This window comes from Enoplosus armatus, chromosome 4 (assembly GCF_043641665.1).
Source record: "Enoplosus armatus isolate fEnoArm2 chromosome 4, fEnoArm2.hap1, whole genome shotgun sequence".
NCBI classification, from domain to species: Eukaryota; Metazoa; Chordata; class Actinopteri; order Centrarchiformes; family Enoplosidae; genus Enoplosus; species Enoplosus armatus.
The window spans coordinates 4,375,281-4,447,369 of record NC_092183.1 but is presented as its reverse complement, the minus strand read 5'-3'; the positions used below and the strand labels follow the sequence as shown (position 1 = coordinate 4,447,369).

Genomic DNA, 72,089 nt, shown 5'->3' with positions numbered 1-72,089 from the left:
AGAGGGATCTAAACAATCGTTGCCGTGGTAAGATCGCAGCAGGAGCTCAAACACACCTGATGATGCTGGTACATCATTTCTTTCAGTCCCTTTCTCTTCATCAGTCGCTCACTTTCCACTCTACTTCCTCCAACCTTCAAATCCTCCTCTTTTACATAAACACCATCTGCTTTTTTCTCTCTCTCTTTTTCACTCTGTTTTTTGTTTTTCTTCTGTTTGTACCACATGCAACCCAGAAAAACTACAGTTCAGGACCCAGATAATATTTGGGCTCGCTGGCCCGTGATGATATTGACCAGACACAACTTGCCCACCCCCATCTGTCAGCCCGCCCTCATTCCAGACGCCCATATGAACGCAAGCGTGACACTCAAACCTACAGCAAACGACACTGAATTCACCCCAAAAAACAAGTCGATGGTGTCTGTTGCCCCGGAGCTGCTGACCTCGCCGATGTGCCAAGTGGGACGCACCCAAATCCTCCTATCCCTCGCCCCCCTTAATACCACACACATTCACACAAAAACCATCCTGCACCCCTCGAGTGTCCCGTCACTCAGTGACAGGCGGGTTAAATCCACTCTGACGGGTCAGTCTCCTCTCACTGTCAGGCCAAGCTGTCGTGGCCGCTGACACTGTGAGAGAGACCACATATGTTATGTCTGTAAGTGTGTGTGTGGGTGAGCTTGTAAACAAGGATGTTGGCAGCGGGGTGGAGACAGGGGTGTGAATTAAGCACGGTGTGTGTGGTCTGTGAAGCTGCAGAAATTAAAATGACGTGTTACCCCTCAAAGGAGTGACCATCAGAAGATCCCTCCACCGCATTAAATACAGATGCGTTTTTGTTTTCTTTGTTTATGTTTGTTACAAAAATAACTCAAAACTACTACTACTTGGAAAATATGATTACATTTTACCTATATGTGGCACTGCAGCAAAAAGATGAATTTAAATGGCCACAACTCAGTGGTCACAGATTTGACCCCCCCCCCCCCCCCCCCCCCCCCCAATAAACTCTAAAATGTAGGTATTCTCAAAGATTTTGAACTACTATAAAATACACTACAGGGCCACAAGTATGTGAAGACCCAAACATTTCACCCATGTGCCCTTAATACCAAATCTATGGGCATTAATCTGTGGCTACAACAGCCTCCTCTCTTCTGGGAAGACATTAGTGATGTTGGGAGAGGACGTCTGGCTCCCAGTCGGTGTTCCAGTTTATTCCAAAGGTGTAGGATGAGGATGAGGTCAGGACTGTGCAGGTCAGTCTGGTTCTTCCACACCAAACTGGGAAAAGCATTTCTTTATGAACCAAATTTAGGTGATTTTGTTAAATGTACATGCACTCCCAGCATACACACACACACACATATACATATGCATTATTACACAAACATATTGTTTTTTTATGCACACACACACACACACACACACCCACACACACACACAAAGATTCCTTTGATAAAACTGGATTTCCTAATCAGACCCCCCCCCCCCCGTGCACTTTCAGTAGAGCCCCCACCTCTTCTCCTGCACACGCACACACAATATTCATGCTCCACACACACACTAAACACACAGCAGAGAGGAGAAGGAGCGGGCACATTTTGGTGTTTGATACGGTTGACCCAGATCTTGGAGCATGCACGGCTGAAGATGCACGGATGAGGAGAGGGGGGAGTGAGGAGGGAGGGGCTGAGGAGGGAGGGGAGAAGGGGGGGTGTTGGGGGGGGGGTATCTGGGTGTTATGCATGTGTGAGTGAACAAGATGATGAGGGAGTGAAAGGGTGGTGGGTGTGGGCCGCTGAGCAGCTCAGAGAGGGTTTTTTTTCTTTTTTCCAAAGAGTCTAATTTGAAAGCCAGCAGGGGGCTGATGGGTAAAAGATGGACAGCACTCAACAAAGGTCAGAGTGAGCCAGAGGAAAACAGAGAGACAAACAGAGAGTGATAGATAGAAGCCAACAAACAAAGAAATGATAAAATTACATGAGGTGAGGAGTGGCTTTCAGCCAGCCATGTTGGAGGTTTCTGGTGGGAAGCAACAGACTTGGCAGACTCACTACATCGGATTGAAGGGACATGGTTAATTTTTTGTGCTGATTTTAATTTGATACTAACCTAATCACCGATTTGCACATAAACAGCAAGTTAAGATTCTGTGTTTTAATTCCTTACAAGACACAATGCACTAGAAGACAAGAAATTAATGCACAATGCTGCTTTGTACTGACAAGAGACAGTTCAAGCCTGAACCGCGACCTCAGAAAAGAGCTGTAAATTAAATTAAAAGTTCCTGGACAGTTCTGTTTTTCACCCTCTGCTTCCTCTTCTGTCTCAGGAAAAGATCAAATATACCACTCAAGTGGGTAACTAAGCATATCTCTCACCAGTACCTGGTGCAGGCTGCCTCGAACTCCTCACACAGATAGACAGAGTGCCTGGAAGAGGCGAAACTCCTTGACTTCAATAGAGAAGGGAGAGTTGTTTTCACTCTCTCATCCACAGCTCATGTTTCTTTCATCTTATCTATGGACTCTGAAAGACCTGGCAGCAGATAGGAAGCTTTGTCAGGCTCAAAAGGATTTTTGTAACATATTGTGATGGGAAAAGGCAAAAAGTGGACTCTCCAGAGGATCTCGAGTATCTTTTCTGTATTCATACAAAGTCAAACATCTTGAAACCAGAATCCAAATTCTCACTGTTCATTGTCCTCCATCTTTTCTGTGCGATAACTGTGGAACACAAGATGAACGCCCGCGGTCGGCTCGATCTGGAAGCATGACAAATTCCAGTCTTTTTTTGGCTTCATCTATTTTGATTACAGACCTCCCTCCGAGTGTTGGCCATCTCCTCTCCAGGTGGGTAATGGGAACGGGATGGGAAATAGGACCAGCCTTGCTACATTTCTTTATTTTGTAAAGGCAATCATCTCCTTGGCTGTGATGTATGTGTCCCGTAATCAGCGAGCGCGATTGGTCGAGCGGGAGCGGGGCACGATATGGAGTATATGGAGACAAACAGTGAGACTGAGGTGGAAGTTTGGAGGTAAAGAAAGACAAATGTCTGAGGAGATGAAGGTGAGACCTAGTAAATAAAGGAAAAGGAAGAAGACCAGAGTGTGAAAGAGAGATGGATGAATGGAAGAAGAAAGAAAGGAAGGAGGACAGAGAGAGTTTTATCTGACTCTCACAGCCTCTGTGATATGACAGGCTTGGCAATCCAAAGCGTTTCACCATGCCACCCCCTACCAGGGACAATCTTCCTCACTGCCTTACACACACACCCTCCTGCAGAGCACACACACACACACACACACACCAACTGCACCTCAGCCCCATCCTGCCTCCCCACCGCCCGCCTCCTCCCTCCCTGCCAGCCTCTCTTACAGGATAATCCTTCCCCCCGCCCCCCAAATACCATCGCTCAGTAAAAAGATATTTCCAAGGGCCTGGATCGCGGGCAGTCGCATGCTGCGTTCTCGCACAAAAGGCAAAGGCGCTGCACACATTCAGATGAGACGACACACACACACACACACACACCAAAACTTATAAGACACGGAGACTCCCAATACGCAGATGACAGCATCTGCCTTTCACAGATAATTACACTCCCCCACTTTTCTTTTTTCTCCCCATCTCTATCTCTTCCTGCCTACATAGATACTTCTGTTTGTCAATACGGAGAATTCACGCGTCATTGACAATCCTGGCATTGTTGTTGTTGTTGTTGTTTGTTCTCCCTATCCATGCTGGCTAATGTGAATCACGATGAGCGGAAAAGACAAGGACTTAGCAATGACTCATGTGAGCCTCATTGAGCAGGGCTAAGATGCTAACTTAGAGCTCATATAAAAACAGCCGTCCAGCCATTAAGTGGCGCTAATGAAGTCGGCCATTTTGTTTTGAAAAGGCAAAACATGAAGTGTCCTAAATTCCTGAAGTACGACTAGTTTTAACCTGTGTGCGGAGATTAAAATTATTTGTAGAACACCATCTCATACAAAAGCAATTCATGGTGATAAAACAGTAGAACATAAATTAAAACACAGATACAGAAAGAAAACAATATACACACATGCCAGCAAAGTTTCTCAAGTTTCTGCTTTCAAAAACGTATTTTTTTTAATTTTCTTTCATAAAGAAACATTGACTGAAGGTAGGAAATATTGTAAAATAAGTGTATAGTCTTGTTTTTCAGACAAATTTCAACAAAGAGTACAAATTGGGTAGAATCTTGCTGACATACGCAGTTTAAAGTACAGAAAAAAGTGTAAATTAAAGATTTTTAATCCAAATATTAAAAAAAAACTAAAAAGAAAACAGTGAAGAAAGTTGTACATAAATGTAATCTCTGAGAAAAAAAGTTTCAATTACAGCAAAATTGTAGAAAGTGAATTAAGGACAGGACACGGCTTGACATCTACGCAGAGCTGTTTCTCATTCCTAAATCCTGTCTCATTTCCAATTCGTCAAGATTAAAAGTTCATTGACTGAAAAATATTTCAGGGCAGAAAGGTGCGCTTGTGTTTTATTTATGAGCAGCTAAGAGGCTGCTGCAGGGCATCTCCATTAGCATGGTGCCGGGGTTTGTTAGCGGATCCACATAAACAGGGACGGGTTCAAACGACTCACAAGGAAAGAGTCAAGGAACGGGCTGAGGAAACAGAACAAAGGTGAGGGTTGAAGAGGACAAGGAAAGGTGAGAGGGAGGGTAGGAGGAGGTGGAGGAGAGAGGGAGGAAGGTCATGAGGTGAGGTGGAAGCGAAGCGACTTGACAGCAGGGGAATATTCCAGCTTACAGCGGATTCACAAGGGACTCACGCAACCACTTAACACAAGGCATGTGTCTCGCTGTGCAACACACACACACACACACTCACACACACAAACCTCCCAAAAGATCTGTCTTTGTCTCAGTTGTTCTCTCTCACACACACACACACACACAAACTGTACACACTCCACACTGTGATTGGCATCCGCCCACACTTTGCCACTTTACATCAAAAAGACGATTCGCTCTGCTCACTGTCAGCAGCTCATGTACATTAGCATCATTCATACGTAGGACATTTGAGACTGATCAAATTCAAAGACGAGCATTAAAATGACAGAAGCTCCTCAGTCGTCGGCTCAGCTCTCTCACACAGTCAGACTCAGACTATATCGGTGTTGTGTATGTTGGCCAATAAGTAACAAGAAGCTGCAGTACAGAAAAGCCAAACTAGGTTTGTAAAGTGTCCTTGGATTATAATGCGTTATTATTATTATTATTATTATAACTGAGGTTTGAGGTTGACATAGTTTGTTCGTCAGAGAACACTGACAGGCGGATTATTCAGATGTAAAATGTGACTAGCAAATGTTAGCATGTTAACATGCTAAACTAAGCATATAGTAAACATTATACCTGCTTAACATCAGCATGGCAGCATTGACATTGCTGGCATGTTAGCATGCTATCAATAGCATTTAGCTCAAAGGACCGCTGTGCCTTAGTACAGCATAGTTAGCGTGGCTGTAGACTGTTAGGCCTGCTAATTTGTCATTCCAGGTCCACAAACTGACTGGATTTTGTTCGGTTTTCATATCACCGCTGCCTGTGTAATACTACACCTCAAAGGAAAAACAAACTTTTGGGGTCAGCTGTTTTTGTAACATAATACAGAAGGCTGGCCTTGATTTTATTTTATATTAAATGCAAAATATTATGACCTTCAGAACAGACAAAAAGTAGGAACTGTTTACTCTTCATCTGTCATGAAAATGTCCATGGATTTGTACTTTAACGTAATATAATTGACTTCACAAACACATCAACTGGTCTAAAGCTGTTTCTTATAAATATGATTTGATTGTGCTTTTTTTTTTTTACCCGTCACTCACAAAATACATTTAACAAAGAAGATACAGAAGATGGCCAAACATATTTTGCAATAAATCTAGGGATGGCAAAGGTTGCAACAACGATGACGACAATGTCACCAAGCCAGGGGATAGCACAGGAGGTCGGAGGTGCAGCGATGCTCCCTGAAGGTGCAATTAGTGCTCCGCTACAGGAACAGCTCTAGACAGGGTTCCTCCTCTGAACCATAACATTGTTACACTAATTAATAACTCAGTCGCATCAGGGCGGCTTCTGCACAATAACAACAGTAACAACAATAACAACAGGAATAGAAGAACAAGAGGAAGGGTTTTTGCAAACAAATGTGTAACTGTGTTAATTAATAGAAATCCTCACTTAACGTTTAAGAAGTTGTTGGCAAATTACAGCCGAAAGCAGTTTAAGACCCATTTTTGTGTAGGTTTCTTATTTACCTCGTCCAGCACTGACAATACACGATCAAAAATCAAAGAGCAAGAGCATCTTTCCATCGCGCAGGGAGAAATAAATGACATGAGAAGCCGACACACTAATTTCTCCCTCCAAAGCAGCTTTAATAGAACAGAATGCAATGCAGCCGTAATGTGCAATACGGCTAAATAGACTACATTCACACAATGTTGGCAAAATGACAAAAATGGGTAAAACTTTTCTTCTTATCTTCTTTTAGATGGTCACCACACTTATAATAGCCTAAATTAGCTGCTGTTGTTGATGTTTGTTAACTAGTGAAACCTGACATAAACAAATTGTGTCCAGTTTCTGTTATTATTGCAATTCCTTTAGATGTAACTGCCAGCGATGGTGGGTTCACCTGAAAACAAGGATCATTGTGTTTTTGTTACCTTACAATGAGCCTTTTATACCTACAGAGGGAGCGGGTCCTCTTCCATGTGCCATGTTGCACCGCCATGTTTCCATGGGGCCACCGTAGGTTCTCCTACATGCATGGAAGGGGAGGGTGAGCAGAGGACTCAGCAGTTGGTTGCAACCTCACCATTAGATACAACTAAATCCTACATATTTGTCCTTTAAATAAAGGATCTGAGTACTTCCTCCACCACTGGAAACCTCCCCAAATGCAGATTAAACCCAAATCCATGAGACATGAATGGTCCATGTTGCAGCATTCACACATTCAGAATCCACTAGTGCTCCTTGGGGAGACCCTAAACCTCATAACAGCATTAATTTTCAATGCATCCTCTCTCTGTCTGCTTTAGATGTAGATTAATATTTTAATATATCTTGCCATAATCACATCACAGCCCTATATTCTGGGCTGAAACCGCCACTGCTTGGACGGGGACTTTGTAAAATGGCATATTAGAGTGCAAATCCGTCTCAGACATATGGGATCGTGAAACAGTCGAGCAAGCGTGCGTGCAAGAAGCGACTGCTGTATCTATGTGAGATGAAAAGAAACACTCTGTGACTACACTCTTATAATCTGAGTGATGCCGACACTGCGTCCTCCCCCGCTCAGAGGAAACATTTCACATTTTTATTCTTTCTGTACAGAAGGTTTGGGGATTTTATTTGGTCGGGAGGCACACAGATTCACCTGTTTTTCAAACCTCTTCAGTCGATCTGTTACTGTATTTGTATCTTTCGCTTGCAGAAATGCAGAAAAGTGCATTATTTATGTTTTTCATATTTCAGAATATGACCACGTTGTCATGTGGTGACATAACTGTAGTGTATATGAAGTATTGTTTGGACCTAATGTCACTTAAAGTTGCAGTTTATATTGTTTGTACTGTTATTTATAAGTCAATCATCTATAAATCATTATTCTAAATAATGTTTTGTTCATACTGTGCAAGTGTTATTGATATGTGTATCAGACTGTCATGGCTGCTTGTCTTCAAGGGGAAAGATTTATTTTTAGGTATACCTGAATTTTTTGCAGCTCTTTTTGAGTATTCTTAATCTCCCAATCAGTATGTGGATAAATGACAATAAGGTATCCCTAGAGGCAAGATTAATCTCTTAAAACATACATGTTGTATGTACAGGTTTCTTGTGGAATGGTGGTGTGTGTTATTTGAACCATTTATTGATAATTGTAATTGATTTCTGCTCTATCTTATCTATGTTTTATTTTCTTTTGGACCTTGAGCTTTGTTACCGAATCAATGTTTTAATTGGACATTTGTAATGAGTGGAGCCCAGGAAGATTAGCAAGAAGCTAATGAGAATAACATAATAATTAAACAAATAACTGTCTATGATGGTTGCGGACAGAAGATAAGATCTCAGTTCAGCCCTTGGTTTTTCATCCCTCTGACTTTTAACAATCTCTGTTCTAAGTTATGTTGGATTAACATTACAGAGGACATCATGTTGCTTGTTTATCAGCAGCATCTTTGCCAGATGTATCACTGCTTCTACCACAGGACCGGTATTAAAGAAGAAAGTCTTGGAGTGAGACGGCAAATGTGGACAATAACCATTATTTCTGTCTTGGCTCACAGGTTGTCCCATTGAAGAGCTCCCTCCTGAGGCCCCCTGCCGACTGATAACAAGCACAACTCTGTACAAGTGTCGGAGCTTCATGAGTGTGTGCACATAACCTCCACTCCACCTCTGTGTGTGTGTGTGGCACCATGCTGTGGACAGTGCTACTAGCGCTGCTGGTGCTTCTGCTGCTGCAGACTCAGCTGTCTGTGTGCTTAAGGGAATTACGCAGCGGGGGTTCCAGCTCCCCTGCCTACACCTCTTCATCATCCTCTTCCTCCTCCTCTTACAATGCCACTCACCAGCGGCTGCCCGGAGCTATTATTATTGGCGTGCGGAAAGGCGGCACCAGAGCTCTGCTAGAGATGCTCAACCTGCACCCAGATGTGGAGGTGGCAAAGGCCGAGGTAAAGGACCATCACTGTCTAATAATAACTGTACTATCACCAGGTGGAAAGTAACGTACTTAAGTACAGTTTTGAGGTACTTGTACTTTACTGGAGTATTTCCATCTTCTGTTGTTTATACTTTATACTTCTACTCCACAACATCTCAGAGTTAAATATTGTATTTGTTGCTCTACTACATTTATAGTTACTAGTTACTTTTCAGATTTCGATTTTACATTTAAACTGCAAATGATCAGTTGATGAAATACAACACGTTTGTAAAGTTTTATCCAGTGGTTCCCAACCTTTTTGGCCTCTGACTCAATACAAAAAACACATGTCTATGAGTTGTTAGCAGTTCCACCAAAGAGACGTTTCCTCTCTGAACTTCTCGCAAGGTTTAATCTCAGTAGCTGATAGAAAAAAACAAAGATTAGAGAAAAGTTTAAAAAATAAAATCAAAGCAGATTTGTGTATTTGAACTTAGTTTTTTCTTCTTTTCCCTCCCATTAATGATACTCCTGTACTTATACTGGAGTAGGATTGTGAATGCAGGACCTTTACTCGTACATTGTTGTGTTGGTACTTATACTGCAGTTAAGGATCTGAGTACTTCTTCCACCACCAGATTAGACTCACACATGATCAGTAAAGTACTGTATTTAAAGATATAATCTGTAATACAACCATCCATCCATGTAACTCAGCTGCAAAAGGTGTGTTTACAACCAGTTTATATGCAGCTCTTTGTAAACTGCAACACTTAAGATTTATTGGGAAACACAAAATGCCAATTTTCCATCTATAGCCCAAAACTTTGAAGTTATATGGGTAAAGAAAACTATTAAATATTAAGCCTTTAAGTACAGTACAATTTTAAGGTACTATAGGACTTTACTTAATTTCACTAGTATTTCCATTAATCAGTTTGTCAAAATAATGTATTACTCATTTATCAAGCAAAGATGCCAAACATTTTTAGCTCCAGCTTCTCAAACGTGAGAATTTTCTGCTTTTATTTGTCTTTTATGAGAGTCATCTATCTGAGCTGCTGGTAAGACAATACAGGAAATGTTGTTAATGGGCATATCTCAATATTTTCTGATCATTGATAGAGAGAGAGTGACTCATCTAATAATCTAGAAAATAATCAGAAGATTAACTCATAATGAATATAATCATTAGTTGCTGTTAGTTACTTTGCAAATTATAATTTTAGATTCACCTTCAGACTTCAGAAGCATTACTGAATTTTAAACTTCACACCTGAACCATCTACAATATTAAAATGCTGCTTAAAGGTTACCACATTAATAATTTACAGTGTGAAGAGAGAGCATTCTTCAAAATGAGCGCTTTTAGTTGTGATACTTGGGTATATTTTTCTTCCTATACTCGTGTGCTTTTAGCTAATGTGGGACTTCAACGTGACTATTGTTCTAAGGTGGTATTGATAAAGCATTTTACTGCTTCTTCCACTACTGACATGATCACACATTACTAAATACCACTTCAGATGATGGGAAATAACTGCCAGGAATAACCATAAACTATTACATTTAATTCAGAGGAAGTCACATGAAAACACTGAACGTTTCTTTCAAATAAATTTGGCTCAAAGACTCCGATTCTTCTTGAAGAAGTAGTTCAAACTGCACATTAAACCCACAAACCATATCATATAGAGGTAAGAGACAGCTGCAAACATACATGTTTGCATTGAGGGCATCAGGGGTGTGATAGTGACAACTGTGAGGTTATAAAGGCCTCCCTGTACACCCATATGAATATACCAGTTATTGGATGTTACAAGTCAGCTTGACTGAAACACAAATAGCCAATTAGCTGATGCAAGTGTTCAGTTCAGTGCTCTGCCTGAACTGTTGTACTGTAGTTATCCTCCTATTTCCCCAATAATCCCTGTTGTTTCCTACCTGCTACCAACAGCAGTTTGCCTTATAACAATGTACATGACGCCAGTTTTCCCAGCTGCTAAATCTGTTTTCAGTTAATATGTCAAGTTTAACCTGCAAAGATGTTGAAATGAATTTGTGTCCCACTCCAGGTGGACTTTTCCCCTTTTGTCATTATCGATGCAGAGAGGCACACTGTAGATAGAATGAGAACAAAGTCAGCTCAGCCTATATATGCTTTGCAGTGTGATTATGAACGATGACGGCCTGTCTCGATGAAGCTGCCCGGGGAGAAATCCTAACCAGGTTGGTTTGAGGTGAAGATTGCAAAGTTGGAAAGCTGGCGCGAAGGAGTAGATTAGTTTGGACAAGATGGGGACAAAATGAAAAGAGCTCAGAGTCTTTTTAAACACCCCTACACATCCTTTCAGCACCACTGTGTCAAGAAGTGACATGTGCTGCTTTCCTTATCTTCATTAACATCTTCATGTCCCTCTGTCAGGTGCACTACTTCAACGTGGAGGAGCACTACCGCCGAGGCCTGGCCTGGTACCGAGCCCAGATGCCCTTGACCCTCCCTGGTCAGCTGACAGTGGAGAAGACCCCCGGCTACTTTGCGGCCCCTCAGGTTCCTGCACGTGTCTGGGACATGAACCCCGCCGTCCGCTTGTTACTCATCGTCCGGGACCCAGCCGAGAGGCTGGTCTCCGACTACACCCAGGTCCTCCACAACCGCCTGACCCGCCACAAGCCCTACCAGCCGCTAGAAGAGCTCCTGCTCCACAAGGGCCACATTGACCCTGGGTACAAGGCGCTGCAGAGAAGCCTGTACCACCAGCATCTGGCCCGCTGGCTGGAGGTCTTCCCCAGGGAGCAGATCCACGTGGTGGACGGTGACGCACTCATTCGTGATCCCTTCCCCGAGCTGAGAAAGGCTGAGAGGTTTCTGGACCTGCCGCCCAGGATAAGCCCCAACAACTTCTACTACAACACCACCAAGGGCTTCTACTGCCTCCTGTCTGCCGGACACGACAAGTGCCTGGACGAGTCTAAAGGCAGGCCGCATGCACCGCTGAGCACTCAGGCCTTTAAAAAGCTTTGTCGCTACTTCAGGAAGCCCAACAAGTTGTTCTTTGAAATGGTGGGGAGGTCGTTTTCCTGGTGCTGATCCAGACGGGAAAAGTAACTGCGGAGACAAAAACGCCTCCTGAACAATGCCAACACATTCAGGGACACAGAGGGAGAGAGACAATTGATTTTTGTGTGTTTTTGTAGGTAGATGAGTGGGAAAAGATTTTAGTTCAATTAAAGTCACAAACATCTCTTGTTGTTTATACCTACTCAGGTATGTATGTGGCCAACAAGAGCAGCACATGCTGCATGTGTGTGAAGATATGTGGAGAATTCAAACTGCTTGTGTTGAACACGTGGCCAACACAAACCTTTGCCACGACCATGCAGGTGCCTCCTTGGATAAACTCACTTGCCGAAGCTATGACAACCGTGCCATACACAAGTTTGAGACTGAAAACACAACGAACTGCTCGTTAGTGCTTATTTGTGTGTGTGGGGGGGGGTTGAAGAAGATGTGCGGACTTTGAAGTGATGTAGAAATAGACAAGTGGTGAAAAGATGGTTGAATTCATTCATTGTTGCACTATGAACTCTAATTGCATAAAAAGTCAATCGAGGTTCAATGTAGACAATTTCAAGTCCTTGCTTTGATTTTTCTCGACAGTTGTAACATGTTTCTGTGTTAGTAAAAATGTTTTAGTTGATTCATTCTTTGTTATTTTAAAAGGCAAACTTTTAGATGTTCAGTGAAAAGATCGTTTGTTTGTTTTTTAGCTCTTTTGAAAGTAGCCACATTGAAAACTTGTTTTTGGTTTCTCTTTACTTTCAAGGCCAATGTGGTACTATCTCTAGTTTGTGTTTTTTTTTTTTTTTTACGACGTCCTTCTAATAAATGTGTTCAGTCCTACAGTCTCCTGCCTGGTACCAGACTGCGTTGAACCCAGCTGTAAGGTTTAAGGGTTTAAAAACATGAAACATAAAGACACACAGAGTCACTGACAGGCCTCTCTGAAAGCTCCTCTTTCTCAAAGTGTATGAACATGTTCTCTGTCAGTGTCTCTCTAACATGTTCTTTACAACGAGGATCAAAGTACGCCTACGTTTCTTTTCATCGTGAAGTCGAGTAATTACCTCCAGTTTCACCACCACGCTGTAACAAATCACACCTGGGGGTCACCTATGTGTTTGAATCCTGAGTTTTTTTACCTTAATTCGGTTCATCTGGAAAGACTAGATCAGACTGACATGTCCCGACATGAGAGCAGAAAGTTTGAACCACAGGATTAAAGGACAGGTGGGCTGTTTCTAATGCAGGCATTTCTTTGGATTTATGTGAGACTCACTGTCCCATAATCCACCACACAGGGCATAAGGTTAAACACAGTGGGGCAGTTGTTTAAGCCTTCGAACTAAAAAACAGGCATAAATGTAACTAGGGCAGCAACTTAATCAGTGTATAAAATGTTGGAAAATAGTGAAAAATCATCGCAATTTCCTAAAGCAAAGTATTCAACATAATAATTTGACATAAAACAGCAAATTCTCTCAAATGGGAAGCTGAAACTTGGGCATTTGTGATTGAAAAAATTACAACAATTAATCAATAATGAAAATAGTTGAGTTCGGCTCTAACATGAAGAAGGGGCTCACCACACACCAGAAACACTTTGGGGGATTACAGTATTTTAGTATTGCATGTGTTTGACCAGCACTCAGCTGACTTGTGACTCCCCTGATGATTGCAAGGATAAACCTAGTTTTTAAAATTAGGAAGCACATTATGGTCAAACTAGTTTTTACATGATTTACAAGCATCCAAAATGATGTTTTCATGTTGTGAGGAAAGGTTTTGATAAAACTGATCTTTTCAGCAGTCAATACTAAGACTATATCATGCATTTCACATGCTTTATGATGACTTTAACAGTGGCTCCCATTAGACTGTGTTTAAGCACCAGCAGCAGAGTGTTTATTTGTCCAAAATAAATCAGTGCTCTTTAAATGTTCTTTAAATCTGGATTAATTGATTTGCAATAAGCAGTAACCACACAACACTGACATATTTTCATTTTACAAAGTTATTAAGATGAACATGTTAGCAAACAGTTGCCTGTTTACACATCCAGCAGTCACAGAGCAACATTAGGCATTATTTATGATTATCATTCTGTGCCTCCTAAACTCCCAAAGTTCACATGTCAGTCATAAATAATGATCAGTACTGCTTACTTGGACTTTTTATCAAGGAAGATTGAGTTTCTTTAAAAGCAGCTTTCAAACAGACACTGATGACGATGCTAACCACCCGGTTCTTATTCCATTTGTTTAAAGAAAATCAGTAATGTAGAAAGCATCATTCTTTGCGCAACAGACACAAAGCAAAGCAAATGCTTTCAGGAATTGATTACAGGTTGTTACACCAGCCAGCAATAGAAACTAGTTAAACAAACCTTTCTACCTTAAACACCGTCACTGTTTTGTGTGGTGCATTTCAGGCATCTCCTGTTTGCTGCAGAAGAGAATGGGAGCTGAAAGCTGACCTCTGCCTGTCACCCTCCCACCGTCCTCAAGAGAAAACTGTAAAGACAGAGGGAGAGAGAGATGTAAGAATAAACAAATGATTCTTGCTCTTTGAAGATGTGAGGCGGCTGCGTCTTTCATGTGTTCCCACAGAGGCTCGCACTCATGTGGACAATACATCTGATGTCACATTTGATCATATACATCTCGACTCTGTGTGTTGGAGTTTGCAGCAGTTTCATAACCAACTTTGTCTTGGAGTTATTCTCACTGTCAGCAGCTATTTTGGAGGATGTGATGATCTGGTGAAGGAGTAATCTGCAGGATTAAATGGTGTATTTTGGTGTCATATTTGGTGCGATTCCAGCATTCGGCCTTGTGTTTCCCAGAAAACACTCGGCAGTCAAACAGGGTGGGCAGGAAGTATTTCTTCCTTGAATTTGTTGGTGTTGTTTTCTTTCTCTGATCAGCAAAGATGGCTATCACTGCTCATGTTGTCACAGTAATAGCTCTTCTTGCGTTCCTACACAACATTGGTGATCTGCTGAAGGAAATTTCAGACCGTATTCACGTCCACCTCAGTATGAATTGTAATAACTTTGTTGATTTGCTGACTTTTCATCTTGCACAGTCATCTGGATCCAACTTTGGTTTAATACCAAATACCTGCAAAACTAACGACATTCCCATCAGCCTCAGCTGTACTTTGTGTTTAGTGCTAATAATTAGCAAATGTTACTGTAGCATGTTAACACACTTAACTGAGATGGTTAACTAACACTCTGCTAAACATCAGCATATTAGCATTGTCTGTGTGCGCTCGTTAGCATGCATTAGCATGTTGCTGTGCCTAAATACAGCCTCACAGAGCCACTAGCAAAAGACCATCCCACCATAACCCTAACCCAACCATCATTTTGTCTGAGCAGCAGTAGTTTGACTCTGATTTAGAAGACGTTGTGTTCCTCCAGTTAAATCTATAAAACGCGTCCATCTGCGGCTGATAATTGGACAAAACTTTAATATTAAATCAGTGTGATTCAGATATGAGGTATTTCCATGTAAAGAAAAGTCCAGCTGTGGGCCTCAGGACGTTAGTGGAGTTATTGCTGCTCTTGCAAAGGTCAGTCGTGTTAGTGTCGTAACGAGATCCTCTCTGTCAGTGTTGGGCTGTGAGCCACCACGCAGCAGAAACAGCATGTTTTATCATTTCAGAATCATTACACCTCCGAGTCAGACATGAGTAAACAAAACTTCAGAAATGGTTGTGATATCTCCCCTCTTTTCTTCATTGGTTTTCTGTTCCTGTCACCCTCGGATCTGCTTGTTCTTCTGCAGTCTCAACACTCATCTCTTCCACATCATTTGCAGCTCATATAATAAAGAGATTTTCTGGCACTTCAGCCAGCGGGAACTGCAAAGGAAATAATGAGATGTGCATGACGCTGAGGTGTTGTTGGGATGCAAAGGAGAAAAACATAATTAGGCTTCTAATAAGTGATTGTGAAATTACAGAATTGCAACAAGAATGAGGTTGTTAAAGATATAAAAGTATAAAAAGAACAGTAGTTCGACATTTTGGGAAATACACTTGCTCGCTTTCTTGCTTGTTTTCTTGACTTTAGACATTGATATCTCCACACTGGCTGAAGAGATTTTTGCCATTCAAACTGCATTTGAAACGTCCATCTCCCTTCATAACACAATGTTTATATCACGAGACACACATGCTGGGAACACAGGACCCTGGAAACATAGGGATGAGCCCGCTACAGCTGCTAAGCTCTTTGAAAGCTTCTTTCTAAGCCGAGCGCAGTGACTTCCTGGAGTCTTATTGTCACCATGAGGAAGTTACTGCCGAGAAATAGTCATGGGCACGTGACCCCGGTAAAATCAAGTTGACATTTTTACGCTTTGTTTCTTGTACGGATTAAACAAACAAGACAGAACGTGTTAATTAGTGAGCTTTAGAGGTGCTGGTAGGCAGCTTTTGTCACCTTTGGACACAGCCAGATTAGCTCTTTCCCCCTGTTTCCAGTCCTTATGCTAAGCTAAGCTAACCGGCTGCTGGTTGCAGCCTCATGTTTACCGTACAGACATGAGAATGATATCAATCAGCGGGTTATTCTGAGCAAAGAATTTCAACTTTTCAGAAACTTTTAAAAAGAAACAGCCCCGATTTTCCTCATGTCATTTTAGAGATAGTTTGCCCCTCACTGCACAAGTCCCGGTTGTAGTTTAACCTCCACAGCAGGATCTCTTTTGAGACTATCATAGTTTCTACTGTTGATATTCTTATTTTGCAAAGACTTTTAAATGCAGAATGTCTGGAAAAGAGGCATCGTTCCACATGGATTATTGAGATCAACTTGTGCTTGTAATGGAGTCATTTTCAATTGCAAAGTAAAGGATTTCAATGCTTCTTCCACCACTGTCCTCCCCAAATAATATATTGACTGGAGTATGAATGTTGTCCATGAGCTGCCATTTGGAAAGGCTGTAATAGTAGTCAAAGTGAAGTCTTTCAAGGGTGTTTCCACAAACAGTGACAAGTGTCATCAACAGCACCAGGGCCCTTCAGAACAAGCACCACGTCATATGTCATCACGTTCTGCCTTGAGAATATATGAAGCATATCACATGATTCTCACAACAAGCGGCTGAACTGTCCTTGTTCACGTTGGTAAAACTGCTATAAGACATCACAGGAATGTGCAAGTTGTTCACATGACTGCAATCAACATTATTGAAATAACAAATTTTGATCATTACATGTCACTAACAATGTCTAATTGAATGGCTCCTTTAAAAAAATGTGTCTTTGAGCCTTTTTGTTTTTAGTTTTTTATAATATTATATAATTCAATAATATAGCCTACTGCGGCTTTAATATAAATGTCCTCTAGCTTCACAGAAGTGTTGGAAGTAGCAGATACAGAATACAAACTGTATGAGATGTAATCACAGTGAGCCTCATTTTACACTTTTTTATTCCACAAGTATAACATTATGTTTTATATCCAGCTTAAAATAAACTGATGCCACAGGAATTTCAAACATACATAAGATTGCTGTTACCACAATATTGTATACATACATAAGCGTTACACTCTGTGGTCAGTTTGCCTCATTTAGTTTCTCTTCAAATCTCCTATATTCCCTGAATATTTATTTTGTCATGTTTGCACAGTTGATGCATTCATGATGAATATCTGGCTGGCTGAGGGAAGGATATTATATGCTGTTAATCACAACGTTCAACGTTCTTATTGATCATCCAAAGAGATGTTATTGTGAATGTCAGTGGCTCCCCCTGCTGGCAGGATGTAAACCTGCAGCACAAATCCTGTGGTGACTGTTGGAAATGCCGAATTTATGATTTCTAGTCAGGTGACTAAGTTAAGTTACAGTTAGTTTCCTTAGTCAAACTACATACAGGCTACTCTTCTACTGAACCAGTTAAATTTAAGTTGACATGAAATGCAAACTCACTTTATGCGACCATTCTAAATGATCAAATCAACTTCTCTTGCTGAATTCTTTTCTAAAATGTAAATATTTATTTAAAAACCAAACGAGAAACATATGGCAGTTTTGTTCATGTATTGTTGGACAGTCGTAGCATTGTACATATAAGACTTGTAAACTCCTTTACTCCAAAAATAATTTCAGGTAGTGGTTTCAAACCAAGCAAAGGACAACATGCAATGGATATTTATTCAAAGATAAAATACGGAAAGTCATTTCCCTGAACACATAGCTTTTATAAAAGGCTCTGACTTCTTCCCTTGAAAAAAGTAATGACTTAAGGTCGGGACATTTCACTTTGTTCATACATTTATAAACTGTGGGGACATTTTAAAGCACTGATAGGGTTCAGATGTGCCAGATTTTCAATCTTAAACCCATCTTCTCCAAATATCAGGGTACCAACTATATAGTAGTGATACGTAGTTGACAGATGGCTCCACAGCGAGGCAAAAACTGCAGGATCAGTGACGCCTGATCAGAGCAGCACAGAATTACACTTACATTTAATACATTTTTGAACTGCCATTAAACACAAAACACTGTAGCAGGAGGTTGCAATAAATTGTTTAACGATTTTTCATTTTGATGTAAAAAAAAAATTCAACTTTTAATACATCGCTGTCCTTGTGCAGTTCAAAATATTGCAGTAAGTCAAAAGGAAAAAAAAAAAGCACCATCTCACATTTAGCTGTTGTTACCCGGTTTGCTGTCCAAAAAAATCTCCTTAAAAACTTGTATTATAGTAAATATTGTAACTTCAAGAAAAATAACCACAAAACAAGTTTTTTTTTATATAAAAAATGGTTTTAACAATTTCTTTTTTCAGTACAAAACATTACAGAGTCCCAGGCCAATCAAACAAATTCACTGTCACCATTTGAAATAATCATTAACTCCCCAGTCAAACGTTCTACAATAACATACAAAGGGTATTTTGTCGTTACGGGGTTTTCTGTACTTTTTTTTTCTAGTTATGGGAAAATATTACAACACAAAGCCTAACAATCACTCTTCTTTTGCTATAATATTAATAATAAAAAAGAACAAATGTGAACTCCTGGTCCGATCAAAGCCCAAGCCCTGAAATTTCTGGTCAACTTGGCATCTATGCAGTCTTCTGCTGGCCCTTCTTCCCAATGAGGGATTTGTGGATGTGGGGAATGACACCTGGAAAAAACAAAAAAGAAGATTAAATGTTTCATGTAATGGTAGCAGTGATCTGCAGAAAAATGTTTCAACAGAATGTGCAGTATCGGCAGAGCACACCGATAAAGATACTGGGAAGCAGGTACGATCCACATACAATCAAGACACAAAAACTTGACGAAACAAAACAGAAATTCATCTGCTCACCTCCTCCAGCAATTGTTGCCTTGATAAGGGAGTCCAACTCCTCGTCACCGCGGATGGCCAGCTGCAAGTGACGGGGAGTGATACGCTTCACCTTCAAGTCTTTGGAGGCGTTTCCCGCCAACTCTAGTACCTGAGAACACAAATTATCACAGACGGGCATTAACGCAAATGGTATCATCTCACAGATAACATTGCATAATATGACATCCAGTGCCTTTGTTAGTCACAAACGCGCACAAGAGGGGAAAGCTTACTTCAGCAGTGAGGTACTCAAGGATAGCAGCACTGTACACAGCTGCTGTGGCTCCTACACGACCGTGGCTGGTTGTGCGAGTCTTCAAGTGCCTGTGGATACGACCCACTGGGAACTGGCAGGAAACAGAAAGTGGTTTTAGGGTTAGGGTTAAAAAGGGGGGCAAACTCTGATCAATAAGAGTGGCACAAAACATATGCAGTAAAGCCACAAACTGCCATATGAAGATTGAAAGAGATTTACCTGCAGCCCAGCCCTCTGGGAGCGCGACACTGCTTTTGCCTTGGCTTTGCCACTGTCTTTTCCTGCCTTACCACCAGCCTGCATGGGGTGATTTCAGGATATTTTCAACAGGAAACAACAGAGAGCACGAAATCAGACATGTAGCAGTTAAGAAAAACTGAGGCAGATGTCTGGAAGGCTGTGGAGTTAGTATTTTGAGTATGAAGACCTGCACAAAACAAACACTACACCAGAACATCATATTTTCAAATTAGCGGAGAACGGAGCTTAATGAATCAATTGTTAGTGCTAAATGTGTTAAATTACCAAGAGAAAACTCATCAAATGAGAAAGTAAGCACTGAACGCATCGTATTAGTGTTTCAATGAGTACGTTACCAGTTATCGTTGCAGATGCCCGGTTTAACTATTATCGCTTTCCCGCCAATCAAAAATAAAACATAACAAAACAAAGCCGTCGACAACAGTCACCAGAAATTGAATTAATAAAACTTAAGTAACTTAATAAGTCGATAAATTTGTGAAAACTATCACAGAGCCATTCTGACAAAATCATGAGAAGCTGTCAGCGGGCTGCTGCCAGTGACCCCGCGACAAACACAAAACAGACGCGCCGCTTGAAGACGGCCGGCGTATTAACGCTAATTTTCATTCACGAATTTCGACAGGAAAAAAAGTTTGCCTCACTGAGTTATCTTGGCTTATACAAACCACACTGTCGATTTTACTCAATTATCCGGGTTTACAGACTTCTTATAAAGCACTTACGGTTAACTACTAACAGTTACCCAACCGTTGAGCTAATGAAAAAGCTAAAGTTAGCCTGCTAATGCTTCCGAATCCACCTTTCAGAGGCTAACGTTACTCCGAATAAAAAAAGCACATTGCTATGAATCCTAGTTTATACTTCTAATGAAGCACTCCACTTACGCAAAAGAACACACCGCAGCAAATATAAATTTACCTTCAACGGAAAAGCAACAAAACTCGGACTTCTCACGCTAATGTTAATGCTAAGGTGTTAGCTAACAGTTAGCTTTTTAGCAAGCTTTTTAACCACACACCTTCTGGTCGAATTTCTTCAGTTCAAATTCAAAACAGCACTTTCTACAGTTGCACATTAATTACAGTACACATGTACCGAGATCCCCGGTAATGCATTTAGCGTTAGCCGAAGCGCACATACCATTTTTCCGTCTCGTTATTTGATTGTAGAACTGAGTAGATAGCAAACAATTTCGGCTCCCGAAAGCAAAGAAACAATAAACCCTTTCGCAAATCTTTTGCATGCGACCCCTCGTGGGAGTCTAGAGAGCCAATCAGAGTGTGTGTTGTTACTTCGAATCTCTATTTCGACCAATGGCCAAACGGTTTGCAGAACAATCACCCATCCCCCACCCTAAGATCATCGTGCCTGCCTTTGCGCACGAAACCAACAAGTAGGCGGGACTGTGTGTGTGTGGAGTGTCCTTCCAGGGGCATCCATCCCAAAAATGTACAAAATACATAATCAGAAGGCCGTAGTTGGAATTAACTCCTGTATATCAGTACAAGGGCACTCAAAACATATTCAAATGCATGTTGTTTTGTACTGACGGCATTAGGAAACGGCTTACGGTAACAGTAAATTCACCAAAGAACAAATTCTTCGTTACGTTAAACATGAGTTGTATACTGTCATGGTGTTATGGATTGTAAATACAATATGTACTCGAATGTCATCCAGAGGGCGGTTATGTTTTAATGACAGGCAGGATAATTGGCGAATGAAAACGCAAGGCCTCTATCTGATGTTGTAATTGACAGCCTCAGCGGCCAATCGGAGCCCAGCAGTCAGCGTCCGGTTTCCTCTGCGAGCTCGGCAAGCAAGGGGGGGTGGGGGTCAAAGATACGCAGAGAAACGGGCTGCTGGTGGCGAAGATGGCGGATGGGGACAGTGGCAGTGAGCGCGGTGGCAGCAGCGGTGGCGGAGGGGGAGGAGGAGGCGGCGGGTTTCAGCATTACCAGCGGGATTCGGAGACCCAGGAGCTGGCTTCGAAGCGTCTGGACATACAGAATAAACGCTTCTACCTTGATGTGAAGCAGAACGCCAAAGGCCGGTTCATCAAAATCGCCGAGGTTGGCGCCGGGGGCTCGAAAAGTCGGCTGACCCTCTCTATGTCAGTTGCGGCAGAGTTCCGCGACTACCTGGGGGATTTCATAGAGCACTACGCCCAGCTTGGGCCTAGCACCCCGGAGCAGATCGCCCAATCTTCCGGTGGGGATGACACCGGGCCTAGGCGGGCCTTGAAGAGCGAGTTCCTGGTGCGTGAGAACCGAAAATACTACCTCGACCTGAAGGAGAACCAGCGGGGTCGGTTTCTCCGGATCCGGCAGACCGTTAACCGAGGCCCCGGTTTCGGAGTTGGAGGGGGTGGCATCCCCGGGACTGGCATGCAGGCCGGACAAACCATCGCACTCCCGGCCCAGGGCTTAATAGAGTTCCGCGACGCCTTGGCCAAGTTAATAGACGACTACGGTGGAGATGAGGAGGAGCTGGCCGGCGGCGGAGGGGCCGGGGGCTACAGCGAGCTTCCGGAGGGCACCTCGATCATGGTGGACTCCAAGCGGTTCTTCTTTGACGTGGGATCCAACAAGTACGGAGTTTTCTTACGGGTGAGCGAAGTGAAGCCCAGTTACAGAAACTCTATAACAATCCCCTTCAAGGCGTGGGGCAAGTTCGGGGGAGCGTTCAGCCGCTACGCCGAGGAAATGAAAGAGATCCAGGAGCGGCACCGGGATAAGATGTACGAGAGGAGAACCGGAGAGGAGTCCGAGGGCGACGACGTGGACGACGATTGATGGAGAGGTGGCTACTTGAAGCTGACAACATGATGCAAAGCCTGGCGAGAAACGGAGAAACGGAGAGAGAGGAACGACTATTCTGTGCATGACGAATCGAACTTTAAAATGCTAAAACAACGGAGTAAAAAAGAAAAAAAAAAAAAAGTATATTGGACTGAGAAATAACTGTCTATATAAGCGAATCATGTTAAAGTTTAGGTGGATGTTATAGCTAAATGAGTGCGGACTGCAGTAGTCAGCTCCTGTATGAGATTCCCTATTGATAAAAAAAAAATGATATATACAAATATATCTATATATATCTATATATATATATAAATATATTGATTGTCTCTTTGATAACCTCACACATGTAGCCCAGCAAATTAAGTTTGACAGTGCTCAAGACACACCAGTAGGTTACCAGTCCGACTTCCTCGTTGATATCCAATGGTAAGAGCTCACCTGGCGCTGACCTGTAGTCTGTGTGATGATAATAAGGAAGTGTGAGACGTGTGACATACTCATACCAGCAGGTGCAGAGTGGGAGTGAGACAGAGCGCCTGCATCACTCGCCATGACTGTGTGTGTGTGTGTGTGTGTGCGTGTGTGTGTGTGTTTTTGTCTAAAATGACCTCGGACAGCTTGCCCAGACAGACCCACAACACCCAGAGCCGCAGTCTCAGCTATAAGGGGGCTTCCTTGGCATTGCAGGACATCCACTCGGCCCAGCGAGGTCCCATAAGGTGATCTGTTACAAGCACATGACTCATTTGGATTCTCTGGACAATCCAAATGAATCCAAATGCCCTCCCACCCCTCCTCTCTTCCTTCCCTCCCTCCCCTCTCTCCCTGCTGTGCAGCCCTCAGGTGCTACCTTCTCCTGCTCTGATAGCTGAAATGTGGTGAAACCTGCTCACACGTGGCTTGTTTTGTCTCAGGGCTGGCAAGTCCAATCCGTATATTTGGGGGTATATCAGCATTACCTCTGCCTGTGCATCATCCTCAAGAGGTCCTGGGGGTCAGCCAGTTGCTGCAGTTGAGACGTCTGTGGCAACTGATGATGTCTCACATGCTGCAGGCCCACGTTTGACCCCTGTGACCTTTTTGTCAAAGGGGACGCAGTGAGCTCAGGCCTCTAGCACTGGTCACGATTTTTTCGAGTTAAAGCTTAATATTGCCGGGCTTGAGCTATGGTCGCAAGGGAATTGACCTTGTTGACTTTTATTTAGGGTGCGCCATTTGGATCCTTTAATCTTGAACTCAGACCATTAATGACTGAAGCAATATTCAGTCTGATTGTAAGAAAAATTAGGTGCTTTTGGAAAACAAAACCCACAGTGGGGTGCTGTGTACCTGAAGAAAAAAAAAAAGAAAAAATATATACTGGAAGAGATTTACTTACTAAAAAGATCAAGTATAGATAGAATTATTTTTCAAAAGAGATATATTGAAATATGTCTTAGAAATATGAGACATTTATTAGATAAGGCTGCCTAAAGTGGCTTATTTAAAACACTAAACTTGGATGCAATTGTCCAGGGTGATATTTCATACCTGCTTTTTTCCTAACATTTCTTTTATTCCTTAGAGGAAATTTAAGACGAGTACAACAAATTGATAACACAGTATGTTATAGCAATTTCTAGAAACAACTTCATTGAAGTAGTTTGTCAGCAAACACTCAGCACTCCAGTTCACTTTACATAGCATCGAGTTGTCCCCTCGTTTCAGTCCACCCGTTCAACCATGTTTTGTCATAAATTGGCTTTCCATCAGTTGCCATACGACGCAAAAACACCTGCAATCATCAACATTTTGTCTTTAGTGCTCCTTTTTAAATAAAAATATGATCATTTTTGCATGCCTGCTCTTACGCGGAGCTGCCTTGTGTTCTTTTCTTTTGCATACTCTGATTGCTGTATGATGGTATTTATCCATTTTTGAGAGCGGTTTCAAGTTTTATTTCTGTATTGCAATGGAGAAAAAAAAAGGTTAAAGTTTACTTCTCAGCCTAATAAAAAAGCCACAAAGTTCCCGTGCTTTGGGGAATGTCACTTTCATTGTCCCACTTCCTTTGGTGTGTAAACCTCTCGTTGAATTTTACTTTACCCACTTCAACACAACAAATGCAGAAATGCCATATGAAAAAAAAAAAAATCACCCGGGAGCAATAGTTTTTTTTCTTTTCTATTGATATAAATATACTATATATAATATTACACATGAGATTGAACTACATCCTTCTTCCTGTACTGTGTTACGTGAAATGGCAGCTGTTTCAGTCGTGTGTTCTGCTGTAATATTCTACCAAGTTCCTTTCAACGAGAAATAAAAAAGGTTTTTGCTCAGGAGAGGTGTGGTCTTTTTATCCTCCCACTTCAGGGTGGATGTCACTCTTGTCCTTACAGGATCAGTGCAACAGAGGTGTTGGGATTTTTCAGTTGACTTTCATAGTTTGTTAACCAGCGGGTCATTTTCTCAAATAACTGATGAATCATTTTGTCCATAAAATATCAAGGAGACGTCTTTTAAATTGCTTGATTTGTCTAACCAACAGTCCAAAACCCAAAGATAATACATTTACAACCATAGAACAGTATAAAAAACTAAAAAACTGTTGATTGACTCTCTATCAGTTAATTATCGGTATCTGTCTGATGTGAAGTAACTGTGCTTTTGTATCTTTATTTTGCAACAGGTGCCATTTATTGACCAAACGTCTCCCATTTCTTTAATTCTTCGCCTTTATATTAAGTTATTAAAATACACAATACGGTTAGCTTCAAGATAATTCATATTTCCACATTATTTCATAAGCAACTGACTTAAAGTGTATTAGTACCAGTACATCAATGTAAAAATACTCTGATTACCAAAGTCCTGCATTCAAAATCACAGACGTATTATCAGCAAAACAGTAATAGTACTATTATAGTAATAGTAATAGTATAAAAAGTAAAAATACTCTTTTTGCAAAAGTACTTGTGAGTACTTATATTACATTATTACACTGATTCATCTTAAACTAAAGAGTTTAACAACTTTATAAACAGTCAGGTAGTTTAGTTCCCAACCTCGGGGTCAGCCCACCGCCAAAGGGTCACAAGATAGATCTGAGGGGTCGTGAGAAGATTAAAGTTCTGATACACAAATCAATTTTCATGTTTTAGACAAACATATTGCGTACTTTTACCTCATTAAATCTCAAACTATTATTTAAATGAAGCCATGTGAGAAGTTTAGAGGGGAAACGTCTCTTTGGTGGAGCTTCTAACAACTCAGATGTCTGCCAATAATCTTTAACAACTACTTCATTGATATGATAGCTTGAAGATAATCATGTTTACATACAAACATGATCATTTTATGAAATGCAATGTATCATTATCTCCTATTTTATAAGCTTATCATGTGTTTTTCTATGTAAAATCTTAATCTGAGATGAAACTAGTAACTATAGCTGTTGTAGTGTAGTAAAAAGTACAATATTTCCCTCTGAAATGTAGTGTATATAGAAGTCACATAAAATAGAAATACCTCCGACTTAAGTACACCGCTTAAGTAAAAGTACTTAGTTACTTTCCACCACTGGCAAGTACACATTGTCAAAGTAGTTTTTTTCCAGAGCTTTCAACCACATGATTTCATAATTGTTTGTCAAAGGCAGTTTACACAAGCATATTGTTGTCAGTGCTTTTCGCAGCATTGCGTTTGAAAGGGAAAGCATGACAGGCAGGTGTATCTTCATCAACAAGCGTGTCACTGAGAGCAAAGAGGTTTACATGAGTCAGCCAGCATTCGTCTCACTCAAATGAAAGATAACAGATGGCGATTTCACAGATCAGATTCTCGTCAGATACTGAGGGACACTTTCAGGTAATAAACATTATCTGCTGTGAGGTATGAAGATGGCGATCCGGCTAAAATACTCCACTACAAGTAAAACTCCTGTAAAGAAGTAAAGAATCATCAACAAAACGTACTTAAACTATCAAAAGTAAAAGTACTCATAATACAAAATGGCTCCAATCAGAGTCTTATATTCATCATATATATATATATATATATATATATATATATATATATATATATATATATTACTGGAAAGTCATTACTGATTCACTAACATGTAAGCAGCATTTTAAGGTTGTTGAGGTAGAGCTTATTTTAACTACTTCATTGTGTTGCGTAGTTTAATCTATAACAATGTCGCTATAAATATCTCCTGCTGTAGTGGAGTAGAACGCACCATAAAATGGAAATACTGAAGTAAAGTACCTGAAAACTGTACCTACGTAAATGTACTTAATTACATTCCACTACAGGAGGAAGACGAGCCACGTCAGTTTTGGGTATTTTTTTTAGGATGGGTGAAACTTTAACATGTTGCACCTAATAAAACATTTTGAAGCTCAGCAAGCAAACTTTATTTATATTACACTTTTAAAAAGGAAGAAAAAAAAAAGGTGATATAAGAGACAGTACAAGTATTACCAGCCAAAAGTATCCAAAGTAATAATACTCATTATATGCAATGACCCATTTCAGAGTGTTAAATTATAAAGCCTCGAATATCCTGAAAGATAATCTCTAATCTTTAATCTATAATAATGCATCAAGTTCGTCACATGTTTTGTACGTAAAACCGAAGTAGTTAGTCACTAAAGTGCAACCTTTCCCTCTTAAACGTAGTGGAGTAAATGTATAAAGTTGCTTAAGATGGAAATACTTAAGTAAACTACAAGTATCGCAAGACTGCACTGAAGTACAACACTTCCTTAATGTACTTAGTAACACAAAAATACCCAAACAAACATAAAAACAAGTTAAAAAAAAACATATAAACGTGTGTAAGTGCATCAAAAAAGCTGGTTGGAATCAGAGATCGAGTGCAGCGCATGTCCAGTTCAGTGCTTACTGTGGCAGTTACTTTACAAATAAATGGAGCGCATTCATGTAAATGTTCTATTAACGGCGTGATTTAATAAGCTGATCTACTTAATGAAAGCTGGATTTGTTCTGAAAATGTACCTCAAATCAACAACACCCTGAATATGAAGGCCTGCAGCGTTCTCCTCTTCTCCAAATACACTACCTGACAATCTAACAGCCCTCGTCTTAAACTGAACAGAGGGGTCCCACATTGCAACACCTTCTGCTACACCCTCCATTAAACCAAACATCCAGGAAGTATCCGTGTATCCTTCGAGGCTTGTCTGAAACCTAAAAATATCCCGCCGTACGCAGGCCTATATGGCGCAGGTCAACAGGGCAGCATGTGAAAGGCCTGACAGGGCGGGTTCCAGTGTTTCATTTCAGAGGCACAGGATGTTAATCAGCTGTCTGCAGTCTGTCAACCCCCAGACAGGAGGAAGGATGATTCACAGGAACAAACGTTGGAGGAGTCTGCTGAAGATTTCATAGTGCACTTTAAATGATCCTGCCCTTTCACAAAAGCCAATGTCACAGCCCAGGCTCGGTGGTTTAAACAGTATTTTAGTGAATAGTAGAGTGAATGAATCTGTAGTCTGTAAATCAGTCGTGGGTGCAATGCTGACTGTATGTGAGGTTGTTGTGAAAGCAAAACCAAGAGGAAAACCAAACCAAATTTGGACGTTCAGATCGACATGTACAAACGGTGTCCCTGTGAGCTGGAAATCAGAACATTAAGTCTTGTGATGCCATCAGGTGACACTTTGTGGAGTTGCACCACTGACACTGACTGTGTCACTGACTGACTGCCCATTGAATGTAAAAGTAGTGGAGAACAAAGATGGCAAAAATAAATCATGAGAAATTGAATTTGAATATTATTCATAGATAATCTCACCCTAACCCACCTAAATACATTTTGATATTTACTTTAGTTCGGCCGTTATTCAGTCTATGGAGCAGCTCAAGGATTTGTTTCTGGATTAAATCGTCCATATCAGGCCGGATTAAACCGCCAGACAGAACCAATGCAAAAAATGAACTGAACTCAGTGGTGCATGTTACCAAATAAATGTAATGCAATGTACGTATTTCAACTATGTTACAGATATATTTGCAATCAAATCGCCTCGATTAATTGCCACACTTGACCCCATGGGTCTGGTTCAGCTTTGGTTCAAATTCACAAATCGAAAGTTAACATTTCCAATGTTACAAAAGTAATGTGAATTAAATTGTAGATGCTTTTTTCAAGTTGTTTTGATTTTCGAGCTATTGCTAACATATTAGCAAAATTTGGGCCACATCTGCGTGGAGTTGACCTGACGGATATAAATCCAATATTTACTCATCTTTTAGCTCTTTTAGATTTGGAATTACATCAACATCAGACAATTCCAGACAGATTCATACGGGAAAAATCATACTATCTACAATATCTGTGCACTGCAACTACATTGTGGTTAAGGGTAGGGATGGATTGTGGTTATGATTCATAAAAACATTAAGTGTAATTGACATGTCAGACATGTCCGTCTGAGGCCCATCCACCCGTCTGACTTCCACACCCTGTGGTGGGTGTAAGCAGTCAGAAGTGCCAGTTGAATGGTCAAACTTCTGTGAAAAAGTAGCTCATGCAGCAGAGCTGTGAGAAAACAGTTGTGCTCAGAGAAATGCTGACCTTGCCTTAACATGCAAAGCAACCAATGGCATGCAATCACGTACTATAACGCTGTTTCACAATACAGCTTTAGGCATCTACGAAATACCTCTGATTTCACATTTGTCATGAACCTTGTGTAGAGAAGGTGACCCTGACAGGAAGGATCACTTCCAACATGACGGCACAGCCATGTGGAAACTGCCTTGTGAGCTAATGTCTCATAAAATCTCCACAGTTTCACAATCTTATGTAGAATCATGAGGAACATCTGTACTTTTTAGCGTGTAGACAAGCTTTCAATAAGGCCTTTGTTGAAGCTTTAGCAATGGCAACAACAGAAACGACTGAATGACCTTCAGGACTCATCTGCATGCATCATCTTTGCAATAAAGCTATAACAATATGACTTTATGAGCCAGTAGCTCCAGCCTAGCTGAATTGTTGCGTCTTTCAAAAGGCTTGTTGTCTGTATGATGTTTCACCAAAGTGTCATCAGCGTGTTTTGTGACCCACGTTGGCTTGTGAGGATGATGCTTAATCCTCTGTGGCCACACCCCACGTAGCCTTGTGATTCATCCGTGCAAACAGAATTAGAAATACTTTATTGATCCCCGAGGGGAAGTGATACAATATCTAATGTACACATGCACGCACATTTTAATTCACATAAACGAGCACCGCCCCCTCCTCCTTGTGTTGCACACAGCCGCCATGATCTCTCTGAGCACTGAGTAATGAAGAGTGTGCGTAGAGAGGAAAAATGAAGTGGCGCAGAGCACTGATGTGTGCGTGAGAGAGAGAGAGGACAGCTCAAGGGCACGTAATACCAGTGAAAGAGGGGATTATTTCACATGACCCCGGTGTCCCGATGGCCTGCTCCAGAGCTACGAGCCACAATAAGCTGGCGAGGAGTGAGAGGTAGTGAGGGCTGAGGATTGGATCTGTAAGAGGAGGCGGTGTGTCGAATACACCTGGTGTCCGACATCCTGCCTCCCACAACCCCACGCACAAATGATGGCCATCAGTAATGCATGATGATGCAAGATGTTGGCGGGTACGGTAATTAGAGAAGTGAGAGAGAAACACGTGGGCAGATTGTTTGTGGCCTGCGATGGTTTTGGAGGTTGTTCAGTTTGTCTAAAACGACTCATTTCAGACAGACGGGGAACTGAGGGGCTGCATGAAGGGCCAGTAGAAGATAAATAAGGACTTTTTTGAACTTTGAATCATGCAAAGCTACTCTAGTGGAATCCCAGAGTAAAAATATAGAGCTGAAATGAGCATGATATAGGACCTTTAAGTCATAAACACAGGAAAACTATTTAGACCAGACTTAGATTGTTTTTTCTCACTTGCCTCTCGGGGCTTCCGTATGGAGATGAACAGAGATTAACTTGTTTAAAAAAAAACAAAAAAAAAAACAAAGATTACGAACCCTAAAACATTTCAGCGGGTTCATTCAAGTTCATTTTTAAAAACATTAACAGACGTCACAAATTGTAAAAGTGGAACTAACACACACAGCTCTCCTAAACAGTAAAAACAGTAACACTACTGCGGCAGATGGGCCTTTTTCACAGCAGACATTTGAGTGCAGGATGAAGGATGGCTTCTATTCAAGTGCCCCCCATAAGGACCCTGAAACTGACGCAGCCAAATGGAATTCAGCCATCATTAATTGTATTAATTACACCTGTGCTTTTCCTATTGTAACATGTCAAAAAGTCATCAGTGAAAAAGGCATGTTGTCAGCTCTTTTTCTGTGTTCATGTCATATCAGAGTTAGCGTAGTCACCAGTTTCAAACTTGTAAGTAGACGTAATTACGAGTCAGAAGTCAGATCTTTCTGAAAACTAAATAATATGGAAATAGGCTACCTTAAAAAGCAAACAAATATGGGCGTTGGTCAACGCGATTAAACCTAAATCTAATGGATATACCGTTAAACTGTCAATTCTCCGTATTTTTAACACTCACACGACCAACTCGGCAATCAAATAGAAGATGACGTGAACATTCTCAAGTAATAAACGTGGCAATATTTTCCATCTCTACCAACCATCCCATGTGACGTGAACATGGCATTGGCCTACCTGAGTCAAAGGTACTCATTATTAATCTATTAGCAGCAGCCTTGTTAACCGTGTTATGACACACAGCCTAAATGTGCAGGACAACGGAGACAATACTTAATTTAGGAATGTGAGTCCATTTGCACACTTTGTAATTTATTCTTGATTAATCCGGATGTTTTACACAATCACAAGACAGCCAATGATTAGATTCAAATGAGGGATTGAAATCTATTCCACTGTATAGTGATTCACTGCTTACTAAGCAAAGGAGCCATGTGAAACACCACCAACTCAAAATGCTGATATTTAACTTGTTACACCCATGCTGATTGTTTCACAACCCGGCAATCACTGAAGATTAATGTCCTTTCAAGTTAAGTCAAGTCACAAATTTGCCTCAAAGGCTTGAAGGATGAAAAAAAGGAAGAACATATACACACAGGTCTCTTCCATTTTTCCCCATGTAAGAGTTATCCGAATCGAAGGTGTCGTTTGCTGTACAGACTGCAGAGCCCCTTGAGGCAAATGCATGATTTGAGATATCGGGCTACATGAATGAAACTGACACGCCAGTACATGTCCAACCTGCTTTTTGCCACACAAATACATTTCGGTGCCAATAAGCAGTTTGACCGCACCTTAAAGACAGATTTGCTGTCCTAAATGATTAAATGGGATTTTATTCAGATTTCTGTGAGCTTCATGAGAGGCTGTCTGACCGTCTGTATTGTAGAACTGAAACTCATGACTGTCACAGATAGTCTAAACCCAATTTCTTAAGCCACGTTCATGTTACATCTGAGTTATTGTAACTACCAGCATTCACTGCACAGTGTTTTTAACCCTCACACGACCGTCTCTGCACTCATAAAACCATCTTGAATTGTCCAGTAACGTAAACTCTCTCACAAGTCGTGAACATGAGAATCTTTCCCACCACATCCATGACATGAGCGTGGCCTTAATCTATTGTGATCAATAGCATCACACACCCAGGATGCATCTGTGATCTGGTGCTTGACAAATATAGACTAATTATCAGAATCTCTGTTCATCAGAATGTCATATGTTAGAAAACCTGATTCAGGACAATTCTGCGCATGATGATGAAGTGCATGAGTAATGTTTATATAAAGAAAGTAAAGTGATGTCAAACCAACCAGTAACTAATTAAATGAACTGGGAATGTTTATGTAGGGAGTGCAAAGCATACGGAGGAGTGAGAGTGATGAAATAGAAATAGGTCAAAGAAGACGATGATGATGGGGAGGACAGTGTGAGAGGTAACCGAGGAGACTGTGCACATCTGGACCAGAACGACCAGGGATCCCACGCCTGCTGAGCAAATATCTAAATCTAACTTCTAGTGGTGAATGAGGAGCTTCTGAGCTATTTTTAGCCCGTGTTGCCATGTGTCAGGATTGCTCTCTGCTGCGCGCTCACACAAACTACATTTTCTACGCGCATGACACAGCGTCATCCTAATCCCATGCACCAATGTAGAAAATCAGATGAATTCCACAGAAGTGAACTGCTGAGAGATGCAGCACAGAGCGTGATGCACGCACACAATGACACATCACACACACTCTTTAGCATCTCTTCTCTTCTTCTCTTTGAATCTGAACATCTCTTGAGTTTTCATTGTTGTATATTTGTGGATAGGTAATATCTCAACCTCCATATGTCAGGAGATACAAAATGAAAATGTAAAATCACTGTAACTACACCCAAATAAAAAAAAACCCACCCCATACATATACAACATATTTATTTTATAAAATTGTCCTGTTATGAGGACAAAATGGTCTTGTTATTCCGAGATAACAGAATGATTAAGTGGTGGATAAAATAAAGTTATTGCAACCAGGACTGTTCTTGGCTTCCATAGAATAAGGAAACATAGCAAAAAACAAACATCCATCCATTTTCTTACGCTCACACGGAGCCGGGCTGCGGTGGCAGCAGACTAAGCAAGGTAGTCCAGATGTCCGTCTCCCGAGCAACGTTTTCCAGCTCCTCCTGGGGGATCCCGAGGCGTTCCCAGGCCAGATGAGATATGTAATCCCTCCAGTGTATTCTGGGTCTACCCCGATGTCTCCTTCCAGTTGGACGTGCCCGGAAAACGTCCAAAGGAAGGCGCCCAGGAGGCATCCAGATCAGATGCTCGAACCACATCAGCTAAAAAACAAATGAGACTGATGAGAAACAGATAAGCCTACATACATTTAGCTAACATTGTCACAAAGTTCCTGAAAAGTACAGCAACGCTCAGATCCTTCCTTTGCAAAATATTCTGTAAAAAAACAAAAATAAAACGATATAATCAAAGAATGAAAAGAAAAAAGTCAATAGAGCTGAAATATCCCCTTCACATTATGGTCCTATTACTCTTTATTATAAAATAACTGGTAATTAATTGCAAAACTCCAGCAGGTAACCTCCTTTTTTGATTTGCGCCCCCCTGACATACCTAGCAGGGTTACTAATGCTAGTTTCCCTGCTGCATTAACTCACTTGTGATGCTCATCAAACGTTTGCCAGAGTGGCAATACCACACCAATGCCACATGCTAGCAGCAGAGATCAAGTCACAGCGGTGCTGACCGCCAGCTCCCATCACACAACCTGTTCATCTCATCTGTAGTGGGGGAAGCTGAAGGTGAGGACTCACACCTGTCACATTGTTGAGCTCTTGAGCACAGTTTATAAGCTTCCAATGCTGCATACTAATGATTGCTGTTACTGCTGGATGTTAAGGAAATTTTGGATATGGTAACTTAAATGTGTCTTACTACTTTGCTTCCATGATATATCTCAGGGTAAGAAAGGTAGAACCCCAAATACACAGTTTAGCTAATTAATTTGACAAATTATGTTGCATCCATATCCTTAGAAAGGCTTCTTCCTTTCCTTCACTACTCCCTCGCTTCCTTCTCTGCCTCCTTCTACACTTAATGACCCACAGACCAAGGTTTGCTCCATCTCTTCACAGACTGTGCCGATAATCAGCTTCACTTTTTGCATAAGTTTTGTCACAAGATACCTTATATATATATATAGATATATATATATAGATATCATATAGTATGTGGTATTGAGTGTCGTCAGTTCTACTGAACTGTCTGGTCTTACAGGATGGCTGTTAAACATAACATTTTTCAGGTGCACCATAGCCTAGGGTGTTAACCTTCAACTTTTTTATATAAGTAAATGTTTGTTTTTGTTGTTTTTCTAAATATTGCATTCAAAGAGAAGGGCAAGGAACCCCTGTGCCGCGCCATTACTCTGACAACTCAAGTGTCCTTTTGAAAGATTCAAGGACTGAGGGAGTGAGTGAATAGTGATACACAGAGCAAATACTTGGACCGACATAGCACCATGTAACCATGTAACCATGACCTGACCGTCTCCCAAACCTGAAGGAGGAACATAACAGAAAAATGTTGTTGTTGTTTTATCTGAAGTCTGACTGTTAGTTTGATCTAAGCCATAGTCAAAGTGTATCTCTGGGAAACCAGCGCCTTAACACACTCAACAGTAATGGTGGGTTTGTTAAAAGTTACTTAGTTGGCCATGAAATGTATCCGTGCTCTGTACCAGAATGCATTGTGACCATATATCAATACAGTCACACAGTAGTGGGAGCATATTGTCACCTTAAGAAGTTGTTTATTTACACATCCTGCAGACACGTAGCAACATTAGCATTCATTTGGACTCGTGTTTGTGTCCACCTGATGAATGTAAGTCTAATGTTCACTCTCCATCAACTCCTGAGGGAAACATCTGGCTCTTTAGCTGCCAGTCAATAATGTCTGCTGTTTGGTGCTGAGCAGGTAGTTTTCAGTGGGCTCATCAGAGCTTTTTCACTGAAAACAGCTGCCTGCTGGGCTGGAAACAAAGCTTATGAGAGCAACATTAAAGTCCACAGGCCAGAAAACCAAAACAATGAGCTGAAAGACACCAAAACACACTGTGGAGCTGAGGGGAACTGCAGAGTCGAGTGATAATTCGACTGCTTTAACATTACTCGTGTTCATTTGATCCATTGTTAAATATCTATTAGTGCAGCTTTAAAATAAATAATGATAAAGTGAAAACTAAAATGAAACCATAAAAACGAAATTAGTAAAAATAAAGTGATACAGCAAAGAACGTTCAATATTTAGTCTAAATGTGAATCAATCAAAGCTAGGTAGACCCAATAAACTGGCAACAGGGTGTATCTCAATATTTTACTCCTGACTTTTCTGGTATATCAAGTTATTTAAGTTTTCTAACACTAAGTTATTGTATACTTATATTTTAATCCCTGGAGGGAAATCTGCTTTAGACCCAGTCTAAATATTTAAAAGCGTGCAGCCACATTGCAGAAGAAATGCAGAATTTGGCACGGATGAAGGGAAATGGTTAAAGCTGCAATAGTCAATGTTTTTAGCCATGCTAGCGGCGTATCTCGAGGGAGAGCTCGCCATGGTAGTGACTTGTCACAAGGTAGCCACGCCCTAAAGCATACCCTGCTCTAACATCTATTTTTCTCTAAATGGGACCATAATTTACTAAATAAACATCATGCAGTACTGAAGAAGCGACTAAGACCATAAACTTATTAGGAAAATGTTTACTGAGGTACTTCAAGTGAGAAGTAGAGTCATTTTCTCATAAACTTCTATACAATCGGAAAACCAGTGAAGCCGCCCCCTGCTGGTCATTAGAAGGAATGCAGGTTGAGGGCACTTCCGCATTGGCTTCACTTCTCAGACCCGGAGTTTGGTGCTTGCTGCACGGGTAAAAGGTAAAGGTAAAGGGAATTTTGTTTGTGGTGCTCAAAGCATCAACAAGTCACCTTTGAAAAACTGAACAGCGACATGTGTTGGAGGGATGTCCTGGTTATTCCGTATGAATCAAATCAGAACTCTCTGCAGATAACCCCAGGGCAAGGCGTAAACGTTTGTTGTCTCAAGTGCCTGTCACGTTATATTTAGGATGGCCATGTTCTGCTTGATTCTGGAAATGATCCTGATACTTAAGCAGGAGTTGGATCAGATCCCTGGAGTTTATCCAAAGTTACCATGTTGCTTTCACTCACAGAGCAGTAAATTGCACACCCATGGCCACTATAATCAGAAACCAGCCAAGAATTTAAAAGGATAGAATGACGGGTACAATCTCTGATCCCTAAGTTGTTGAGATACGGGAACTGGCGTGATAAAGGCCTTCCTCTTATTACAGTATGCCTGTATCTATTAAAGTCATGCCTTTAGGATATACATGTGTCCATATTGTGAGGCAGGTGTTGGTGGCGAAAGTATCCAGTATGTTTGAGTGGGATAAACTGGTGCAGGTACATTTCTGGGGCAATTATTTAAAATTCTAGTCTGCCAATGAACTTAAAGCTGCAATACTTGACTTCTCGAACGTTAAAACTACAGCAAAGCTAAAGCTGCTAAAATCATTCAGTATGCATCGTTGTTAGTGTTTCACCATATTTTTTTACTGTCACAACGGCGATACACAGATGTATCTGTTAAATTGTGAAGTTAGCATAGAAATAATAAAACAAAGGTTTGTGCATTGAAGTGAATCGGACATCAGCTTATATTAGTCACCAAATAAGGACTTTGTAGGAGTAAATGCAGCGGCTTGTGTTACTATAATGTTAGGTAATGACATGGAAACTGATAAAGCAAGGACTCATTTTATGGGTCACCACCAGTAACAAACACGACTTTAACAATCAATCAGTCAATTTGAAGCAACTTAAATATATTTTTCGAAAACCCTCTAACCCTCTTGTTTGTTTGGGAGGGATACACTGTTGATTTTGGGGCTGCAATAACATTGAGGACACCAAGGTCATGTCCTCCGGTGTTTGGTATCTAGTGATGACCTGAGGAGGGGTTAACATCTACAATTACAATATCTGTAAATGTGACTGTTTTTACGTTAACATGTAATCTCAATTACAATAAAAGGAAGGGATAAAGGATGTTTGTATAAAGTGTATTATTATCCAGGGCCTAAATCAGAGCTGAGTAAGTAAGACATACTTAATTAGATTTTATATAATGCTAGAAATGCCAGTATGCATGCTTTAAATCCTTCACACTCCAGTGATGGGAATTGTAGGAATGTAAACAGCTGTAAACAAAGTGTCAGGCACATGGCTCAGACAAGAGCCAGAGCCCAGAGTCCTTTACTGCACATCAATGATAACTCAGCATTGTCATCATTACCAGTGTTCCTAACAGTTCCTCCAAATCAAAACGGCAAAATACAGTACGTCAGTTTGTCCATGCCCTACAGAAGCACACATAGAAGTGTTTTCTGATCTGACGCCACTATCAACAGGGCATCATTTGTCTGTGCCGCCCAAACATGTTACTATAACAACTCTATGATTAAGGTTTAGTTAGGTTCAGGCACGAAAACAACTTTGTGAGGGAAACATCATGGTTTGAAGGCATGTCTGTAGAGGGCCTCGTAACTTGAACGTAACAGATGTCTTGGGAGGACAGTGTCAGTATTCCATGTGATTTTGTTTTGTAGTTTGCAAGCTTGACCTGCAAAAGCTGACCACATTGACATATCATCACGTTTTAAGTTGATATGGAGAACAGTTGCTTATTTACACATCCGGCGCTTACAGAGCAACGTAAGCATTCAACGTAAGTCCAACATTCACTGTCTTTGAGCTCTGTTTTTGGTCTCCAGCAACTACTGAGGGAAATGGCCGTCTTTAAAGCTGCTAAATGTTCCACTATATTCACTATCTAGTTGCTAACTGTGTCTGCCCGCTGTTTGGCGCTGAGCAGGTAGTGTAAAGTTGGTTTTTAAAGCTATTTCGCTGAAAACAGCTGCCCGTAGCTATGAGAGTGGCAGGCAGTGGCTGCAGATTTGGGTGATAGAAATATAAATTGTAACTCTTCCTTCAGCTCATGAAGTCGCTTGTTAAGTAATAAAAAAACAGATTATCTCATTTGCAGTGGATATTTTTTGCACTTCTCAGCAATGCAATGTGCCAGCTCTTGTGACAAGAAACAATGTGAAACACGCACAAGGAAGATAACCCTGAACCCTCAACTGGCTTTCTGTGTTTCTGGGTTTCCTGTGTCTGTTTTAATATGTTGCTCGCATCGCTTTTGGCGCTGCTGCAGATAGTGTTGAGTTGTGGAGCTCTGGTATTTCCAACTGCTGCCAACTCATACTTGCTTCTGTGCAGAAAACAATTTGCTGTGAGTAAAAGCAAAGATTTAGTACTAAACTAATGATTCATTTAACTGTAAAGAGGGAGGAGCTAAGCCTTTGTGTTTTCATGAAACATTAAAAGAGTTTATTGTCTCCCATGGATTTTTTTACCCATGGAGTATATGGGACACTAAAACTCTCCTTTGAAGTTGAGTAGCTGATAGATCCATCACAAAGGCTACAGAGGGCATAATTTCACATTACAACCTTTAAATAAAAAATAAAGTTGGGCCTGAATTACATGTGTTTAGTTTGCATCCAGTCAAATAAAGGCAAATGTCAAAAATATCTAAAAACGGGACTCAATAAGAGAAGTGATTGGTTTGTTTACAGATCATTTTCATGGAGCTGTTGTCAGGGAGGAACCAGTTCACCTCCTGCTGATATCGAACAACTAAATATACTTAGTGTATGAGTCAGACTCGGATAAGCCTCCATAAAGCATTTTTCTGTCTTCTCATCATAACTTTCCTGTTCCTCCCACCTACAGTACAGTAATGTGTTTAAGCTTTATAGGTCACCGTACAACACTGCAGCCTTTAGAAACAAGTAGGAAGGGGTGTGGAGTCAATATGCAATAAAGCTGTAGATTAGATTAGATATACACCTCATGGCAAAAAGGTGTGGTTCCGGTCATCACACAGTTAAGGCAATAATACAATAGAATGTTTTATGATAAACATATAATGGTGCTATAAAGGTGTAACAGTATATGTACTTTTGCAGCACAACATACAATTTTTGCAGAATTACACTTGACTCCTGTCAACACGACGTAGTGTTAGACAGTGTCTAAGTGGAATTTGAGGGGCTGCATCTGACAACTAACTTCCCGAAACTGTTAGAGGTGTGAGAGTAAGACAGGGTATGAATGCAGGGTTTGAAACTCCTTGGAGGTCTCTTCTGAGCTCACTAGTGGAACGGCTGCAAGCGTGGCAATGTCGGCCCACCACTTTTGGTCCAGGCTGAAATATCTAAACAACAACTGAATGGATTGTCATGAAACGTTGTATTGTCATGCATGGTCCCCATGGGATGAACCCCAATGACTTGGTGATCCCCTGACTGTTCCTCTAGCGCCTCCATGAGGTCGACATTTTTGAATCAGAGTGAAAAAGAGACATTCGTGGCTCCCACAACGATGTATCGTACTCTTTTGTCTCACAAGGCATGACAGCGAGCATTTAGCTCAAAGTACCACTGTGCCTGAGTACCTTTGCGTTCCTTTGTTTACTGTATATGAAGTCACGCTACTTACGTGGTTGACTGTTACCATCCGGTAACAACCCCGCCTGCATTTAAGAGTATCGTCTGCGGTGGAAACGCAAAACAGATCTAGGGTTTAGGTACATGCAGGTACGGATATTAAGGGTACTACACCGAAACTGTTGGGTGGAAATGCAGCCTTTGTCTCGTTTCATTATTCACACGACTACTTCCATGACTTTTTGTGTACACGATACACATAAAAGCTGAGAAGCGGTGGAAATGAGTCTCCTCTGCAGGGTGGCTGGGCTCCCAGTTAGAGATAGAGTGAGGAACACAGGGAAAGCTGCCAAATATTCAAACGCAACCCACACAGTTAGGCTTCAGAGAAGTCATTGCAGATCACATATTAAATATTTGAATGGAAATGGAATTTCAAGTTAAAGAAAAACAGCCATGCTTAGAGTTGAACCAGTCCAATGTCTTTTGTAGCCACTGTCCCTCCTTTGTCCAATACACACCAACTAGAAAACACGTGCTTTGTGCTTACTGTGAAAGACTACAGTTACCGCTTGTCACGAGTTCACCTAGATAGAGACCATCTTTCATGCTTTTTGCCCTGTGTTCACCTGCCTTAACTCTAACTCTCCTCACAGGTCCTGCCATGACCTCCTGCCCTACAGTTTTCTCCCGCCTGTCTCTTCATCTGAGCTTCTGTCAGATTGTCTGGCGTGTCATGCCTAGCTTTCCAGCGATTCCCTGCCTGCCTGATACCTTTCCTCCTACCTGTTTGAAGATTCCTTGCCTACTCCTCTTTGGTTTTTGACCCCTGCCTGTTTCTTGGACTTGTTTAAAGATTCTGGACGTTCACCTTACATTACTTCCTCTGAAGTCGTGCCTTTTGGGGTCTGTGATTTCTGAGTCGTTGCACCGTTACAGTTGCAGATCCTGGTAGATGATGCAGCGAGTTGTGTTACATCTTGCTGCCTACAGCAGGGCTGTCGGAGGCATTGGCTCTTGTTTCCAAATGAATCAGTGAACTGTAATCCATTTGGTTGGTGCCACAAGAAAAAAAAAACAAGTAGCCCCTTTTCTAATTTGAACACCTGATACAACACACTTATAAATTGTAATTTGGTGCCACTCTCAATATTCTGCTTTTTATCCTGTTTTGTATGTTGACAGTTTCTCTGTATTTGGCATGTTTTCTAACTGTTGCACCAGTACTTCAGGAGTCTTTCTGCCTCTTTAAGTTGCATGAAAAACCATTAAAGCCGTGATTTAACTATCTTTCCCTGACAGGTTGAGGCCTGAGTCAGTTGTTTTTTCTGATGCAACACAAATTCCAAAGTGTGTGTGTGAAGCAGTCCAGAACAGGAGTAATCACAGAGGATTCACTGATCAAGAATTCAAATTCAGAACACCATTCATATAACTGTTTATTAAAAATGTGTTTATATTTATAGTTACACCGTTAGTATAAAAATGACAAACAATACATATATGTAAAGCTTCTCTTTTCCAACACCAGCGAAGACATGAAAATGCAACAGCGCATTAAACCCCAAAGGCGGGGTGTTATGGAAAACATTACTTCTCTTCAGTTTGGGTGGTGTCTAAATACTGGCAAAGTATGAAGTTGCTTCAACTGTTGAACCAACATTTTTTTCACATGATAAAACTGTATAATTGATGCTGCTGAAAATTATGACATTCACTATTTAACGACTGCTGTAGGTCAAGGTCTGAATCAGGCTCATAAACTAGTAGGTGTTGATCAAGCTGGGTCGGCATCACTGCCAGCCAATCAGGGTCGTGGATCATGAATATTGTTGCGTTAAAGAACCCCGAACAGCTTGTTTCAAAAGATAGTGGTGTGGCGCTCTAGTTAACCCAATAACTTTTGGCTAATAGAAACTCTGGCTGCACAGACATACAGAAGTCATACAAATCACAAAAATAAGAAAACACCCCCTTCCCCACTTAAATACCAACACATCAAAACCATTTGAGGAAAACTTTCACATTAAAGGGAAACCGATTTTACACATGAAGATCAGTTACGTGGAGTACTACAACAACAGTTGTATAATGCCCTCGAGGACTCTATAGAGTTTGAAAGACAGGCTTAACAGAATTTCCCAGCAGGAAAAGGTTTAACAAAAAGTCCCCCAACTTTTACATAAATTGCAAGACCCCTTTAATGAAGTTTAACAAGAAGACATTTAACCACCCGAGAATGACAAATTATCTAAATAACTCCACTGTCCGCTTGGTCCAGAGCCGGAACAGATCTGGTAGAGTGCAAAAGGAAGCAGGCAGATCTTGAGTTATGTGGCAGAAGGTGAAGCTGAGTTGGTGCTGCGTGCCTGCAGAACAAACCAAACAATACAGAGAAGAAGGGTGAGGGCCAGTTTCTGCCTGAATAGAGGCATGATAGGGAACCACAAATTCTGATTGGATGGATGAGATGGAGCGGGAGGCAGGAGGAGGGAGGAGAGGCTGGACCAGAGTGAAAGGCTTGAATGAGAATTGGCTCAGTGTCATAGAGGGTGTGCATGTGATCTAAAAGCCAGCTAACCAAACACATATGCACACATTACCGAAAACAAGGAAATAATTTCTTTGGCAGTGAAAGAATGTATTAATGCCTCTGTTTTGACCTGTGAGTCCATAAAGAGATCCAGATGATCTGTTAATGACATCCAGTCTGTATTGCATATGCAGAGCATAAAAAATGAGTACAATACAAAATAACTTTGATAAGAATAATGAAAAACATACCTCTACTCGTGTCCAATCTTTTGATCTGTGAACAGAACAAACTTTTCACTGAGGAAGAACGTGCTTGTTCTTCTTTGATTGCTTATTGAGAGGTATTTGTGGTTGGCCGCAGACTGCAGGCCGTAATGTTCACCACCTCCAAGGTTTTTCTTCAGAAACCAGTAACAAACGTTATCTGGGATTTCACCATTGGCAGCCTTCGTTAGCTGTGAACACACAAAACACAATGTTTAGCCATGTTTTGCCCCATTTTAGGCAGAAAGAACCAGGGAATGTGAACATTCAATAATATTACTTTTTCTTTAATTTGATGTTGAACCCTCGATCTATCTTTTGATAAAGTGGCTATAAAAAGTTTGTAGTTTGCTTCTTCATGCAGCAATCAGCTGTGGTCACAGATGGTTTTATGGTGAGAATAGAAATGACAAACATTTCTCAGGACACTCCCACAGTGTAACCAGCAACTCAGAGAAGTCAGAGAAGTGAAGTGAGACATGCTCCATCTGTGAGTCACGTAGCATTGTCTATGGGAAATCATTTTGCAACTCTATACACACTTCCATCTCCTCACACATGATGATGTTGTTGCTTGTGAGCAGATGATACATATTGCCATTGTTAAAGGTTTATATTTACCTGCAGCTTGTTTTCACTCACGCTTGCCAAATAGATATCATTTCCGTGGCAGAAATGTAAAGCCATCTTGATTCCTGTGTCCGTGTAACGTCTGCGTATGAACACCTCAAATGCTGAGGACAGAAGCAAGACAACACATTTGTGTCTGAGTCAAGGGATTTGGCATAATCCATAATCATTCAAAGTCATATCAAAATACAAATGTTGCCACTCACTGGAGTGTAAGACATAGATCAATGGGGCAGTGGATCACAGTAGGTCTGCAGGAGCCATAATTTCACTGATTTGTCAACTGAGTGGTGTAGCAGGATCTACTGTGTAACTAGCGCTGTGTTCTATAAATAGGAACCAATCTTTGTTTGGGTAGGTGCTCCGCCAAGAAGAAAAACTGTTCCTTCCGTCTAAAGGTAACTTTGTTTGTGTGTACAGCAAAGTCAATTAGGTCACCCCTGCCGCTGCACCTCAGTGGCTTAAAGCGAGGATTTGGCCCCTTTAACAAAGTTAATCTGGTATTTTGAAATACTTGTGGTCATTAGAAACTTACTTGTTTGATCTTCAACAGCACACAGCTGCAGTCTTCCATCGAACTTCCGGACCGTCACATATTTCCCATCTTTAGTCTTCAGAAAATACGGCTCGGTGTCGAAGCCCATGCTGTCTCTTCAGAGGCGTTCTGACATGAGGAGAAGGACAGAAAAGCCTTTAATAAGTCAGAAACACAAAGCAGTACTTCATAAAAAAACGTCATAAACTCCAGTTTTCCAATCGCACATTGTCCAGAAGTGTCCCATTTGAATACTGGGGAGAAAAATTGTCTTCACACCTTACTTGTATTCTCAGCCATCCATTACGTAACGACTATGGAAACTTTTTGGGCTTGTGGTGAAACTTTAATGATCACTTTGGATCCCTCAAATAAATCTGCTTGCAGCCGAGTGGAGTAGAGTTTTGTTTAAGCAGACCAGGTAGCTCAGTGAAGTCATTTTGCCATGAAAAAGTGTGAAAAAATGTGCCTCTGTGTATTTATTCACACCAGACGGGTAAACTAATCCACACAGATTCCAACTGTATGCACAGATTTGTCTTCAGATTAACTCACAGGAAAAGGTTGCTTTTATTGTGTCCACTATAAAATCAGCACATGGATTGTTGCAGATGAATCAGGGTGTAAACATGTCGCAGTTGCCAAATAAAACCAACACCAGAAAGCCATTGCGAGCAGATGTGAAGCTAAAGTCAGAGGTGGAATTTAATCAAGTACATTTGCTTCATATTTCATACTCTTTTGTCGATTAATCAATGAATCTTTTCGTCTATTAAATGGTTGTATTGTAATAATGGTATTGTAAATGATTTTCATGAAATGTTAAGTATATAAGTATTATCTGGAAGATGTATTTACAGTATTAAAAGTACTCCAACAGAGAAGTATACTATTGTCTACGGCGCCACCCAAGCTGATATTTGTGTTGATTCCTCGTTAGCTCTTGCTCTTGCTTGTAATAAATACACGTGCAGTATTGTTACTGTACAACTGTTAAGACGTTTTGATTGTAATGTAATAAATGTAGTGCAGTAAAAAGTACAATAGTAGCAGTAGAGTAGAGGTACAAATACCTACTTCAGGGGTCATTTTTCTGCACGATGGCTGCTTTAAGTATTATTAGTTTAAGTCTTTTCAATTCAGCAGTATTAACAATACAATTTCCCCCCCGTGGATCAATAAAGTATTTCTGATTCTGATTCTGATGATTGGCTGACATTGGGCTAAAATCTAAGTGCAGCCCAGTCTAAGTCTAAGCCTTGTGCGTCTCCTCCTGCGGTGGCCAGATAGTTGGGTTAAAGCCCGCTCCTATAAACACATTTTATCTCCCGTCTGCTGGTGCAAAACATTTAGCCTCGGGGCCACTGAGACCCACAGGAAAACAACTCTCCTGCAGGCGGGAATAACACACCAGTCTGTAATCATGCTGCAGAGTAAAAGTGGGAGATGCATGCAGCCTGGCAGTAAGTCGTGCGTTAACTTTATCGCAGTCATGCCAAAACTGGTCAAATGCGAATGCAGAGAGCTGTACGCATGTTTGAAGTAATGCACCAGTCACTTACCCTCCGCGATGAAGTCCTGCGAAGCTGTGAGTGTCGAGCCTGCGCTTGACGGAGGCAGCAGTGCGGGTTGTCTTCTGACTGCGGGGACGGGGATCTATTTAAAGAGATGGACCAGCTCACTGACGCAGGCTCAGCGCGCGTAATCTGAGCCTATGCCAGCAGCGCACAACAATGGGAAGGACCCACAACATTCCTTCCCGGAATGACACCCGGTTCAAAAGCCAAAATCAACTCTGTGCAACGAATTAAATGATTTACTGAATCTCCCTCCCCATGCGGATGCAGGAAAAAAAATTGGAAAAAAAGAGTTGTTTTCCTGAGAAAATGAAGCCTATTTCTTTCTTGTATTTGATCTCCACTGTTGTGTAATATTCTCGCCACTTATCTTTCCCTGATCTCTCCCCAGTGTAGCCTTGACTTTATGAGCTCAGAAACACCCGATGTGAAGAATACAGATATGAACTGATAAGGAGGATTAACACAGAAGGGGACTCCGGGGGCCTCGCTCTGCTTTCTACTGCACAGAAGACCTCCTGGGTGGTCCGGGTGGATGCTGGGTGACCAGGGTGCAGCACACAGACCTAGGTCAGGTTTAGGCGCAGTCGTTCCTTGCGTTTCCTGACGTTTTACTGCACATTTTTTTACTAACATCTCACCATGAGCGACATTTACATGAACATTTCCTCTTTCTACAGTATCAAAGCAGAAGGAGTAAATAATTAACATAGAAATCGCCATATTTAAAACCCTGTTAAATAGCCAATGAAGTTGCAGCAAAGACAGGTGAGGAAGCTCTCGGTTGTTGTATTTCAGGAGCCGTCAGAGCTCAAAGAAGTGTTCATACTGTCAGCCTTCAACACAGGCTGAGACGACTGAACTTCAGCCAACAAAAAGAACTGAAATCTATTTGGCTTTAGGCTTTTGATGGAAAGGGGAAGCTACAGCTTGTCCCACATCAGAGGGAGGCATGGAGGGGTAGCTATGAAGGGGGCTGTGGCTGCATGCTTCCAGTCACTTTTTCAACTATGGTCTCTTGCTAACTTTGAATGTGTGCTTTGAGAGGCTAAACATTCATTAAAAAAAACTTTTGCGTGCTTTAGTTTGGAAACAAACAGCCGCTCTGGTGTTCAGTCGCATTTGGAGCTCAATAATATACAGATATCTGATTTTAAAAAGTCAAGGATGAAGAAGAAGAGGAAACAGATTTGAGGTTAATTCCAAAATTTGTCAATCTAAGATTTCTGCTCTTACAGGGCACACGCAGGCAGGCATGAGGAAGCTGATCCTGGATCAGAGACAGTCTGCCTCAGCAGCACTGATGCCAAGGTGCTGTCAGATGTTTAGCTAAAACCCCTGTGACTCACTTCAATACACGAACGGAGGAGCTCATAGTTATTACAAATAATTACAACCTCTAAAGAAATGCTCCCTCAAGTGGCCCACAGGGACCTGAATGGTCTGTGAGCTGGTCTGGAGGTGGACGTAGACACGCAGAGTTATTGGAAGAATGTGTTTGGATATTTTTCTTATGATGTGTATTATTTGATACTAATCAAAACAACTAGCAGATGTTGGGGCCCCATAAAGATAAGATGTATTGTTGTTTAGACGTGGTCTTCCTTGGCATGTGAAAGGTCATTCTGAGAGGTCTCTTTTCCTGACCCTAGATAGGAAACAGAAGTTTACAGACTCGTGTTATAGTAGGACCCCATGTATGTCTAAATGTTTAAAAGACGAGCTTGAACAGTGTTCGAGGCAGCAGTACTGATTCGGCTACGGGTGCTGTACAGGTCTAGATGAGCATGCCTGTTGATCCTGATCTTTGATGCAAATAAACAATATTATGTGAAAAGTCAGTATCAGCGGAGTTTCCTTCCATCATCGGATCATCGCCTACATCTGGGGAATGAAGAAGAAATTAACAACACTTATTTTAAGGATATTATAAATGGGATATTAGTTATGACAGCGAAATAAACTCCATAAACAGGTTTTAAATATCAGGTTTTTAGAATTATCTGGTGCATAAAGAGTCTGTTAAACTACAAAAAAAATGATATATTTTAAAATCTATCTACTTAAATGTGATTTCATTGTTCAATTTCATTATTTTGTGTCAAAATATTACAAGTTTATTCCTATTGTGATATTAACATCAACCATATCGCCTATCGAGCACATACTTTTAGTCCTCGGCTGTTCTTCACGGTTTAGGCTCGCCCCCATAGTTCCAATGAAGTGAAATCAATGATATTTTAGATATTAGTTGTATTCATGTTGCAGAGAAAAGATCTGAGTTCCCAGAGAACACAGTTTTGTAACGTTCTGACCGCAACTTTCTGAGGATGTTGAACACGTGTGGATGTTATTTTTTTTAACAAAGATACAATATGTAACTGTGACGCTATTATAATCTGTAAAAATGTTATAAGAATCTGGTATTTTAGAATGTTTTAAGAATGTTTGACAGTAACATCTTCCTAACTACCAAACATTTAGTTTTTCCCCCATCACAGGTGTTTCTTACATGTGGATACCTGGATGCTCAGGATACCCAATCCACTTTTTGTTCCAGCAGAACCTGCTCAGGATGGGACTTTTGTTTCCAGCCAGTGTATTGTCCTTAACACGATCTCTCAACCAAACTCTTGGTTAAAAGTTAGCGTTATTAGTCAGTTAGGAGTCATAGCTGTCCCAGCAGATATTTGTTAATTAATTGTTTCGTTACTTCAAAAACAAAATGTTTGTTAACAACTCGGAAAGTAAAATCAAAGAACATTTAGTGCCTTGTGACTTAATATCAACATAGTATCCTACAGAAATGTTTTGATAAAAAGTACACAGGGTGAAGATTCTTATGACAGGACTATTTTTCTGCAAAAATGAAAATCTAAAGACAGACATACGAAATCTTTAAAAATATATTATGAGATACAGTCTTGCTTATTTTTGATCCTCAAATAAAACAGCAAACAAAAGCATATAATATTTGATCAATGCTGGATTGACCAACTAGTCTTGGGCCAAAAAAGAACTGTGAGCCCCCGATAATGCCATGATTCACATCTAAGTTTCGTCACTTTTAACTCTTATTCGTGGGTGTCTCAGATCAATGTGTCATTTATAGGTGTGTCGTTCGCTCGGTTTCATGGCGTGTCGTTCGCTCGGTTTCGCTTAGATGCTTTTGAAATAAGCCCTGCATAATCAGAACCATCAGGAACACTTTAAAGGTTGTAGAATTCCAGTTTGCTGATTAGGCCTGCGTGGCTCTGGTTTTTTCGACGGTGCGGGTGTCTGTGTACTTTTTGTATAGGAGAGTCTGCATACTAGATAAGGATTGATAAAGCACAAGATGTATACAGTGTATGTATAGGTTTAAAAATGCAGACATTTATTTTACATTACTATGTACAGCACATTATTTGAAAAAAATAATAATACAGGGACCAAAAGGATAACGTCTCTATACGCAAGTGTGAGAAATACCTGACTTTAAAAAAACAGCTCTTTACCTAAAATCTCAGGTTCGACCTTTATAAGGTTAAACCTCACCTTCTATAGTATGCAGTATGCACATATATTTGACTTTTTTTTCTTCTTCCTGCCATGTGAACAGTGACAAATGCTGAACATCTGCATTTTGTCTCAGCTACAAACTGGAGGAGGTGAAGCGAGCACCTGAGGCTAAACGCCTTCATCGCAGACTAGCTGGACGAACACCTTGTCTTTCAGTGCTTCGTTCTGTCTGTAGACGTACATCGGCGTGTTGTTAGGAGACGGGCTGGTTTCCCCACCCGTCTGCTCTTCGCTTCTCTCGGTATCCTCTTCGGAGATCAGGTCATTGTAGGAGGCCACGCAGAGATCATGGTCCTGGAGGGACGCAGGGTATCGGAGTGAGGCTCTCTCGATTCGCACTGAGCGTCTAACTGGGGTGAAGAAGCGAACCTCCTGGCCGTTGACCCGTGCCGGTTCCTTGTGTTGGCTTGGAGGGCCACTGAAGGGAAAGAAAGAAAGAAATCTATCATAATTTTCACCTTTATCCGGCTTCCAAGAAACAACTCTATCATGACTACAGCCAGTTCAGAAGGTCAGTATAATCAGTCTCCCTCGTATAGTCATCACTCACTCACAGCACCTATTGTTTCATCTTACTATAAACAAACACCATGTTTCCCACAGATAGGCTCTACTTGGTCGGCCACAGCCCCCGGTCCTCGTACGGATACCGATTAGTGTCAAACTGTGTGCCAACATTGATCAACTGAAGTCGGGTCCGTCTGTGGGAACACTTCAAACATGACATTTACGGCGGCACCACCTTAACGTGTCGAGTAGCGGAACTAAAGGAGAGTTTATCGCTGCAGATATGCAACCGTACTCCACAATGTAATTATTCTTTTTGGTTTTCCCTGCCGAACCGACAACGTAACAAACCGTAGCTACCGAGGTTCATACCGAACCATGAATTTTGTGTACCATTACACCTCTAGTATCGGATGCCTAAAAAAGAATGCCTTGTTGTATTTCATGTGTTAATGTTAACGTTACACATCTTATTTTAACTCATGAAGGTAGTTGGACTGGCTAGCTAGTAATGTTAGCCTCAACACCGAACTGAACACTAACATAACAGCTAACTAACATTACGACTCCCTGAGAGAGATATTCTAAGAAAGATGAAAACACAATGACCAGACATGTCTGGAAGGAAGTGACTGATGTCTGTGGTCTTCATTCTGTCTGAACTTCACTCAGTATTTTGATCAGGACTATTATTTATATTACTGACATGTCAGTAATATAAATAAGAAACACTTGCAACAAACTGGCGAGCATAAAAAACATTAAATATATGGTGGCTGGAAGTAGTAACAGTAAGTCAAGACGTACCCAGGAGTTGCTGTGATCTTGTACTTGACGACAGATGAGTCACCTTTCTCCCCACAGATGAGGGCTCTGACAGGTTTGGGAGTCATCATTGGGTTGCTGATAGTGTCAGGAGAGCTTTCAGCTGTTGGAATTTGGTCCTCTTCTTTCTCATTGTCTTCGGATGCTGACAAAAACATGAAAATCTGAGTAAAAGTCATTTAAAAACCTTATCATCATAAGAATCAGCCTTTTATTTATTCACTGTTGAAATTACAACATCAATTAAACCTTAAAGCTGCAGTAATTGATTTTTTTTGGCCAACACGCTGTGAACACAACACTGACGCAATTTATCATCTCATTAAACATCTAGCAGACACGGCACAACATTAACATTCACCACCTGACACATGAAAGTCCAATATTCACTCTCCTTTTAGCTTTGTATTGGCCTACAACTCGAGAACTGAGAAAAATATCTGGCTCTTTAGCTGCTAAATGCTCCAGTATGTTCACCAGCTTGTCCCTAACTTTGTCTGTCTCCCGTTTGGCGTTAGTTAATCAAACAAAGATGTTTTCTGCTCTAGCCAATTGGAATAGTCTGCAGAAGAATGAACAAGATTTGGCCGAATCAAATGACTTCAGTGTTAAATACTGATTGGAATCTGTGCAAGCTTAATGGCATTAAACCATAGCGGTTACAAAGAAAGCACACAGGCCAACTACCTTGGATCTCGTCCTTTTTCTTCAGAATCTCAAACACCACAGTCCGCAGCTCGTCCACTGGCTAGAATAAAATAGAAGGACAGAAAGAAATTATTAATTTTACTACAACTTAAACGATGATGGTGTGTTGGGGAATTTCAAGGCAATATTATTCACTGCGCTGCATCATTTACTATATTAAAACGTAATTTGTTTTTGTTCTGCTGACACATGAAAATGCGGACTACACGGCATCTCCATAACGGCAGTGTAAACAGCTTATTGAGACAGTGACTAAGAGGAAAAAACTCTCACTTCGAGAGGTCACCGGAGATCAAGATTTAATCTCTGGCAAGTATTGCACCATGTCGCTGTGATTGCACCACACTACAACACATGTTTGACATTGTGATACTATAGTTACAGTTTACACCCACGTCTTCTAACGTCTGAGAAGTTATTTTTACAAGATTCCTGGGATGAGCTTCTAAGCTGTGCTTACATGTGGTATTTATTCACTTTCCGATGTGTGATTCTGTTTTGCTGTAGCAGCCATGTTTAAATGTGATATTAACCATCAATAGACAGCAAAAGGTTGGCTGAGATAAGTTTATTTCCTCTGACTCTCACACTGAAACCCAGTCAGCTATCAGAGCAGAACGGCAGTTAGCAAAACCAGATTCTCTGCTGCTGCGGCCGGGCACTGATGACAAAGGCTGAGTCAGGCACTGAGAGGTCAAGCAAAATGCAATTATTGGTGCTCAAGCTGCTCCTCAATTACAATTGGGTCACTACATTGGACGTTTTTGTTGGATTCTGTCGCTATAACAAAAGTCAGATTTTGTGTAATATGAAAGTTTTGTAGTTGATAATACTGGCCCAAATAATATTTTTAAATGGCATTAAGATCTCCTAATATCTCTTTCATACACTGACAAGAGGTTGGTTATATGAATAAAGTCCTATAATACAAAAGTCTTATATTGTGAGAGTAATATAATGTATATCATGACATTAGGGGTGGGCAATATGAATATAAGCTTCTTATTATATATCATTTTATATTGAGACATCAATATATATCGTGATATAATAAATCTTCAACTAAGAAACTGTTTATAGATAAAATAAGCAGGTGGAAGTGTCTGTTTTTGGCTAATCCAGCGAATGAAATACCTGAGAAATAAAGCTACTTCACGCATTGATGCGAAAAACCTGTAAATTAAATAATACCATACCAAACGCTTGCAACATGTCAAACAAAGGCCTAATACACCAGATATATAAATACAATAGACTGACTGACACTAGGCTTATGAGGCCGATAGATATTTACGAGTTTACAAGACCTGAAAGTGATATTGTATACTGCAAACTGTAATTGCATGCGTCACTGTTCCTAAAGAATATCTTTGGCATTTCTATACTGAATTAAACACAATATTTCATCACACTGATGCAATCTTAATGCTATACTGCCTGAAGCCAGGTCTGCTCACTGATTTGCAAAATCAGCCCTAATCAACCACAGTCCTCTCATTAAATGCTCCTCAAGGATACACACAATGCATTTTGGTGAGTAACACTGAATGTAAACATTAACTTCTGTTCGTTTACAAGGAAACGCCACAGGGAACTGTATAAAACTAATGTGAAATATTTCTAGAGTTTGACTATCACGGACGTCTTACCTCCAACACAACACCAACAGCCTCTTCAAACATGGGCAGGACATCCAGGTTGCCCTCTTGCTCCATCAGGCGGGCCTGACAGATCCAGTATTTGGCAAACTTCTGGGACACCACCGGCAGCCGCGAGAGAACCTCCTTCACCTGGTCTGGAGGGCAACCCTGTGGGTGCGAGGCAGGCTCACATCATTACACTGAAAGTAAGGGAATCAGTATGCTCCAACCAAAGTGCGTCTGAAACTCCAAACTTTCCAAATCTGACAATTACACCCATTTCACACTGTGCAAAAACAAATTAGTAAGCAGGGTTAGAACTCTCTGAAGATCTCCCTTTTCATTCTTTACACAGCTAGTTCTGCTTTTCACGTGAACAAGCAGGAGCAACTCTATATGAGTGCCTTCCAGGAGGAGTGTAAAAGTGTGCATATTTAAACGATTATTAAGTCTCACCCTGCTGTATAACAGCAGACCTCTAAATGGTAAAAATGATCTCACTTATTCACCCATTCACTCACACATTCACACACCGATGGCAACCGAGCTGCAATGCAAGGTGCTGGTCTCCATCGGTTCAGTGTCTTGCTCAAGGACACTTCGACATCGAACCCCCAACCTGCTCTAACCAGCTTTACCTCCCGTGTGACAGTGCTAACCACTGCGCCACCATGCCGCCCTAGCTGACCTTCAGTAAACAACTAGTACTTTTCAAGTACCACACCTAAAATGGAATGAATTTTTCAGTGAGATGTAATATCCAGTGGGAAATGACATCAAATTAAAAGGCCAGTAAAACAAATTTCCACCTAAAACACAAATACCTCTCCAAGCAATTTGATGCAGTCAGCCAGGGATCTGTCCACAGCACAGATGAGGGAGTGGGCCTCGTCTTCCTCCTTCATGGTAGCCCAAAAAGGCTGGGGAACGGCCACAGTGCGCCTGACCTGAGGTTTCACCGGCATTGGAGGACGCTTGTAGGAAATGCCCTTGGCTTCCCGCCATTCGTGTAGTTTTCTCCTTGAGACAAAATAATGGAGCAGATGGTTCATTTAAAAGTCTCATTTCAATGTGTTTTTCAAGACACGGGAAACTAAGGGAGAGGAAGTGGAAAGGTCCCAGGACAAACTGGGGTTGACGCTTTAAACAATGGATTCTGGACACGCAACTCAATTGGTTTCTACTCAATAATTAAAGGGACAGACCAACCCATTAGAAAATCATCTCCCTGTTTCACCAACCATTGCCCATTTTGATGGCACTTTAGACTTTAGAGTATGCTTTTATCTTGTATCTAACGGCTGATAGCGATATGTACACTCCATAGACACTTCATCAATAGCAATAAGAAAATTGTTCGCCATGAAAGCTCATAACGAATACGCCCTGGCTCATAAACAGCCTATCGTATACTATGAAGCAAGTTCAACACACCCAGGATATCTGGCTTCACTAAAACCTAAATCACGCTAAGCGGTCACACAACTGTGGGTATCAACTCGGTAAGTCAACCCAGGTTTTCCCAATCTAGCCATGAGCGTTTGCAGCATTTGACCAATCGCAAACACGAACACGTGGCAGCAGAACTGCATATTTTCCAAAAGACGAGCAGACTATAATATTAGACAAATACAAAGAAGTTAAACACATCATCCAGGCTAAAAGTTGCAGCTGCTAAATTCAGTAAGGACAGCTGGGGGAAAAAATCCCAGACTGTGTGAAAGCATACGTGCTTATCACTGGCCCATCATTAAGGCATGAGTAGATCTGACTATAATTACAGGTTGAGTTTAACAGCCAAACTGAATCTCTGCTGTATAAACTGGTGAAACCAGCCCCTGTCCACCCACACAGATTTGATCACCATCTTCTTGTTGTGTCATTCGATATTTCTGTTGACGAAAGGCTTTTGTTGACTCTTATTTATGAATTATTCTCATACAGTATTTAAGGCTGGGAATTGTTTGATCGATACTATATTGGTGCCAATATGATGCCTGAAACGCCTTGGTATTGCTCCAGCAGAAGTCATCATCATCGCCAGGTACCAAACACAACCAAAATACAATATGTCAGCAAGGGCAGCGATTATGGTTAAAATCACGATCAATACTACTAATACATTTTCTGAGGTAGACATATCACAATATGGCTATTGTTTTCAAAATTACATATAAAATAAATTGATGTTCAAAGCAATGAACTATGTGGCACCATTATGCATTACTTCAGAGAGAAAAAACTGTTGATGTTTAAACAAGAGCTAATTTCTAATTATCGCTTGCTCAGAATCATTAATTTGGATAACAGATATTTGTAGAACAACATGCTAACATCATATCATTGACATATGATTAAGCTGAAAGCAAATAAATATAAATATGTCACCCAGCCCTAAAGGCTACTTTTCTTGTGAGTCACATACAGCAAGTGCCAAACTCTAACCCACGGATAATCACAATGGATGCTGTAAATGTAAAGATTCATTGGTGCCATATCGTAGTTTCATGCTATACATTACCAGTAGTTGTACTGTTCTACTTACATCCTTTCCTCCTGGGCAGCAGTCAGTTTCTCTCCCACAGTCTGAGGAATGACTCTGACTGGGACCTTTGGCGTCTTCATGTCCGTGGTCTGGCCTGTACGGCTGATGGTCTTGGCGGGCCGTGGCACTGTCTGTGACATCACTGGACCGCCTGTTTTTTTTATACCAGATTTTGGTGGAAGGGCATTTGCTGAACTGTGTCCCCTCCTGCAATCTGTCTTGGTTTTCCCTCCCAGCTCAGCCACAGCAGCTCGCATAACCCCGCTGACTGCTCTGGAACTGCATCTGCTCGCTGGCCCTGAGGATGTTCGGGAGGCGACTTTGCATGGTTGGCCATTTTTCTCCCCTAGACCTTCCTCAGATCTCTGCTTTGTGGATCTGTCTGTGGGCTGACCAGCTGATATATTTGTTTTTGACACCCCTACTCTCCCCTCTGGCTTAATAGGTGCTGCTGTGCACTTGGAGGAACTGGAGATCGATTTCGGTCCACTTGATAATTGACGCTTACAAGATGGCTGAGAAGGTTTACCCAAAAGTGGGTTAGACTTGTTCTGATCTTGAACTTTAATCCCAGCTCTTGCAGTCAAAGAAACAGTTCTCTTATTAACAGGGTTGTTTAGAGCAGTGATAGGTAATGTTTTCCTCTGAGCCATGGCAGACCTCTGGGAAACAAAGACTGATGATGAGGTGCTGGATCGCACCTTGTTAGCAAGAGAAGTAGTGGTAGTGGTGGTGGTATCAGCTGCTGAGCCAGAGGTGTGTGTCAAGGTGTGACTTTGACAGTTTCTTGGCTGGATCACTGCGGGAATGAGGCCTGTTTTTGTTTTGACAATGGGGCCGAGACTCATCCTGACACTGTCTGTCTTTGTTGGACGTGCCCAGGAGCTACGGCTGAATCTGCCGTTTGATTTTGTTGTAGCTGTACAAGCTGCATTTGAAGAGGCTCTGCCTAAGGATTGTATTCCTGTGCTTGGCTGCTTTTTGAGGTGGCTGGCTGAAGTCTGGTTGGAAGAAACAAGGGTGTTTCTAAGCATAGGGATTTGATTCATTTTTGGCTGTGTTGGGCCACTGGTTGCAGATGGACAATTGGCATCCTGCCGTCCAATCAGGATGACGTCTTTTATATTCACTTTGTTCGTGACACCAAATGCTCTTCTGGCTGGTTGTTTTGTGGGCTGAGCAGCCACTTTTCTGCGTTCATATCTGAATTGGTCTGCTGGAGCATTGTTCTCTTTACCCTTTACAACCTGTGAAAATAAAAACATAAGTTGACAGTTTCCAGACACCCGAATTATTGACCACGCCAGCGTTGTGATTTAAGTCAAATTGTTTGTGCAAATAAAGGTTCACACACACACACACCTTTAGTGCAGGTGTCACAGGATTCCTAACCGGACAGTCATCATGGAGGTATGGCCTGAGAAGTTAAGTTTAGTGAATTAATTTACCCTTGATACAATAAACAACAACACATTGACACACTGTGAATTTGTTTTCTTACTTAGGGTTGGGCATTTTCAGCTTTCCTTTTGTTGCCAAGTATTCCATCAACTTCTGCTTACGCAGCTCTGCGACAGAAAAAAACCCACAGAAATTCAGCACCAACTGCAAGGTTTCAGCCTGCAGCTGGCCTTATCAACAAGGCCCGGGATCGCCACAGAGACAGACTCTCATCCCGCCCCATGAATACTACACGTTACATTAACAGTCTCCACGTGTTACATTAACACAAATCTTTATTGTACATATTCTTTTATCCTGTGAACATTGCACATTCCCTGGTCAATATGTTGCCTCTTTTATTTTAAAACAGATATGTTAGATTTTTTAAAATTGTAAATTTCTATTATATATTTAATATTCTTGACTTGCATTACTTCTTTTCTCTTACTGTTTATTGTGACCGTTATGCAGCAAAATACCAAGGCAAATTCCTTGTATGTGAAAACCTGGCAATAAAGCTGATTCTGACTGATTTTCTATAAAATGTAAATATATACATACTATACATATTTTCAGTGTAAATGCAGAACTCTATTACATTAAAGGTTTGGAACCTCTCTTTAGGTTAACATAGGGCAAAAAACAAACAAACATTCACAACAACATCGCTGGCTGCTGGCCAAACAGCTGACTACTCATTAAATCCAGCCAGCTACTTTATTTTATTAATTTTCAATTCCAATACAGGATTTGCTTTCCATTATAGCACCTACATGTGTTTTTCAGAATCAGAATCATAGGTGCTATAATGGAAAGCAAGGCGCCTTAGCCAAATGAAAAGGGGGGGAAAAACTATGCAGACAGCTCTCTGCCACGCATCTGAAAGTTTGGAAAGTTTCTGTAAATGTACTGGCTGAGACGGCAAACCACCCCCTCTCTCTATAAGCAGCACCTGCAGGCAGTGAGTCACAGCAGCAGCAGAGGGAGGAGGACAGAGGACAGGATGAAGGACCGATACCGACTGATGCCTGTCGTCTTCATGCTGTCTAAACTCCACTCATATTTTTATCAGGTCAGGAATAATATTTATTTTACTGACATTTTAGATTTGCGTATATAGTGATTTTGCTGTTGTAAACTTTGCTGTTGCTGCTCTAGACACAATATTTAGTTATATTGAAAATATGAAATCAATTCTAATCCTGTTCTAAATTTATTCTTTTGGATAAGAAAAAGATAAAATCCTAACGATACCCGTTCCTACAGCTGGTTAGTGGCTTCACCCTGATTTTGGGAGGATGAACACATCACAGTTGAAATCCCTTCACTATAAGCCTTGTTTAACCAATGTTATTTTGTGATCATTGTGTTTTGTGCAATCACATGAAAGATTAATTCGGGATATTGCACACACTTCATCAATGAGCATATTTGTTTCACTTTTTTTTCTTGCTGATGTCTGAATGTAATGTGGAAAAACTACAACATGTGTGGCATGTCTTGATAAACCTTACAGTGAGGCTGTCAATAAATAATAAATATGGTCTAATGATTCTTAATTACAAAGGTTCTGATCAGTCAGGAATAGGCAAGGTTTTAAATATTATAGGTATTTACAGACTGCGTAGGCTAAAACGCACAAGAAGTCTAATTCTCCTTCAATAATACACTACATGTAGGTAGGCAAACTCATTAAAATACGCAATAATGAATAATTAATCAGTGTTGGAATAGTGGCATTAGAATTTGGGCTTTTACAGGCAAAGTTTTATGGGCTACTTTTTGCTCACTGGCCGGCTATTCTTATGGAAAGCCCTGTGAACTACAATTCAGTTCCTCTTATTGGATGCAGCAGACAGAAAAAGCTAATGAGGTCAAAAGGTTATCTAAGTCTACTGACCTGTGAGGAACAGAATAGAGAAGGTGAATATTTGAATAAAACCTCTAGCCGATGTAGGTGACTTCTGTGTCTGAATAACTGTAAACAACTCCACAGAAACTTGCTGCCATCTAGCTGCGGGCTGGTGATACATTTACTGCATTTCTTGTCTAATATTATCATTTACATCTTTGAGTTTTGGACTGTAACTCTCACTGTTTTCTGGCAGTTTATAGACTAAATGATTAATATAGAAAATGATGGGCAGAATAATATATTATTTAAAAAAAAAACTGTTATTTGCAGCCCTATTGCATACAGCTAATTTAGCACTTACTTTCTCTGTTAACCCCTAAATCCAGCTCTGCTCTGTATTTGTATGGCGAGTCTACTAACTTATCTTTTTCAACTACAATGAACTACTCATACCTTCACAACACATGCTAACTTATGCTACCGTTAAACATCCGAACTTCATCAGGACTAACGTTAATGTTAAGCCTCTTCGCGGTGGCCTGTCTGGCACAAATATAACGCAACCAAACCAGTACCATAACGTTAATATATTTAGCGAACATATTTTAACGATTCCTCACTGTTACTAAGATGTAAGATAACGTTTATATCAAGCGTTAGCACTGACGTGGTTTAGCTAACCAATGGTAGCTAATGAATGCAACAAAGCTCGCTAACCTTTTCTGGAAAGTATCGACACGGTCTCCCCTTCTTCCATATCTAATAAAATTAAATTTCTTCTCTCGGCTTTATCCAGACAAGTTATAAAATGCCTCGTGGACTTGTTGTGGTGGTTTACGATACGTTAAAGTGGGTCGATAACAACTGAGTACCAGCATCCGATTTTAAAATTGCCGGTTGTGAACGCATCCTCTTCTCTGATTGGACGATTTGAAATTTCGAAAAACAGACACGCATGCGCGAAAGCCCTGCGTTGGTTGGAGCAGAGGATGTAAACAAAAAGCAGATATTCTGGGAGCACATGGTCGTTCCTTGTTTCTACTGTTCATAAAGCAAACATAAAACATTTATTATCACCAGGTGATGTGTGACATCTTTTAACCAACTTAATTCCTAGCTATTATTACAAGTTCCACACTTACCTTTGGAATTAATGGTGTATAGACCTCAGTTATCTAAAATGATACGCTTGTTTATTTTAGTAAACTTGAGTACTATGTACGTATTACATTTGTTATTGTTAAGACCAGAAGAAAACATATTGAGAGATTATCACAGACTGGTATCTGTTTAGTCTGGATACTATTTTGATCCCAGAGATACAGATCACCAGACAGAGAGGAGTCACCTCGCTAGGTAAATATAATTAGGTAAAAATAACATTAAAAATATAAAAGTAAGGGTTAGGGTAAGTCTCCAGGAAATTAATGTAAGTCAATGTAATGTTCTCTGAAGTGATGCAAACACGACTGTTTGTGTGTGTGTGTGTGTGTGTGTGTGTGTGTGTGTGTGTGTACATGAGCATGAGTGGCAATGTGTGATCTATAAATGTAGTGTGTAATATTTCCCTGTGAAATGTGGTGGAGTAGAAGTATCAAGTAGCATGAAATGAAAATAGCCAAGTAAAGTATATAATAGATGCATAATACAACAGTATATACATCTACTATATTGCAAATTCCTAAACATTGTTGTATTTAATCAAATAATCCTGGGGCCAGTTAGGCTGTTATTCAAGTAGGAATACTGGTTGGTTTCTGGATCTCTGCGCAAATACCTAAGCTGCCATTTATGATCTTCTGTGTGCAATTGAAATAATAATAGTTGGAGGAGAGTTCCATTGTCTACTGTGAAGTTACCAAATCCTGAGTGAGCATATAAAACACAAATCCAAATAAGTTATAAGGCTTTATTTAAAATTCACTGCACATCATTTAAATAATTATTAGTAAGCAGGTTTCCAAATAAATATATATGTTAAAATAGTGCACAAATAGATAAATACATTAATAGATAAAGAACATTAACAGCGTGTCATGTCATTCAGCACAATAAATAAACAGGATAATCACCAGACAGCACAATAATGCCACCTTGTGGTGAAACTTGACTATGTCAATACACTAAGCATTTCACTTTCTGTACTTGGTACATACAGTAAATAGACACTGTGTAAACCCTGCAGAAGTCTTTCTAGCAGACAGTGGTAGTGCTTTTAAAATAAATCAAAATATTTTGAATCAAAATAGCTGACGTGCAGTGTATTTTACACTCTGTTCAACACCCAAAGTTTCTTCTTAAGAAGGTCAAACTTGACCCCCAGATGCATATCCACATTCCATTTTGGGTGTGTTTGGCAGGTTTTCATACTGCATGTTGAAGGTTCTGCGGCGTTGGGCGGTCTCCAGGCACATTTCCACCGGCTTGTTGTTATCCTCGGCTGTGCTGATGTACCAGTCGCGGAAGGCAACAGACACGAGGGTGCTGATGTTCACACCGGTGTCCTGTTTGTAGAAGAGAAATCGCACCATGTCGCTGTCCGGGCTGATCCTCAACAGACTGCTGTCCTCCACGGCCTGAGGTGTGAAAAGATAAATGTCAGAATGTTTGACTATCAGCATTGATAAAATTACTAGCTCATGTCAAAAGTAAATAAATCGCTTTCAGATGATAACAATTTAGATGCCCAGCTCGATCTACTCAGTTATGAGATTCATTTAATGAGTCATGAGTTTTACCTCCAGATGCAAGGTTGCTGCATCACCATCCTTGTGACAAGACAGGTAGAGATCGGTGCCCCTGATGCCCAGAGCGACAATTCTGGCCTCAGCACTGGGGGTGGGATGCACATAGCTCGACATGTTGAGGTGAACTGAAGAGAGAACAGAGGATACAGGTTCATTTTAATGAAAGCTGAGAGACTGTCAGCCTCCGGGATCAGACAAATGCTACCTTCTATGCATTTTAGTAAAAGTGCATCTGATCTTATGCAACAGGACTAAGAAGTAATTATGATATATGCATTTGGGGTTAAAATTTGTATCTAGTATCATTAAATCAGGAGTTACACTGGTGGAGTGATAGATATAAAAAACAGCACTTAAACCAGTGGCTCTCATGCTTTTGCCTTGTGACTTCGGTCCAGGCTTAAATTGAGATATTGGTGTCTTATGTTACTGGGTGTTTCCCCATCCTGCAAAGGCTGCGTATCGGACAAAACACTGAATTTTGGGGAAAATTTAAGTGTAAAATATGTTATAAAATATCACCTTTAAACAGCTTCAGTTAAAATATTAAGCCAACAGTTGCCAGATGAATTAAAACAAACTTCTCCCCTAAATTGAAATATCTGCCATGACCCAGAGAGTGATTTTCTAACCATCCAATCTAACTGTCACATGCAGTTACCTTTGCAGTTGTCAGCGCCGCCCTGCAGCATCACTGCGTGGAGCTCCATGCTGTTTTGGACCAGAACTAAGCTCCTCTTCTTGCTGTCAGTCATGCTGTACTGCTCCATGCCCGTCCTTCTGAACTGAACTGGTGGAGCTGTACCACGCTCAAACACAATTTGCTCTGAGGGGAAAAGAGGCACACCTGATTAGTTATGTTGTTGTGATTTCTATCTCTTTTTCATCTGGAAGCAGCAGGAATTGCAACAACAGCTATTGCCCTTCTCTCTTCCTGCACCAGTGAGTCTTTTAAGCCAACAGCTTCATCACATCCATTGCAGATATATAGTATATTATGGTCATTTTAGTTTATGGAACAGTAAAAGTCATGCCAACGGCCCTTTAAACAAACTACAAACTACAGTTACACACATCAGTTACAGTAGATAAACTCAATGTAGTAATTAAAAACATAAAATGAATGAGGTCCCACTTCAACAGGAAGGTGAGAGAGATGTCTGTCAAATGACAGAAAATGATAAACACTCTGTATCTGAAGGTCGGCCAACAAGAACATGTAAACTCCCTATTAATAAACCACTTCCCACAGTTCCTCAACGAGGACTTATATGGCAGCATTTTTGTTTACAGATTTAATAGCTTTAAAATTCAAAATTCAAATGTTACGCAGTCCAGTGGTCTGTGAGATTACCTTCCACTATGCTCTCCAACATGACGTTGAGCAGGTTTTCATCTCTGAACTCGGTGCTCAGCACTGACTCGGAGCTGCTGCCCTTCAGCCTCTCCATGGCGACGATGAGGTTGACCACGCGCCTCATTGTCAGTGGATGATGGGTAATCTCCAAGTCCAGGCCCTTGGGCATCTTGGGGCTCCACATCTCGCTCACGTTGCATTTCATCTCGGATTCCATCTTTTTCTGAATTAAGAAAGATCTGCAGGAAGACAGAAAGCAATTTCTAGTGTCATTGAATCAGTAAGCATTTAGGTTACTTCTCCCTTTTTCCCCTAAAATATAATTATTTACCCTTTTACCCTCCGCTGTAAAGGCTACAGTACATCTCTGCTGCTGCTGCTGCTGCAGTGATTAATGACTCACTACTGTACAACACTTAAGGCATTTGACAATAAGATAGAATGAGATGGAGATGACAAAACACACGATGTATATTACAAAGATTGTCAGTTTATAATGACACAACAGACAGGTGAAAATGTTAAAGAAACTGTCCTGTTGCCAGATTCAATCCCCGACCACACTGAATGAGCCTGAGCAAAGATCCATTTTAAAATCTGCTCCAGATTAAGACTGTCAGAGACGAAAAAACCATGACAAGAAAAGTCCATTTACCTGTTAAGGTCTGTGGAGTGTTAGTGTGTTTGGTTAAGATCCCAGCAGCTGTCCTGTCAGTGTTGTTCTGCCTGCCTGTGCTGACCTGCAAGGTTTTTATACACAAAAAAAGGAAGTGGGATGGTCCTCAATGCTACGCGTAGGCCGCTGTGTGATGATGAAATACTGTACTTACACATGCCTCAGGTACAGTATGTGATTGTGACACACACAAGAAAGGGTTAGAAATGTATTGTCTTTTTAAGAATATGTTCATATTGGAAACACAATTATGTGACATTACACATTACATACAAGTTTTCTGGTTTCTTTCCACCTCCCAAAAAATATGCATCTGTCTTGCTGAGATTGGACATTTGACACAAACTGACTTGCCTGTGCATAATAATAACATTAATAACAATAATAATCTGTCTTCATTGTCCTCAAGGGGAAAATCAGTCACATATAAAAAGAAAATGACTGAAAAATGACTCAATCAAATTCAATTAACACCAAACCACCGTAAAGCTCAAATAAAACCGATGAAAGACGAATTCCTCAGGTGACCAGACCTTCTCAAAATTCAACATTCAAAGCCTGAAAAACAGATTCAATGAAATCATGATAGAACAGAGTCATTATGGGGCCTCAGTAAAGCATCATTAAAAGGATTCATTTTTTGAAGAAAATAAAGACGTTCAAGTCAACTTTAGGAAGTTTTATGTCTATAATTGTTTCAAGGTATTTCTAACTGTCTCCTAATGTTAAACAGCAAATTGCCATTTTTACTCTTCGATTTTTGCACGAATTAAACAAACAAGATGCACCACGTTAATAATGAGCTTTACAGGTGCATTTAACCTTCGGACAGATCCAGGCTAGGTGTTTCCCCCTGCTTCCAGTCTTTGTGCTAAGCTAAGCTAACCAGCCGTTAGCTGTATCCTTATATTTAAAGGACAAATATGAGAGTGGTATCAATCTTCTCATCAAACTAAAGCGTATCTCCAAAAATGTCATGTGTGTGTGCTGCACTTTCAAATTGATATTTAAAAGAGAAATGTGTTTTTCAGCAAGAACATGTGGCTTTATGGTGTTAGAAGATGATGAAAAAGCATTGAGTAAAAGTCAGTCCCCTCTACTGACCCTGTATTCAAACAGTAAAGGGTCTAATAACAACGATGTTATTGAAGAGATATTTTGATTAGTCACAGCTGGCTAAAAGTTGTTTCTTCCCTGAAGAAATACCAAAAAAATGTAAATGGGTAAAGCCTCAACATATGAAATGCTAAATATTTTTTATCTGCTGTTTCCTCATCTTCTCACGTCTTTGACCAGGCCCTTTGGGATTTCATGGCTCTCTTGATGTGGAAAAAATTCCACCTGCCATAGTAGACTTGCTTGTTTAGAGTTGCATAACAGCGGCTTAATCTGAGATTTCTTCACTTCCCCGTTGAGCTGTGATGCAGGAAGAAGTTGCATCACCCACAGTTGTCTGTTTGGAGAGGGAAGGGCAGCGGTAATATTATATTATAATTATATAATATTATATAATAATATACTGTACAGCTGTTTATGCTATTTATAATATACACTGAGTGTGCTTTATATAAAAACTAAAAAGAATGCAATTACTAAACAATAAACAAAGTATATATACAATACATCATCAGAAAAATGAGACAAACATAAACCAAACTGTCTTTCTTTAAGCGTGTCTGAACTCATTCAGACTGGCTCATGTACTGTAATGTATATTCAGCTTTCCTAATTTGTGTTTTTTTTTTAATGGTTATTGCAGATTTAAGTACTTTCAATTTATTCCATTTCACCAGGAAATTCACACAGTGTCAGTACTGCTATCCAGGGAATCGGGTAGGCTACCTATAGCCAATCATGTGCGAGTATGCGACTTACACAGGTGAGATGTGGAAACTTGAATACTCCAGCGCTCAAACACTAAGAATGGACTTTTCAGTGGCTCAGTCAAGTGGTTACAAAATCCTCTAAAGCTCACTAATTAACACATTATATCTCGTTTGTTTAATTCACACAAAAACAAAGTGGAGATTACGTGCTTGGCTGGGACCGGTTGCCAGGCAACCAGCGGAGACTCCGGGGGTTTAGCTTGTGGTCGCGGCCAAGAAAAAGTCCACCAAATAACTGCCTGTTAAACTGGAACTTGTCATTTTTACACTTGGCACAGATTAAACAAACAAGACATAACGAGTTAATTAGTGAGCTTTAGAGGTGCTAGTAGGTGGATTTTGTTGGACACCTTGCTACCTGTTTCCCCCTGTTTCCAGTCTTTGTGCTAAGCTAAGCTAATTCATTTCTGATCTGCTGCTACAAACTCCCAGAAAACTCTTAGTTCTTCTAAACTGAGGCTTAAAACTGTCTTATTCCATTTTAGCTTATTTGAGTCTTGGTGTCTTTTCTCTACTTTTTAATAACTTTAATAACTTTTATGTCTTATTTAAAACACTTGGTTGTTAAAAAACGCTCTACAGTCTGCACTTCATAGTGAAAAATGCATTTTCAAAGCAATGACTTTAAAGTCTTTATCTTAATTATTTTGATTTAATTTATTTATATCATCAAACTTATTTGGGACATTGGGGCAAAAGCTGGAACATCAGGACATCCGATCGTCCAGTGCAGTCGGATCAGCAGAGAAGTAGTGGAAAGACTTGATTTGTCTGGAGCTGAGGTGTGTGTGTGTGTGTGTGTGTGTGTGTGTGTGTGTGTGTGTGTTGTAGCCACTGTGACATGTTGCTGTACTTCCTCGTTGTGAGTCACTCTCCTCTAATTGCTGCTGACTCATGTTTTCTCTCCTGTTGGTCTCAGGGAAATTGAGCTTCTTACAGCGTTGGCACTTTCACATCCCATGAACTGAGGAAGTGAGCAAATAAATGACACAATGGACTGAAATTCAAAAATATATGAAGTTGTGTTATCCTTGCTGAAAGAAAAAAAGCTTAATTACAAAGAAGTGGTTCACAACTCGCTGCTGAGGTAAAACTCAGAATCCACCTCACACTTACAAAACTGTAAATTACGAATCAAAATTTGGTCTAAATGAAACAATTCCTGGATTTAAAGAGGAATCTTAGTATATACCCCACGTATTGTTCATATTTTGTTCAGATGCTCATTTAATTCTGCTCATTGGTCATTTGTCCTCTTGACAAAAATGCCACAATATGACAGCACAAAGATGGGAAACGGGGGGGAAACACTTTGACAGAGGCCATTCTGTGCTTTATGTACCTTTTACTCGTTATTGCAAAAAGAGTATTCTTACACAGACGTGTTGCTCAATATTCCTTCCGCCACTGCTCTTTTGTCCTAAGCCAGTCGGCGTCACAGTAAAACGGGATCCGCCGGCCTGGTAAAGCTCAGTGTGTGGGTGAGCTGAGCTGAGGGATTGGAGGGCGTTGGTTCTTCTGCTGAGCCCTCTGGGGGAGTTGTGGTGGATTTCATTTATTACAATGTGATGAGAGATATCCAATTAATGAGACAAACTTTCTCTTGCTTCTAACGGAAGGTTTCTACGTTGTACTCGCCCTATTTTCATAGACAAAAGGCAGTTTCACCGATGTAATTAGATACTGTATTGTTGTACACGCTGTATCACCTCCTCCATCTTTGTCTTTCTTCCACTTGTTGATGACTAGGTAACATCCTGCAGAACCAGTCCAATACAACAACAACAACAACAACAAAAAAATTCCCAGTGATGTAAGAGGACAGGAGCAGCAGCTTTGGGATTTCACAATTTCAGAATTCATCCCACTTCCTCTCAGGAAGTTCCTTCCTCACTGTAATGTGTTGCCACTTCACAAGGCACTGAACCAGCTTGTGTATTGTTGTTGTTGTTTAAGCACACATAATGTACACATAAGCATGTAAAGACTAAAGTGTGGGCAATTAGCAGCAGCACTACTTTTAAATAGACTACAGCAAACACAGTATTTGTCTATTAACCCTCCAACTTTATGAACAGTCCTTCTCAGGGCATTTCTAATACAAACGCAACACTTTGATGATACGTTTCCAGCGAGGCCCGAAGCAACTGTGTGTATCTCTTAACGGGTGGGGCCGACTCTGACGTCCCAAAAATCTCACCTCCTCGTCCACAACCGGTCCTCATTAATAGCAGCAATAAACAATAAGCAGACATTTCATCATCATGTACCGGCCTCAAAGAATTTTACACACTAACAAGGAAAGAGGAAGGAAAAATACTAGTGAATTATATACTAAAATAAAACGGGGGGACATATGACACATGCTCATCAAGACTTATGGAGGCCCAAAGCCAACAAATAACAAGATAATAAGACCAGTGAACAATATAACTGGATACATCAATAAATAATACAGTTAGTTAAATTAAAATGGAGATATAAAGCTTTATACTTTTCTTTTCAGGTGGTAAAAGTAGAGAAAACCTTCATCAAAATCATTTTTCCTTTAGGGAATAAATAGATTTGAGTCACTTCTATTTTTCAACTCTTGAGTCTTCTTTTTCAGGGGTCTTTTCCCTGTTTCTCCCAAGCAACATGCTCCATTTTCCACAACCCTTTTAGATTTCTCCTCACGCCTCTCATATCTTCACCAAATCAAAATGTTTAATCAAAGTTTGTTTCAACTAAACAGAAACACATCAAATTGCATTGTATATGGCGAGTTGGGCAGATGTAAGTTAAACATTTTTGTGGTTCATTTAAGAATAAAAATAATAATAATAATACATTTTATTTGCATAGCAACTTTCAAAACATAATTACAAAGTGCTTCAAAACAGCAAAATAAAAACAGAATCCAATAAAATAAATAATTATAAGAACATAAAAGTAAGAATAACCTAAAATAAAGTATACGATAGGGTATTAAATTAATAAAACAATAGAATTGATTATTATATTATTAGACTTAGACACAGCAAGGAAATAATTAAGTAAAAACGTGTTTAGGAAAGTGTGTTTTTAAGAGGACAAAGATGCGGCCTGCCTGATCTCTCTGGAAAATCTATCAATTTAAAAATCTATCACAAAAAGATTTCATGTGCTGCATTTAACTTTCTAACTTGTTTCATTTAAATGAAAGTGAATAATTTATTTGTGTTAGTCATCTGCTGTAGTTAATTTCATATTTATTAGGATTTGCATAAAATGTGTATTCGCGTTGTTAATATTTGCAATAGATTTGTGAAAGGTCAAGTACAGTTTTGATGGAAACTATCAGAATGAAACCATCAGCTACTGTGAGGCTTTCGGTGTGTTAGTCATAAGCTGCTGTTCCAAACAACTTGTACTTTACGTTTGACGGCAGATCAAGTGTCATTATATATTAGTTTGTCCTGCCTTTGATGAGTAAATTAGATTAGTTCATCAATACTAAAGGATTAATCAAAGATTAATCAAACAATCTCCCTGTTTGTTAAAATAATAATGGCTACTTTTAGGTAACTAGTAAATATTTACCAGAGTGTGCTTCTTTGCTCATTTGCATATATATTAATTTACTTATCCTTCCTTTGTTGTATCGTATTTGTCCATTTACTTTGTGTTTAACTTAATAAACACGCCGTGGAATCAAGAAAAGTCCAAAAAGTCGTCAGAAGAAACCGGGACAATCACAAAGGTCCATAGAGAAATATATCTCAAGTTTATTAATAACTTTCTTCATCTTCAAAACTCATTAAGACAGAAATTATAAAACAGTATTTACACCTTGTTTCTCTGTTGTTGTTGTTGTTGTTTTTTTTTAAGTTAAAGCATGCCAGAGAGAATGAAGGACAATCAGTTTATTTCTTCCCCAAACGCCCGTCGCTCCATTCGCTCTGTTCCCAAATTAAATTCCATGACAAATAAAAAAAAAAGATTGTTGTTTACCACAATTACTGACAGTGTTCTGAGGTACAAAATAACCAGAGTTGATCCACAGGCATTCACACACACACACACACACACACACATAATAAACCCAAACCCAGTACAATTTAAAACAGGTGGGGGGGGGGGGGGGTAATCCAAACATGTACACAGGCACGCACATAAACAAAAACATAAAACCATAAAAATCTACAAAATGAACAAAAACAGTTCTTTGAAATGGGAGTGTGTGTTTGCAAAAATAATTCAGGAATGAGAACAAAACAAAAAAAAAAAATTCCAGTACAGTCATTAAAAGACAGTGAAGGCAACAGAACGGTGATTCTCCTTAATCTTTGTGTTTTACATGACAGCGAATTTAAAAGAAACTAAAAAAAAAAAGAAGCAGTGTCATGATGAGGACACTGGAAATCCTGGTCGGTGACAGTATTGCGACAGAACTACTGAGCCGGCAACTTTGGCAAATTTCTGGCTAAAGTGCTTCTATTTTCAATCACAGGACAGAGTCTGGGATGTTTTCATTTTCTTAACTCCCAATTTGGAGAACAATGGGGAGTCCTAGTTTAAGAGATGAAACAGAAACATTTCTTAGAAGCAGAGCTGGTCGAGTTCAGCGTCAGTAAGTGGAGCTTTTACTCACTTCTCCTTCAGATAAAGGGGTAATCTACTGGACTGGATAGTAAACAAAGATTAAAAACAATATATTGCATGATTGGGATCCAATGCCAGCCCCCTTTGTGACCTCCATACAAAGCGTCGTCCACACAAACCTGAGAGGAAAAGCCAAAAACGCAGCAGGTTTTATCTTCAAAGGTATTTTCATGAGCTCACAGATCCACAGTCTGCCAGAAATTACACAATGTTCCCCCCTGAGGAGAAATCGACGTTTAAATCCAACATTTCCACAGACCGCATCGGCCACTAGCCTCGGCCTCCCATAGCTAGTGGAAATGTTGGATTTAAACATCCATTTTAAGTTTAAAACCTTCGTTAGCATCTCGTGAGAGCTGTAGCTTTTGAGTGCTAACAACATAACATGTTCTTTTATCTCAAAACGATGTGGTGTCAAGCTTTACTATCCAGTACAGTAGATATAGTAGTATATAAAGTCTCTTTAGGACATGTGAATACGAACTTTAAACTGCCAGAAAAATGTGGCTGCTCCTCAAAATTTATGAAAACTTCTGCGGGGACTAGCTAGCTAGCTAACTAGCTTTAGTAACTTCTGTTTGTGTAGGTAAGCTAACCTCTTTACATTTAAAAGTTTTAGTGACTAATCTAACACACAAAGAGTCGAAATCAGTCGACACTGTGAGCAACAGTTGAATGGGAAGAATTTCTTTGTTATTTTACATTGGGTTTGGTTTGGTTTGGTTTGATTCTTAAAACGACCTACACAGAACACATCTGTCCACATTTTAACCCAAAAAAAAAATCATTAGGTCACAAAATAGTTAACTAGTAAAACAGCATAACTATTTGGAATATCACAATCAGCCCCTCATTTAAAAAGGGCATTTTATTTTATTTTATTTTTTTTATTCAATTTACAGCAGATTTTCCTCTTTGCTAGTAAACTTTGGCTCAGAAATAAAATCTGCGTTTGTGTCTTTGCCCACTGACGTTGAACTCAACCAGTAATATAAATAATAATCCACTCCGCTGTGATTTTGTGAACATTGCACAGTACCACGTGTATTAAAGGATCAGGTAAGTTGGACACCAGAGTGTTTTTAAGGCAGTGTGAGGCACACTGTGTTAGAGAAGTGACGTCGCCTCCATAACAGCCTACAAAGTTTAGGTTAAATAAACGGACCGTGACTTTAATAAACTGGATTTGATGTAATAAAATATCCATGTGAACTGACAAAGCATCAAGTTCAGCTCAGATAATTGCAACTTGTAGATAAATCGTTGGCATACTGCAACATCAGGACAGCAGACAACAGACCCACAATGCATCAGCCCATAAATCAACGTGTTATTCTTTAGATTATCACGACTCACGTCTTTGGCAGAATGACATAAAAGGGACGATTGAAGATTTCTACTTGTTTTTGCAAAAATATATCATCCATGACTACTTCAGGACTCTGGCTGCCTGCTTCAGATGCTATTTATGTTTTTATTTGATCGGCAAAATCTTTGCATGTATTTGGGTTTTTGAAAGCATTAAAACTATTTTCAGATGCTGCACCAGCAGAGCAGTTTGTAATTTACTGACTCAGAAGTACAGTAAGAAAACAACAACATGAGATTCCTCAAAACAGCACGTCATTCAAACTCCTTTGAAAACAGAAATGAAATCATCAATTTGTCAACCTGGAAAATACAATAGTTCTTCATACTCATAAAGTCTTTCAGTTTCAGCTGAAGAATGAGTAATATTTGTGGCAGAAGTGACGAAAAAGGACAAGCTGACCAGATATTTTAGTGCAACCAAAACAGTGCTTCAGTAGTTAAGTTTTGTTCACTGACAGAAGTGGAATTTAGTGATTTGAAAATGTGTCAGTGTTGATTGAGAATCAGATGCTGTTGATCTCAGAAAAGCAGCAATATTAAAGACAAAAATCCACCTTCACAAACTCATATTCAATTTGTGATGATCTGTGCCTTTGAAATTAAGTGTTTAAATTATATTGTTTCTGGTGTACCCACTCCCCCTTCAGCGTGACTCATCTACTCCCAATCCTGATGTCCTACGTCTCCCAGAATCCCTCCTCACAACTGTTACAGAGCAGATGGGAACTCGCCGGATTCCCCCGTGATGTATGTTAACTAAGTGGAAAAAATAAAAACATGAAGCCATACTGACAGCAGAGCAGCAAAGATGAGAGAAAAAAAGAGAGAGGTTACTGAAAACAGAACCTTTAGTGTGGCTGCATTGCATTCTGGTACATGTAGTTATTAGTGTGGAAATCAGTCTCTACCAACGTGAACGCTGAACGTCTTTGAAGAAATAACAAGACTAGAAAGCAGCCAGTTCTCTGTGGTCTTAAAAACAAAAACCTGATGAATAAGTAACTTTTAAAATCTACGAAACGCCACCGTGGCTCAGCGAGAGATCAGGCCAAGAAAAACTCTGTCACAAGACACTAAATGTATGAGCGTTAGGGAGGATTTTCTCCTTTAAAATCTCCCCAGAAGGTACAGTAAAATATAACTGGAGTGTGTGCAGCTCTGTGGAAAAACATGCATCATAAAATATACAACATTGTTTCCCACAAAACTGACAAAATGTGGCTGA

General features: G+C 40.4%; 5 protein-coding genes across 5 annotated transcripts; 2 read left to right on the top strand and 3 right to left on the bottom strand.

The window, feature by feature from the left end:
- Window positions 1–8,501: 8,501 nt before the first annotated feature.
- On the top strand, window positions 8,502–11,822 carry hs3st1l2 (heparan sulfate (glucosamine) 3-O-sulfotransferase 1-like 2). Its single transcript, XM_070904853.1, has 2 exons — window positions 8,502–8,759; window positions 11,157–11,822. The coding sequence occupies exons 1-2, from the start codon at window positions 8,502–8,504 to the stop codon at window positions 11,820–11,822; spliced, it is 924 nt and encodes a 307-aa protein (XP_070760954.1).
- Window positions 11,823–17,947: 6,125 nt separating this feature from the next.
- h2az2a (H2A.Z variant histone 2a) lies at window positions 17,948–19,712 on the bottom strand. The gene is made up of 4 exons (XM_070903695.1): window positions 19,629–19,712; window positions 19,387–19,500; window positions 19,133–19,262; window positions 17,948–18,946 (listed from the first exon to the last, which is right to left on the bottom strand). Exons 1-4 carry the CDS (start codon window positions 19,710–19,712, stop codon window positions 18,885–18,887), a joined length of 390 nt encoding a protein of 129 aa, XP_070759796.1. The 3' UTR covers window positions 17,948–18,884.
- A 1,826-nt stretch (window positions 19,713–21,538) lies between these two features.
- Window positions 21,539–24,802, top strand: LOC139284303 (transcriptional regulator protein Pur-beta). The gene has a single exon (XM_070904529.1). It carries the CDS (start codon window positions 21,548–21,550, stop codon window positions 22,466–22,468), a length of 921 nt encoding a protein of 306 aa, XP_070760630.1. The 5' UTR covers window positions 21,539–21,547; the 3' UTR covers window positions 22,469–24,802.
- Window positions 24,803–48,557: 23,755 nt separating this feature from the next.
- ckap2l (cytoskeleton associated protein 2-like) lies at window positions 48,558–58,961 on the bottom strand. The gene is made up of 9 exons (XM_070905061.1): window positions 58,922–58,961; window positions 56,408–56,474; window positions 56,269–56,323; window positions 54,907–56,153; window positions 53,186–53,381; window positions 52,371–52,529; window positions 50,701–50,761; window positions 49,996–50,149; window positions 48,558–49,099 (listed from the first exon to the last, which is right to left on the bottom strand). Exons 1-9 carry the CDS (start codon window positions 58,959–58,961, stop codon window positions 48,790–48,792), a joined length of 2,289 nt encoding a protein of 762 aa, XP_070761162.1. The 3' UTR covers window positions 48,558–48,789.
- Window positions 58,962–60,510: 1,549 nt separating this feature from the next.
- LOC139283671 (interleukin-1 beta-like) lies at window positions 60,511–63,018 on the bottom strand. Its single transcript, XM_070903688.1, has 5 exons — window positions 62,964–63,018; window positions 62,306–62,547; window positions 61,613–61,777; window positions 60,943–61,076; window positions 60,511–60,780 (listed from the first exon to the last, which is right to left on the bottom strand). Exons 2-5 carry the CDS (start codon window positions 62,523–62,525, stop codon window positions 60,511–60,513), a joined length of 789 nt encoding a protein of 262 aa, XP_070759789.1. The 5' UTR covers window positions 62,526–62,547; window positions 62,964–63,018.
- Between the last annotated feature and the right edge of the window lie 9,071 nt (window positions 63,019–72,089).

Bases quoted from the DNA above. Each gene is read 5' to 3' on its own strand.
- hs3st1l2 (XM_070904853.1), top strand. From the start codon at position 8,502: ATGCTGTGGACAGTGCTACTAGCGCTGCTGGTGCTTCTGCTGCTGCAG. The intron at 8,760-11,156 runs GTAAAGGACCAT...TCCCTCTGTCAG, and splicing joins TGGAGGTGGCAAAGGCCGAG to GTGCACTACTTCAACGTGGA.
- h2az2a (XM_070903695.1), bottom strand. From the start codon at position 19,712: ATGCAGGCTGGTGGTAAGGCAGGAAAAGACAGTGGCAAAGCCAAGGCA. The intron at 19,263-19,386 runs GTAAGCTTTCCC...TTGTGTTCTCAG, and splicing joins TTGAGTACCTCACTGCTGAA to GTACTAGAGTTGGCGGGAAA. The intron at 18,947-19,132 runs GTGAGCAGATGA...TGTTTTTTCCAG, and splicing joins GGCAACAATTGCTGGAGGAG to GTGTCATTCCCCACATCCAC.
- LOC139284303 (XM_070904529.1), top strand. From the start codon at position 21,548: ATGGCGGATGGGGACAGTGGCAGTGAGCGCGGTGGCAGCAGCGGTGGC.
- ckap2l (XM_070905061.1), bottom strand. From the start codon at position 58,961: ATGGAAGAAGGGGAGACCGTGTCGATACTTTCCAGAAAAG. The intron at 56,154-56,268 runs GTGTGTGTGTGT...TTATTTTCACAG, and splicing joins CTGTGACACCTGCACTAAAG to GTTGTAAAGGGTAAAGAGAA. The intron at 50,150-50,700 runs GTAGTTGGCCTG...CAGCATCCGAAG, and splicing joins GAAAAAGGACGAGATCCAAG to ACAATGAGAAAGAAGAGGAC.
- LOC139283671 (XM_070903688.1), bottom strand. From the start codon at position 62,525: ATGGAATCCGAGATGAAATGCAACGTGAGCGAGATGTGGAGCCCCAAG. The intron at 61,778-62,305 runs GTAATCTCACAG...TTTTCCCCTCAG, and splicing joins GTTGGAGAGCATAGTGGAAG to AGCAAATTGTGTTTGAGCGT. The intron at 61,077-61,612 runs GTAACTGCATGT...TTCTCTCTTCAG, and splicing joins CGGCGCTGACAACTGCAAAG to TTCACCTCAACATGTCGAGC.